The sequence below is a fragment of the Phyllobates terribilis genome, unplaced genomic scaffold (assembly GCF_046119375.1).
Source record: "Phyllobates terribilis strain yellow unplaced genomic scaffold, ASM4611937v1 Scaffold_4__5_contigs__length_816908805, whole genome shotgun sequence".
Classification (NCBI taxonomy): Eukaryota; Metazoa; Chordata; class Amphibia; order Anura; family Dendrobatidae; genus Phyllobates; species Phyllobates terribilis.
This window is the reverse complement of record NW_027362764.1, coordinates 255,612,998-255,685,086: the sequence shown is the minus strand read 5'-3', so window position 1 is coordinate 255,685,086 and position 72,089 is coordinate 255,612,998.

Sequence of the window (72,089 nt, the reverse complement as noted above, 5' to 3'; positions counted from 1 at the left end):
AGTATTTGCTTATGCTTTCCAAGCAAAAGCTGCCAAAAATTAGGACGGAGCAACTTGCAATGCCCCTTACAAGAGCCATGCAGTACAGCATATTACATACATAAGTCCCATTATTGGGGAGTGGGTGTCCCATAGTATTTGCTTATGCTTTCCTAGCAAAAGCTGCCAAAAAATAGGACGGAGCAACTTGCAATGCCCCTTACAAGAGCCATACAGTACAGCATATTAGAATCATAAGTCCCATTATTGGGGAGTGGGGGTCCCATAGTATTTGCTTATGCTTTCCCAGCAAAAGTTGCCAAAAATTAGGACGGAGCAACTTGCAATGCCCCTTACAAGAGCCATGCAGTACAGCATATTACAAACATAAGTCCCATTATTGGGGAGTGGGTGACCCAAAGTATTTGCTTTTGCTTTCCAAGCAAAAGTTGCCAAAAATTAGGACGGAGCAACTTGCAATGCCCCTTACAAGAGCCATGCAATACAGCATATTACAAACATAAGTCCCATTATTGGGGAGTGGGTGTCCCATAGTATTTGCTTATGCTTTCCCAGCAAAAACTGCCAAAAATTAGGACGGAGCAACTTGCAATGCCCCTTACAAGAGCCATGCAGTACAGCATATTACAAACATAAGTCCCATTATTGGGGAGTGGGTGTCCCATAGTATTTGCTTATGCTTTCCCAGCAAAAGCTGCCAAAAATTAGGACGAAGCAACTTCCAATGCCCCTTACAAGAGCCATGCAGTACAGCATATTACAAACATAAGTCCCATTATTGGGGAGTGGGTGTCCCATAGTATTTGCTTATGCTTTCCCAGCAAAAGCTGCCAAAAATTAAGACGGAGCAACTTGCAATGCCCCTTACAAGAGCCATGCAATACAGCATATTAGAAATATAAGTCCCATTATTGGGGAGTGGGTGTCCCATAGTATTTGCTTATGCTTTCCAAGCAAAAGCTGCCAAAAATTAGGACGGAGCAACTTGCAATGCCCCTTACAAGAGCCATGCAGTACAGCATATTACAAACATAAGTCCCATTATTGGGGAGTGGGTGTCCCATAGTATTTGCTTATGCTTTCCCAGCAAAAGCTGCCAAAAATTAGGACGGAGCAACTTGCAATGCCCCTTACAAGAGCCGTGCAGTACAGCATATTACAAACATAAGTCCCATTATTGGGGAGTGGGTGTCCCATAGTATTTGCTTATGCTTTCCCAGCAAAAGCTGCCAAAAATTAGGACGGAGCAACTTGCAATGCCCCTTACAAGAGCCATGCAGTACAGCATATTACAAACATGAGTCCCATTATTGGGGAGTGGGTGTCCCATAGTAGTTGCTTATGCTTTCCAAGCAAAAGCTGCCAAAAATTAGGACGGAGCAACTTGCAATGCCCCTTACAAGAGCCATGCAGTACAGCATATTACAAACATAAGTCCCATTATTGGGGAGTGGGTGTCAAATAGTATTTGCTTATGCTTTCCAAGCAAAAGCTGCCAAAAATTAGGACGGAGCAATTGCAATGCCCCTTACAGGAGCCATGCAGTACAGCATATTACAAACATAAGTCCCATTATTGGGGAGTGGGTGTCCCATAGTATTTGCTTATGCTTTCCCAGCAAAAGCTGCCAAAAATTAGGACGGAGCAACTTGCAATGCCCCTTACAAGAGCCACGCAGTACAGCATATTACAAACATAAGTCCCATTATTGGGGAGTGGGTGTCCCATAGTATTTGCTTATGCTTTCCCAGCAAAAGCTGCCAAAAATTAGGACGGAGCAACTTGCAAGGCCCCTTACAAGAGCCATGCAGTACAGCATATTACAAACATAAGTCCCACTATTGGGGAGTGGGTGTCCCATAGTATTTGCTTATGCTTTCCCAGCAAAAGCTGCCAAAAATTAGGACGGAGCTACTTGCAATGCCCCTTACAAGAGCCATGCAGTACAGCATATTACAAACATAAGTCCCATTATTGGGGTGTTGGTGTCCCAAAGTATTTGCTTATGCTTTCCAAGCAAATGCTGCCAAACATTAGGACGGAGCAACTTGCAATGCCCCTTACAAGAGCCATGCAGTACAGCATATTGCAAACATAAGTCCCATTATTGGGGAGTGGGTGTCCCATAGTATTTGCTTATGCTTTCCCAGCAAAAGCTGCCAAAAATTAGGACGGAGCAACTTGCAATGCCCCTTACAAGAGCCATGCAGTACAGCATATTACAAACATGAGTCCCATTATTGGGGAGTGGGTGTCCCATAGTATTTGCTTATGCTTTCCAAGCAAAAGCTGCCAAAAATTAGGACGGAGCAACTTGCAATGCCCCTTACAAGAGCCATGCAGTACAGCATATTACAAACATAAGTCCCATTATTGGGGAGTGGGTGTCCCATAGTATTTGCTTATGCTTTCCAAGCAAAAGCTGCCAAAAATTAGGACGGAGCAATTGCAATGCCCCTTACAGGAGCCATGCAGTACAGCATATTACAAACATAAGTCCCATTATTGGGGAGTGGGTGTCCCATAGTATTTGCTTATGCTTTCCCAGCAAAAGCTGCCAAAAATTAGGACAGAGCAACTTGCAATGCCCCTTACAAGAGCCATGCAGTACAGCATATTACAAACATAAGTCCCATTATTGGGGAGTGGGTGTCCCATAGTATTTGCTTATGCTTTCCCAGCAAAAGCTGCCAAAAATTAGGACGGAGCAACTTGCAATGCCCCTTACAAGAGCCATGCAGTACAGCATATTACAAACATAAGTCCCATTATTGGGGAGTGGGTGTCCCATAGTATTTGCTTATGCTTTCCAAGCAAAAGCTGCCAAAAATTAGGACGGAGCAACTTGCAATGCCCCTTACAAGAGCCATGCAGTACAGCATATTACATACATAAGTCCCATTATTGGGGAGTGGGTGTCCCATAGTATTTGCTTATGCTTTCCTAGCAAAAGCTGCCAAAAAATAGGACGGAGCAACTTGCAATGCCCCTTACAAGAGCCATACAGTACAGCATATTAGAATCATAAGTCCCATTATTGGGGAGTGGGGGTCCCATAGTATTTGCTTATGCTTTCCCAGCAAAAGTTGCCAAAAATTAGGACGGAGCAACTTGCAATGCCCCTTACAAGAGCCATGCAGTACAGCATATTACAAACATAAGTCCCATTATTGGGGAGTGGGTGACCCAAAGTATTTGCTTTTGCTTTCCAAGCAAAAGTTGCCAAAAATTAGGACGGAGCAACTTGCAATGCCCCTTACAAGAGCCATGCAATACAGCATATTACAAACATAAGTCCCATTATTGGGGAGTGGGTGTCCCATAGTATTTGCTTATGCTTTCCCAGCAAAAACTGCCAAAAATTAGGACGGAGCAACTTGCAATGCCCCTTACAAGAGCCATGCAGTACAGCATATTACAAACATAAGTCCCATTATTGGGGAGTGGGTGTCCCATAGTATTTGCTTATGCTTTCCCAGCAAAAGCTGCCAAAAATTAGGACGAAGCAACTTCCAATGCCCCTTACAAGAGCCATGCAGTACAGCATATTACAAACATAAGTCCCATTATTGGGGAGTGGGTGTCCCATAGTATTTGCTTATGCTTTCCCAGCAAAAGCTGCCAAAAATTAGGACGGAGCAACTTGCAATGCCCCTTACAAGAGCCATGCAATACAGCATATTAGAAATATAAGTCCCATTATTGGGGAGTGGGTGTCCCATAGTATTTGCTTATGCTTTCCAAGCAAAAGCTGCCAAAAATTAGGACGGAGCAACTTGCAATGCCCCTTACAAGAGCCATGCAGTACAGCATATTACAAACATAAGTCCCATTATTGGGGAGTGGGTGTCCCATAGTATTTGCTTATGCTTTCCCAGCAAAAGCTGCCAAAAATTAGGACGGAGCAACTTGCAATGCCCCTTACAAGAGCCGTGCAGTACAGCATATTACAAACATAAGTCCCATTATTGGGGAGTGGGTGTCCCATAGTATTTGCTTATGCTTTCCCAGCAAAAGCTGCCAAAAATTAGGACGGAGCAACTTGCAATGCCCCTTACAAGAGCCATGCAGTACAGCATATTACAAACATGAGTCCCATTATTGGGGAGTGGGTGTCCCATAGTAGTTGCTTATGCTTTCCAAGCAAAAGCTGCCAAAAATTAGGACGGAGCAACTTGCAATGCCCCTTACAAGAGCCATGCAGTACAGCATATTACAAACATAAGTCCCATTATTGGGGAGTGGGTGTCAAATAGTATTTGCTTATGCTTTCCAAGCAAAAGCTGCCAAAAATTAGGACGGAGCAATTGCAATGCCCCTTACAGGAGCCATGCAGTACAGCATATTACAAACATAAGTCCCATTATTGGGGAGTGGGTGTCCCATAGTATTTGCTTATGCTTTCCCAGCAAAAGCTGCCAAAAATTAGGACGGAGCAACTTGCAATGCCCCTTACAAGAGCCACGCAGTACAGCATATTACAAACATAAGTCCCATTATTGGGGAGTGGGTGCCCATAGTATTTGCTTATGCTTTCCCAGCAAAAGCTGCCAAAAATTAGGACGGAGCAACTTGCAATGCCCCTTACAAGAGCCATGCAGTACAGCATATTACAAACATAAGTCCCATTATTGGGGAGTGGGTGTCCCATAGTATTTGCTTATGCTTTCCAAGCAAAAGCTGCCAAAAATTAGGACGGAGCAACTTGCAATGCCCCTTACAAGAGCCATGCAGTACAGCATATTACAAACATAAGTCCCATTATTGGGGAGTGGGTGTCCCATAGTATTTGCTTATGCTTTCCCAGCAAAAGCTGCCAAAAAATTAGGACGGAGCAACTTGCAATGCCCCTTACAAGAGCCATGCAGTACAGCATATTACAAACATAAGTCCCATTATTGGGGAGTGGGTGTCCCATAGTATTTGCTTATGCTTTCCCAGCAAAAGCTGCCAAAAATTAGGACGGAGCAACTTGTAATGCCCCTTACAAGAGCCATGCAGTACAGCATATTACAAACATAAGTCCCATTATTGGGGAGTGGGTATCCCATAGTATTTGCTTATGCTTTCCAAGCAAAAGCTGCCAAAAATTAGGACGGAGCAACTTGCAATGCCCCTTACAAGAGCCATGCAGTACAGCATATTACAAACATAAGTCCCATTATTGGGGAGTGGGTGTCTCATAGTATTTGCTTATGCTTTCCCAGCAAAAGCTGCCAAAAATTAGGACGGAGCAACTTCCAATGCCCCTTACAAGAGCCATGCAGTACAGCATATTACAAACATAAGTCCCATTATTGGGGAGTGGGAGTCCCATAGTATTTGCTTATGCTTTCCCAGCAAAAGCTGCCAAAAATTAGGACGGAGCAACTTGCAATGCCCCTTACAAGAACCATGCAGTACAGCATATTACAAACATAAGTCCCATTATTGGGGAGTGGGTGTCCCATAGTATTTGCTTATGCTTTCCCAGCAAAAGCTGCCAAAAAATTAGGATGGAGCAACTTCCAATGCCCCTTACAAGAGCCATGCAGTACAGCATATTACAAACATAAGTCCCATTATTGGGGAGTGGGTGTCCCATAGTATTTGCTTATGCTTTCCCAGCAAAAGCTGCCAAAAATTAGGACGGAGCAACTTGCAATGCCCCTTACAAGAGCCATGCAGTACAGCATATTACAAACATAAGTCCCATTATTGGGGAGTGGGTGTCCCATAGTATTTGCTTATGCTTTCCCAGCAAAAGTTGCCAAAAATTAGGACGGAGCAACTTGCAATGCCCCTTACAAAAGCCATGCAGTACAGCATATTACAAACATAAGTCCCATTATTGGGGAGTGGGTGTCCCATAGTATTTGCTTATGCTTTCCAAGCAAAAGCTGCCAAAAATTAGGACGGAGCAACTTGCAATGCCCCTTACAAGAGCCATGCAGTACAGCATATTACAAACATAAGTCCCATTATTGGGGAGTGGGTGTCCCATAGTATTTGCTTATGCTTTCCCAGCAAAAGCTGCCAAAAAATTAGGACGGAGCAACTTGCAATGCCCCTTACAAGAGCCATGCAGTACAGCATATTACAAACATAAGTCCCATTATTGGGGAGTGGGTGTCCCATAGTATTTGCTTATGCTTTCCCAGCAAAAGCTGCCAAAAATTAGGACGGAGCAACTTGTAATGCCCCTTACAAGAGCCATGCAGTACAGCATATTACAAACATAAGTCCCATTATTGGGGAGTGGGTATCCCATAGTATTTGCTTATGCTTTCCAAGCAAAAGCTGCCAAAAATTAGGACGGAGCAACTTGCAATGCCCCTTACAAGAGCCATGCAGTACAGCATATTACAAACATAAGTCCCATTATTGGGGAGTGGGTGTCTCATAGTATTTGCTTATGCTTTCCCAGCAAAAGCTGCCAAAAATTAGGACGGAGCAACTTCCAATGCCCCTTACAAGAGCCATGCAGTACAGCATATTACAAACATAAGTCCCATTATTGGGGAGTGGGAGTCCCATAGTATTTGCTTATGCTTTCCCAGCAAAAGCTGCCAAAAATTAGGACGGAGCAACTTGCAATGCCCCTTACAAGAACCATGCAGTACAGCATATTACAAACATAAGTCCCATTATTGGGGAGTGGGTGTCCCATAGTATTTGCTTATGCTTTCCCAGCAAAAGCTGCCAAAAAATTAGGATGGAGCAACTTGCAATGCCCCTTACAAGAGCCATGCAGTACAGCATATTACAAACATAAGTCCCATTATTGGGGAGTGGGTGTCCCATAGTATTTGCTTATGCTTTCCCAGCAAAAGCTGCCAAAAATTAGGACGGAGCAACTTGCAATGCCCCTTACAAGAGCCATGCAGTACAGCATATTACAAACATAAGTCCCATTATTGGGGAGTGGGTGTCCCATAGTATTTGCTTATGCTTTCCCAGCAAAAGTTGCCAAAAATTAGGACGGAGCAACTTGCAATGCCCCTTACAAAAGCCATGCAGTACAGCATATTACAAACATAAGTCCCATTATTGGGGAGTGGATGACCCATAGTATTTGCTTATGCTTTCCAAGCAAAAGCTGCCAAAAATTAGGACGGAGCAACTTGCAATGCCCCTTACAAGAGCCATGCAGTACAGCATATTACAAACATAAGTCCCATTATTGGGGAGTGGGTGTCCCATATTATTTGCTTATGCTTTCCCAGCAAAAGCTGCCAAAAATTAGGACAGAGCAACTTGCAATGCCCCTTACAAGAGCCATGCAGTACAGCATATTACAAACAAAAGTCCCATTATTGGGGAGTGGGTGTCCCATAGTATTTGCTTATGCTTTCCCAGCAAAAGCTGCCAAAAATTAGGACGAAGCAACTTCCAATGCCCCTTACAAGAGCCATACAGTACAGCATATTACAAACATAAGTCCCATTATTGGGGAGTGGGTGTCCCATAGTATTTTCTTATGCTTTCCCAGCAAAAGCTGCCAAAAATTAGGACGGAGCAACTTGCAATGCCCCTTACAAGAGCCATGCAATACAGCATATTAGAAACATAAGTCCCATTATTGGGGAGTGGGTGTCCCATAGTATTTGCTTATGCTTTCCAAGCAAAAGCTGCCAAAAATTAGGACGGAGCAACTTGCAATGCCCCTTACAAGAGCCATGCAGTACAGCATATTACAAACATAAGTCCCATTATTGGGGAGTGGGTGTCCCATAGTATTTGCTTATGCTTTCCCAGCAAAAGCTGCCAAAAATTAGGACGGAGCAACTTGCAATGCCCCTTACAAGAGCCATGCAGTGCAGCATATTACAAACATAAGTCCCATTATTGGGGAGTGGGTGTCCCATGGTATTTGCTTATGTTTTCCCAGCAAAAGCTGCCAAAAATTAGGACGAAGCAACTTGCAAGGCCCCTTACAAGAGCAATGCAGTACAGCATATTACAAACATAAGTCCCATTATTGGGGAGAGGGTGTCCCATAGGATTTGCTTATCCTTTCCAAACAAAAGCTGGCAAAAATTAGGACAGAGCAACTTGCAATGCCCCTTACAAGAGCCATGCAGTACAGCATATTACAAACATAAGTCACACTATTGGGGAGTGGGTGTCCCATAGTATTTGCTTATGCTTTCCCAGCAAAAACTGCCAAAAATTAGGACGGAGCAACTTGCAATGCCCCTTACAAGAGCCATGCAGTACAGCATATTACAAACATAAGTCCCATTATTGGGGAGTGGGTGTCCCATAGTATTTGCTTATGCTTTCCCAGCAAAAGCTGCCAAAAATTAGGACGGAGCAACTTGCAATGCCCCTTACAAGAGCCATGCAGTACAGCATATTACAAACATAAGTCCCATTATTGGGGAGTGGGTGTCCCATAGTATTTGCTTATGCTTTCCCAGCAAAAGCTGCCAAAAATTAGGACGGAGCAACTTGCAATGCCCCTTACAAGAGCCATGCAGTGCAGCATATTACAACCATAAGTCCCATTATTGGGGAGTGGGTGTCCCATGGTACTTGCTTATGTTTTCCCAGCAAAAGCTGCCAAAAATTAGGACGGAGCAACTTGCAAGGCCCCTTACAAGAGCCATGCAGTACAGCATATTACAAACATAAGTCCCACTATTGGGGAGTGGGTGTCCCATAGTATTTGCTTATGCTTTCCCAGCAAAAACTGCCAAAAATTAGGACGGAGCAACTTGCAATGCCCCTTACAAGAGCCATGCAGTACAGCATATTACAAACATATGTCCCATTATTGAGGAGTGGGTGTCCCATAGTATTTGCTTATGCTTTCCCATCAAAAGCTGCCAAAAATTATGATGGAGCAACTTGCAATGCCCCTTACAAGAGCCATGCAGTACAGCATATTACAAACATAAGTCCCATTATTGGGGAGTGGGTGTCCCATAGTATTTGCTTATGCTTTCCCAGCAAAAGCTGCCAAAAATTAGGACGGAGCTACTTGCAATGCCCCTTACAAGAGCCATGCAGTACAGCATATTACAAACATAAGTCCCATTATTGGGGAGTGGGTGTCCCATAGTATTTGCTTATGCTTTCCCAGCAAAAGCTGCCAAAAATTAGAACGGAACAACTTGCAATGCCCCTTACAAGAGCCATGCAGTACAGCATATTACAAACATAAGTCCCATTAATGGGGAGTGGGTGTCCCATAGTATTTGCTTATGCTTTCCCAGCAAAAGCTGCCAAAAATTAGGACGGAGCAACTTGCAATGCCCATTACAAGAGCCATGCAGTACAGCATATTACAAACATAAGTCCTATTATTGGGGAGTGGGTGTCCCATAGTATTTGTTTATGCTTTCCCAGCAAAAGCTACCAAAAATTAGGACGGAGCAACTTGCAATGCCCCTTACAAGAGCCATGCAGTACAGCATATTACAAACATAAGTCCCATTATTGGGGAGTGGGTGTCCCATAGTATTTGCTTATGCTTTCCCAGCAAAAGCTGCCAAAAATTAGGACGGAGCAACTTGCAATGCCCCTTACAAGAGCCATGCAGTGCAGCATATTACAAACATAAGTCCCATTATTGGGGAGTGGGTGTCCCATGGTATTTGCTTATGTTTTCCCAGCAAAAGCTGCCAAAAATTAGGACGAAGCAACTTGCAAGGCCCCTTACAAGTGCAATGCAGTACAGCATATTACAAACATAAGTCCCATTATTGGGGAGAGGGTGTCCCATAGTATTTGCTTATCCTTTCCAAACAAAAGCTGGCAAAAATTAGGACAGAGCAACTTGCAATGCCCCTTACAAGAGCCATGCAGTACAGCATATTACAAACATAAGTCACACTATTGGGGAGTGGGTGTCCCATAGTATTTGCTTATGCTTTCCCAGCAAAAACTGCCAAAAATTAGGACGGAGCAACTTGCAATGCCCCTTACAAGAGCCATCAGTACAGCATATTACAAACATAAGTCCCATTATTGGGGAGTGAGTGTCCCATAGTATTTGCTTATGCTTTCCCAGCAAAAGCTGCCAAAAATTAGGACAGAGCAACTTGCAATGCCCCTTACAAGAGCCATGCAATACAGCATATTAGAAACATAAGTCCCATTCTTGGGGAGAGGGTGTCCCATAGTATTTGCTTATGCTTTCCAAGCAAAAGCTGCCAAAAATTAGGACGGAGCAACTTGCAATGCCCCTTACAAGAGCCATGCAGTACAGCATATTACAAACATAAGTCCCATTATTGGGGAGTGGGTGTCCCATAGTATTTGCTTATGCTTTCCCAGCAAAAGCTGCCAAAAATTAGGACGGAGCTACTTGCAATGCCCCTTACAAGAGCCATGCAGTACAGCATATTACAAACATAAGTCCCATTATTGGGGAGTGGGTGTCCCATAGTATTTGCTTATGCTTTCCCAGCAAAAGCTGCCAAAAATTAGGACGGAGCTACTTGCAATGCCCCTTACAAGAGCCATGCAGTACAGCATATTACAAACATAAGTCCCATTATTGGGGAGTGGGTGTCCCATAGTATTTGCTTATGCTTTCCCAGCAAAAGCTGCCAAAAATTAGAACGGAACAACTTGCAATGCCCCTTACAAGAGCCATGCAGTACAGCATATTACAAACATAAGTCCCATTAATGGGGAGTGGGTGTCCCATAGTATTTGCTTATGCTTTCCCAGCAAAAGCTGCCAAAAATTAGGACGGAGCAACTTGCAATGCCCATTACAAGAGCCATGCAGTACAGCATATTACAAACATAAGTCCTATTATTGGGGAGTGGGTGTCCCATAGTATTTGTTTATGCTTTCCCAGCAAAAGCTGCCAAAAATTAGGACGGAGCAACTTGCAATGCCCCTTACAAGAGCCATGCAGTGCAGCATATTACAAACATAAGTCCCATTATTGGGGAGTGGGTGTCCCATGGTATTTGCTTATGTTTTCCCAGCAAAAGCTGCCAAAAATTAGGACGGAGCAACTTGCAAGGCCCCTTACAAGAGCCATGCAGTACAGCATATTACAAACATAAGTCCCATTATTGGGGAGAGGGTGTCCCATAGTATTTGCTTATGCTTTCCAAGCAAAAGCTGGCAAAAATTAGGACGGAGCAACTTGCAATGCCCCTTACAAGAGCCATGCAGTACAGCATATTACAAACATAAGTCCCATTATTGGGGAGTGGGTGTTCCATAGTATTTGCTTATGCTTTCCCAGCAAAAGCTGCCAAAAATTAGGACGGAGCAACTTGCAATGCCCCTTACAAGAGCCATGCAGTGCAGCATATTACAAACATAAGTCCCATTATTGGGGAGTGGGTGTCCCATGGTATTTGCTTATGTTTTCCCAGCAAAAGCTGCCAAAAATTAGGACGGAGCAACTTGCAAGGCCCCTTACAAGAGCCATGCAGTACAGCATATTACAAACATAAGTCCCATTATTGGGGAGAGGGTGTCCCATAGTATTTGCTTATGCTTTCCAAGCAAAAGCTGGCAAAAATTAGGACGGAGCAACTTGCAATGCCCCTTACAAGAGCCATGCAGTACAGCATATTACAAACATAAGTCCCACTATTGGGGAGTGGGTGTCCCATAGTATTTGCTTATGCTTTCCCAGCAAAAACTGCCAAAAATTAGGACGGAGCAACTTGCAATGCCCCTTACAAGAGCCATGCAGTACAGCATATTACAAACATAAGTCCCATTATTGGGGAGTGGGTGTCCCATAGTATTTGCTTATGCTTTCCCAGCAAAAGCTGCCAAAAATTAAGACGGAGCTAGTTGCAATGCCCCTTACAAGAGCCATGCAGTACAGCATATTACAAGCATAAGTCCCATTATTGGGGAGTTGGTGTCCCATAGTATTTGCTTATGCTTTCCAAGCAAAAGCTGCCAAACATTAGGACGGAGCAACTTGCAATGCGCCTTACAAGAGCCATGCAGTACAGCATATTGCAAACATAAGTCCCATTATTGGGGAGTGGGTGTCCCATAGTATTTGCTTATGCTTTCCCAGCAAAAGCTGCCAAAAATTAGGACGGAGCAACTTGCAATGCCCCTTACAAGAGCCATGCAGTACAGCATATTACAAACATAAGTCCCATTATTGGGGAGTGGGTGTCCCATAGTATTTGCTTATGCTTTCCCAGCAAAAGCTGCCAAAAATTAGGACGGAGCAACTTGCAATGCCCCTTACAAGAGCCATGCAGTACAGCATATTACAAACATAAGTCCCATTATTGGGGAGTGGGTGTCCCATAGTATTTGCTTATGCTTTCCCAGCAAAAGCTGCCAAAAATTAGGACGGAGCAACTTGCAATGCCCCTTACAAGAGCCACGCAGTACAGCATATTACAAACATAAGTCCCATTATTGGGGAGATGGTGTCCCATAGTATTTGCTTATCCTTTCCAAACAAAAGCTGGCAAAAATTAGGACAGAGCAACTTGCAATGCCCCTTACAAGAGCCATGCAGTACAGCATATTACAAACATAAATCACACTATTGGTGAGTGGGTGTCCCATAGTATTTGCTTATGCTTTCCCAGCAAAAACTGCCAAAACTTAGGACGGAGCAACTTGCAATGCCCCTTACAAGAGCCATCAGTACAGCATATTACAAACATAAGTCCCATTATTGGGGAGTGGGTGTTCCATAGTATTTGCTTATGCTTTCCCAGCAAAAGCTGCCAAAAATTAGGATGGAGCAACTTGCAATGCCCCTTACAAGAGCCATGCAATACAGCATATTAGAAACATAAGTCCCATTCTTGGGGAGAGGGTGTCCCATAGTATTTTCTTATGCTTTCCAAGCAAAAGCTGCCAAAAATTAGGACGGAGCAACTTGCAATGCCCCTTACAAGAGCCATGCAGTACAGCATATTACAAACATAAGTCCCATTATTGGGGAGTGGGTGTCCCATAGTATTTGCTTATGCTTTCCCAGCAAAAGCTGCCAAAAATTAGGACGGAACAACTTGCAATGCCCCTTACAAGAGCCATGCAGTACAGCATATTACAAACATAAGTCCCATTATTGGGGAGTGGGTGTCCCATAGTATTTGCTTATGCTTTCCCAGCAAAAGCTGCCAAAAATTAGGACGGAGCAACTTGCAATGCCCCTTACAAGAGCCATGCAGTACAGCATATTACAAACATAAGTCCCATTATTGGGGAGTGGGTGTCCCATAGTATTTGCTTATGCTTTCCCAGCAAAAGCTGCCAAAAATTAGGACGGAGCAACTTGCAATGCCCCTTACAAGAGCCATGCAGTGCAGCATATTACAACCATAAGTCCCATTATTGGGGAGTGGGTGTCCCATGGTATTTGCTTATGTTTTCCCAGCAAAAGCTGCCAAAAATTAGGACGGAGCAACTTGCAAGGCCCCTTACAAGAGCCATGCAGTACATCATATTACAAACATAAGTCCCACTATTGGGGAGTGGGTGTCCCATAGTATTTGCTTATGCTTTCCCAGCAAAAACTGCCAAAAATTAGGACGGAGCAACTTGCAATGCCCCTTACAAGAGCCATGCAGTACAGCATATTACAAACATATGTCCCATTATTGGGGAGTGGGTGTCCCATAGTATTTGCTTATGCTTTCCCATCAAAAGCTGCCAAAAATTATGACGGAGCAACTTGTAATGCCCCTTACAAGAGCCATGCAGTACAGCATATTACAAACATAAGTCCCATTATTGGGGAGTGGGTGTCCCATAGTATTTGCTTATGCTTTACCAGCAAAAGCTGCCAAAAATTAGGACGGAGCAACTTGCAATGCCCCTTACAAGAGCCATGCAGTACAGCATATTACAAACATAAGTCCCATTATTGGGGAGTGGGTGTCCCATAGTATTTGCTTATGCTTTCCCAGCAAAAGCTGCCAAAAATTAGGACGGAACAACTTGCAATGCCCCTTACAAGAGCCATGCAGTACAGCATATTACAAACATAAGTCCCATTAATGGGGAGTGGGTGTCCCATAGTATTTGCTTATGCTTTCCCAGCAAAAGCTGCCAAAAATTAGGACGGAGCAACTTGCAATGCCCATTACAAGAGCCATGCAGTACAGCATATTACAAACATAAGTCCCATTATTGGGGAGTGGGTGTCCCATAGTATTTGTTTATGCTTTCCCAGCAAAAGCTGCCAAAAATTAGGACGGAGCAACTTGCAATGCCCCTTACAAGAGCCATGCAGTGCAGCATATTACAAACATAAGTCCCATTATTGGGGAGTGGGTGTCCCATGGTATTTGCTTATGTTTTCCCAGCAAAAGCTGCCAAAAATTAGGACGGAGCAACTTGCAAGGCCCCTTACAAGAGCAATGCAGTACAGCATATTACAAACATAAGTCCCATTATTGGGGAGAGGGTGTCCCATAGTATTTGCTTATGCTTTCCAAGCAAAAGCTGGCAAAAATTAGGACGGAGCAACTTGCAATGCCCCTTACAAGAGCCATGCAGTACAGCATATTACAAACATAAGTCCCATTATTGGGGAGTGGGTGTTCCATAGTATTTGCTTATGCTTTCCCAGCAAAAGCTGCCAAAAATTAGGACGGAGCAACTTGCAATGCCCCTTACAAGAGCCATGCAGTGCAGCATATTACAAACATAAGTCCCATTATTGGGGAGTGGGTGTCCCATGGTATTTGCTTATGTTTTCCCAGCAAAAGCTGCCAAAAATTAGGACGGAGCAACTTGCAAGGCCCCTTACAAGAGCCATGCAGTACAGCATATTACAAACATAAGTCCCATTATTGGGGAGAGGGTGTCCCATAGTATTTGCTTATGCTTTCCAAGCAAAAGCTGGCAAAAATTAGGACGGAGCAACTTGCAATGCCCCTTACAAGAGCCATGCAGTACAGCATATTACAAACATAAGTCCCACTATTGGGGAGTGGGTGTCCCATAGTATTTGCTTATGCTTTCCCAGCAAAAACTGCCAAAAATTAGGACGGAGCAACTTGCAATGCCCCTTACAAGAGCCATGCAGTACAGCATATTACAAACATAAGTCCCATTATTGGGGAGTGGGTGCCCCATAGTATTTGCTTATGCTTTCCCAGCAAAAGCTGCCAAAAATTATGACGGAGCAACTTGCAATGCCCCTTACAAGAGCCATGCAGTACAGCATATTACAAACATAAGTCCCATTATTGGGGAGTGGGTGTCCCATAGTATTTGCTTATGCTTTCCCAGCAAAAGCTGCCAAAAATTAGGACGGAGCTAGTTGCAATGCCCCTTACAAGAGCCATGCAGTACAGCATATTACAAGCATAAGTCCCATTATTGGGGAGTTGGTGTCCCATAGTATTTGCTTATGCTTTCCAAGCAAAAGCTGCCAAACATTAGGACGGAGCAACTTGCAATGCGCCTTACAAGAGCCATGCAGTACAGCATATTGCAAACATAAGTCCCATTATTGGGGAGTGGGTGTCCCATAGTATTTGCTTATGCTTTCCCAGCAAAAGCTGCCAAAAATTAGGACGGAGCAACTTGCAATGCCCCTTACAAGAGCCATGCAGTACAGCATATTACAAACATAAGTCCCATTATTGGGGAGTGGGTGTCCCATAGTATTTGCTTATGCTTTCCCAGCAAAAGCTGCCAAAAATTAGGACGGAGCAACTTGCAATGCCCCTTACAAGAGCCATGCAGTACAGCATATTACAAACATAAGTCCCATTATTGGGGAGTGGGTGTCCCATAGTATTTGCTTATGGTTTCCCAGCAAAAGCTGCCAAAAATTAGGACGGAGCAACTTGCAATGCCCCTTACAAGAGCCACGCAGTACAGCATATTACAAACATAAGTCCCATTATTGGGGAGTGGGTGTCCCATAGTATTTGCTTGTGCTTTCCCAGCAAAAGCTGCCAAAAATTAGGACGGAGCAACTTGCAATGCCCCTTACAAGAGCCATGCAGTACAGCATATTACAAACATAAGTCCCATTATTGGGGAGTGGGTGTCCCATAGTATTTGCTTATGCTTTCCAAGCAAAAGCTGCCAAAAATTAGGACGGAGCAACTTGCAATGCCCCTTACAAGAGCCATGCAGTACAGCATATTACAAACATAAGTCCCATTATTGGGGAGTGGGTGTCCCATAGTATTTGCTTATGCTTTCCCAGCAAAAGCTGCCAAATATTAGGACGGAGCTAGTTGCAATGCCCCTTACAAGAGCCATGCAGTACAGCATATTACAAGCATAAGTCCCATTATTGGGGAGTTGGTGTCCCATAGTATTTGCTTATGCTTTCCAAGCAAAAGCTGCCAAACATTAGGACGGAGCAACTTGCAATGCGCCTTACAAGAGCCATGCAGTACAGCATATTGCAAACATAAGTCCCATTATTGGGGAGTGGGTGTCCCATAGTATTTGCTTATGCTTTCCCAGCAAAAGCTGCCAAAAATTAGGACGGAGCTACTTGCAATGCCCCTTACAAGAGCCATGCAGTACAGCATATTACAAACATAAGTCCCATTATTGGGGAGTGGGTGTCCCATAGTATTTGCTTATGCTTTCCCAGCAAAAGCTGCCAAAAATTAGGACGGAACAACTTGCAATGACCCTTACAAGAGCCATGCAGTATAGCATATTACAAACATAAGTCCCATTAATAGGGAGTGGGTGTCCCATAGTATTTGCTTATGCTTTCCCAGCAAAAGCTGCCAAAAATTAGGACGGAGCAACTTGCAATGCCCCTTACAAGAGCCATGCAGTACAGCATATTACAAACATAAGTCCCATTATTGGGGAGTGGGTGTCCCATAGTATTTGCTTATGCTTTCCCAGCAAAAGCTGCCAAAAATTAGGACGGAGCAACTTGCAATGCCCCTTACAAGAGCCATGCAGTGCAGCATATTACAAACATAAGTCCCATTATTGGGGAGTGGGTGTCCCATGGTATTTGCTTATGTTTTCCCAGCAAAAGCTGCCAAAAATTAGGACGGAGCAACTTGCAAGGCCCCTTACAAGAGCCATGCAGTACAGCATATTACAAACATAAGTCCCATTAGTGGGGAGAGGGTGTCCCATAGTATTTGCTTATGCTTTCCAAGCAAAAGCTGGCAAAAATTAGGACGGAGCAACTTGCAATGCCCCTTACAAGAGCCATGTAGTACAGCATATTACAAACATAAGTCCCACTATTGGGGAGTGGGTGTCCCATAGTATTTGCTTATGCTTTCCCAGCAAAAACTGCCAAAAATTAGGACGGAGCAACTTGCAATGCCCCTTACAAGAGCCATGCAGTAGAGCATATTACAAACATAAGTCCCATTATTGGGGAGTGGGTGCCCCATAGTATTTGCTTATGCTTTCCCAGCAAAAGCTGCCAAAAATTATAACGGAGCAACTTGCAATGCCCCTTACAAGAGCCATGCAGTACAGCATATTACAAACATAAGTCCCATTATTGGGGAGTGGGTGTCCCATAGTATTTGCTTATGCTTTCCCAGCAAAAGCTGCCAAAAATTAGGACGGAGCTAGTTGCAATGCCCCTTACAAGAGCCATGCAGTACAGCATATTACAAGCATAAGTCCCATTATTGGGGAGTTGGTGTCCCATAGTATTTGCTTATGCTTTCCAAGCAAAAGCTGCCAAACATTAGGACGGAGCAACTTGCAATGCGCCTTACAAGAGCCATGCAGTACAGCATATTGCAAACATAAGTCCCATTATTGGGGAGTGGGTGTCCCATAGTATTTGCTTATGCTTTCCCAGCAAAAGCTGCCAAAAATTAGGACGGAGCAACTTGCAATGCCCCTTACAAGAGCCATGCAGTACAGCATATTACAAACATAAGTCCCATTATTGGGGAGTGGGTGTCCCATAGTATTTGCTTATGCTTTCCCAGCAAAAGCTGCCAAAAATTAGGACGGAGCAACTTGCAATGCCCCTTACAAGAGCCATGCAGTACAGCATATTACAAACATAAGTCCCATTATTGGGGAGTGGGTGTCCCATAGTATTTGCTTATGCTTTCCCAGCAAAAGCTGCCAAAAATTAGGACGGAGCAACTTGCAATGCCCCTTACAAGAGCCACGCAGTACAGCATATTACAAACATAAGACCCATTATTGGGGAGTGGGTGTCCCATAGTATTTGCTTGTGCTTTCCCAGCAAAAGCTGCCAAAAATTAGGACGGAGCAACTTGCAATGCCCCTTACAAGAGCCATGCAGTACAGCATATTACAAGCATAAGTCCCATTATTGGGGAGTTGGTGTCCCATAGTATTTGCTTATGCTTTCCAAGCAAAAGCAGCCAAACATTAGGACGGAGAAACTTGCAATGCGCCTTACAAGAGCCATGCAGTACAGCATATTGCAAACATAAGTCCCATTATTGGGGAGTGGGTGTCCCATAGTATTTGCTTATGCTTTCCCAGCAAAAGCTGCCAAAAATTAGGACGGAGCAACTTGCAATGCCCCTTACAAGAGCCATGCAGTACAGCATATTACAAACATAAGTCCCACTATTGGGGAGTGGGTGTCCCATAGTATTTGCTTATGCTTTCCCAGCAAAAACTGCCAAAAATTAGGACGGAGCAACTTGCAATGCCCCTTACAAGAGCCATGCAGTAGAGCATATTACAAACATAAGTCCCATTATTGGGGAGTGGGTGCCCCATAGTATTTGCTTATGCTTTCCAAGCAAAAGCTGCCAAAAATTATAACGGAGCAACTTGCAATGCCCCTTACAAGAGCCATGCAGTACAGCATATTACAAACATAAGTCCCATTATTGGGGAGTGGGTGTCCCTTAGTATTTGCTTATGCTTTCCCAGCAAAAGCTGCCAAAAATTAGGACGGAGCTAGTTGCAATGCCCCTTACAAGAGCCATGCAGTACAGCATATTACAAGCATAAGTCCCATTATTGGGGAGTTGGTGTCCCATAGTATTTGCTTATGCTTTCCAAGCAAAAGCTGCCAAACATTAGGACGGAGCAACTTGCAATGCGCCTTACAAGAGCCATGCAGTACAGCATATTGCAAACATAAGTCCCATTATTGGGGAGTGGGTGTCCCATAGTATTTGCTTATGCTTTCCCAGCAAAAGCTGCCAAAAATTAGGACGGAGCAACTTGCAATGCCCCTTACAAGAGCCATGCAGTACAGCATATTACAAACATAAGTCCCATTATTGGGGAGTGGGTGTCCCATAGTATTTGCTTATGCTTTCCCAGCAAAAGCTGCCAAAAATTAGGACGGAGCAACTTGCAATGCCCCTTACAAGAGCCATGCAGTACAGCATATTACAAACATAAGTCCCATTATTGGGGAGTGGGTGTCCCATAGTATTTGCTTATGCTTTCCCAGCAAAAGCTGCCAAAAATTAGGACGGAGCAACTTGCAATGCCCCTTACAAGAGCCACGCAGTACAGCATATTACAAACATAAGACCCATTATTGGGGAGTGGGTGTCCCATAGTATTTGCTTGTGCTTTCCCAGCAAAAGCTGCCAAAAATTAGGACGGAGCAACTTGCAATGCCCCTTACAAGAGCCATGCAGTACAGCATATTACAAACATAAGTCCCATTATTGGGGAGTGGGTGTCCCATAGTATTTGCTTATGCTTTCCAAGCAAAAGCTGCCAAAAATTAGGATGGAGCAACTTGCAATGCCCCTTACAAGAGCCATGCAGTACAGCATATTACAAACATAAGTCCCATTATTGGGGAGTGGGTGTCCCATAGTATTTGCTTATGCTTTCCCAGCAAAAGCTGCCAAAAATTAGGACGGAGCTACTTGCAATGCCCCTTACAAGAGCCATGCAGTACAGCATATTACAAACATAAGTCCCATTATTGGGGAGTGGGTGTCCCATAGTATTTGCTTATGCTTTCCCAGCAAAAGCTGCCAAAAATTAGGACGGAACAACTTGCAATGCCCCTTACAAGAGCCATGCAGTACAGCATATTACAAACATAAGTCCCATTAATGGGGAGTGGGTGTCCCATAGTATTTGCTTATGCTTTCCCAGCAAAAGCTGCCAAAAATTAGGACGGAGCAACTTGCAATGCCCATTACAAGAGCCATGCAGTACAGCATATTACAAACATAAGTCCCATTATTGGGGAGTGGGTGTCCCATAGTATTTGTTTATGCTTTCCCAGCAAAAGCTGCCAAAAATTAGGACGGAGCAACTTGCAATGCCCCTTACAAGAGCCATGCAGTGCAGCATATTACAAACATAAGTCCCATTATTGGGGAGTGGGTGTCCCATGGTATTTGCTTATGTTTTCCCAGCAAAAGCTGCCAAAAATTAGGACGGAGCAACTTTCAAGGCCCCTTACAAGAGCCATGCAGTACAGCATATTACAAACATAAGTCCCATTATTGGGGAGTGGGTGTCCCATGGTATTTGCTTATGTTTTCCCAGCAAAAGCTGCCAAAAATTAGGACGGAGCAACTTGCAAGGCCCCTTACAAGAGCCATGCAGTACAGCATATTACAAACATAAGTCCCATTAGTGGGGAGAGGGTGTCCCATAGTATTTGCTTATGCTTTCCAAGCAAAAGCTGGCAAAAATTAGGACGTAGCAACTTGCAATGCCCCTTACAAGAGCCATGCAGTACAGCATATTACAAACATAAGTCCCACTATTGGGGAGTGGGTGTCCCATAGTATTTGCTTATGCTTTCCCAGCAAAAACTGCCAAAAATTAGGACGGAGCAACTTGCAATGCCCCTTACAAGAGCCATGCAGTAGAGCATATTACAAACATAAGTCCCATTATTGGGGAGTGGGTGCCCCATAGTATTTGCTTATGCTTTCCCAGCAAAAGCTGCCAAAAATTATAACGGTGCAACTTGCAATGCCCCTTACAAGAGCCATGCAGTACAGCATATTACAAACATAAGTCCCATTATTGGGGAGTGGGTGTCCCATAGTATTTGCTTATGCTTTCCCAGCAAAAGCTGCCAAAAATTAGGACGGAGCTAGTTGCAATGCCCCTTACAAGAGCCATGCAGTACAGCATATTACAAGCATAAGTCCCATTATTGGGGAGTTGGTGTCCCATAGTATTTGCTTATGCTTTCCAAGCAAAAGCTGCCAAACATTAGGACGGAGCAACTTGCAATGCGCCTTACAAGAGCCATGCAGTACAGCATATTGCAAACATAAGTCCCATTATTGGGGAGTGGGTGTCCCATAGTATTTGCTTATGCTTTCCCAGCAAAAGCTGCCAAAAATTAGGACGGAGCAACTTGCAATGCCCCTTACAAGAGCCATGCAGTACAGCATATTACAAACATAAGTCCCATTATTGGGGAGTGGGTGTCCCATAGTATTTGCTTATGCTTTCCCAGCAAAAGCTGCCAAAAATTAGGACGGAGCAACTTGCAATGCCCCTTACAAGAGCCATGCAGTACAGCATATTACAAACATAAGTCCCATTATTGGGGAGTGGGTGTCCCATAGTATTTGCTTATGCTTTCCCAGCAAAAGCTGCCAAAAATTAGGACGGAGCAACTTGCAATGCCCCTTACAAGAGCCACGCAGTACAGCATATTACAAACATAAGACCCATTATTGGGGAGTGGGTGTCCCATAGTATTTGCTTGTGCTTTCCCAGCAAAAGCTGCCAAAAATTAGGACGGAGCAACTTGCAATGCCCCTTACAAGAGCCATGCAGTACAGCATATTACAAACATAAGTCCCATTATTGGGGAGTGGGTGTCCCATAGTATTTGCTTATGCTTTCCAAGCAAAAGCTGCCAAAAATTAGGACGGAGCAACTTGCAATGCCCCTTACAAGAGCCATGCAGTGCAGCATATTACAAACATAAGTCCCATTATTGGGGAGTGGGTGTCCCATAGTATTTGCTTATGCTTTCCCAGCAAAAGCTGCCAAAAATTAGGACGGAGCTAGTTGCAATGCCCCTTACAAGAGCCATGCAGTACAGCATATTACAAGCATAAGTCCCATTATTGGGGAGTTGGTGTCCCATAGTATTTGCTTATGCTTTCCAAGCAAAAGCTGCCAAACATTAGGACGGAGAAACTTGCAATGCGCCTTACAAGAGCCATGCAGTACAGCATATTGCAAACATAAGTCCCATTATTGGGGAGTGGGTGTCCCATAGTATTTGCTTATGCTTTCCCAGCAAAAGCTGCCAAAAATTAGGACGGAGCAACTTGCAATGCCCCTTACAAGAGCCATGCAGTACAGCATATTACAAACATAAGTCCCACTATTGGGGAGTGGGTGTCCCATAGTATTTGCTTATGCTTTCCCAGCAAAAACTGCCAAAAATTAGGATGGAGCAACTTGCAATGCCCCTTACAAGAGCCATGCAGTAGAGCATATTACAAACATAAGTCCCATTATTGGGGAGTGGGTGCCCCATAGTATTTGCTTATGCTTTCCCAGCAAAAGCTGCCAAAAATTATAACGGAGCAACTTGCAATGCCCCTTACAAGAGCCATGCAGTACAGCATATTACAAACATAAGTCCCATTATTGGGGAGTGGGTGTCCCATAGTATTTGCTTATGCTTTCCCAGCAAAAGCTGCCAAAAATTAGGACGGAGCTAGTTGCAATGCCCCTTACAAGAGCCATGCAGTACAGCATATTACAAGCATAAGTCCCATTATTGGGGAGTTGGTGTCCCATAGTATTTGCTTATGCTTTCCAAGCAAAAGCTGCCAAACATTAGGACGGTGCAACTTGCAATGCGCCTTACAAGAGCCATGCAGTACAGCATATTGCAAACATAAGTCCCATTATTGGGGAGTGGGTGTCCCATAGTATTTGCTTATGCTTTCCCAGCAAAAGCTGCCAAAAATTAGGACGGAGCAACTTGCAATGCCCCTTACAAGAGCCATGCAGTACAGCATATTACAAACATAACTCCCATTATTGGGGAGTGGGTGTCCCATAGTATTTGCTTATGCTTTCCCAGCAAAAGCTGCCAAAAATTAGGACGGAGCAACTTGCAATGCCCCTTACAAGAGCCATGCAGTACAGCATATTACAAACATAAGTCCCATTATTGGGGAGTGGGTGTCCCATAGTATTTGCTTATGCTTTCCCAGCAAAAGCTGCCAAAAATTAGGACGGAGCAACTTGCCATGCCCCTTACAAGAGCCACGCAGTACAGCATATTACAAACATAAGACCCATTATTGGGGAGTGGGTGTCCCATAGTATTTGCTTGTGCTTTCCCAGCAAAAGCTGCCAAAAATTAGGACGGAGCAACTTGCAATGCCCCTTACAAGAGCCATGCAGTACAGCATATTACAAACATAAGTCCCATTATTGGGGAGTGGGTGTCCCATAGTATTTGCTTATGCTTTCCAAGCAAAAGCTGCCAAAAATTAGGACGGAGCAACTTGCAATGCCCCTTACAAGAGCCATGCAGTGCAGCATATTACAAACATAAGTCCCATTATTGGGGAGTGGGTGTCCCATAGTATTTGCTTATGCTTTCCCAGCAAAAGCTGCCAAAAATTAGGACGGAGCTAGTTGCAATGCCCCTTACAAGAGCCATGCAGTACAGCATATTACAAGCATAAGTCCCATTATTGGGGAGTTGGTGTCCCATAGTATTTGCTTATGCTTTCCAAGCAAAAGCTGCCAAACATTAGGACGGAGAAACTTGCAATGCGCCTTACAAGAGCCATGCAGTACAGCATATTGCAAACATAAGTCCCATTATTGGGGAGTGGGTGTCCCATAGTATTTGCTTATGCTTTCCCAGCAAAAGCTGCCAAAAATTAGGACGGAGCAACTTGCAATGCCCCTTACAAGAGCCATGCAGTACAGCATATTACAAACATAAGTCCCATTATTGGGGAGTGGGTGTCCCATAGTATTTGCTTATGCTTTCCCAGCAAAAGCTGCCAAAAATTAGGATGGAGCAACTTGCAATGCCCCTTACAAGAGCCATGCAGTACAGCATATTACAAACATAAGTCCCATTATTGGGGAGTGGGTGTCCCATAGTATTTGCTTATGCTTTCCCAGCAAAAGCTGCCAAAAATTAGGACGGAGCAACTTGCAATGCCCCTTACAAGAGCCACGCAGTACTGCATATTACAAACATAAGTCCCATTATTGGGGAGTGGGTGTCCCATAGTATTTGCTTATGCTTTCCCAGCAAAAACTGCCAAAAATTAGGACGGAGCAACTTGCAATGCCCCTTACAAGAGCCATGCAGTACAGCATATTACAAACATAAGTCCCATTATTGGGGAGTGGGTGTCCCATAGTATTTGCTTATGCTTTCCCAGCAAAAGCTGCCAAAAATTAGGACGGAGCTACTTGCAATGCCCCTTACAAGAGCCATGCAGTACAGCATATTACAAACATAAGTCCCATTATTGGGGAGTGGGTGTCCCATAGTATTTGCTTATGCTTTCCCAGCAAAAGCTGCCAAAAATTAGGACGGAACAACTTGCAATGCCCCTTACAAGAGCCATGCAGTACAGCATATTACAAACATAAGTCCCATTAATGGGGAGTGGGTGTCCCATAGTATTTGCTTATGCTTTCCCAGCAAAAGCTGCCAAAAATTAGGACGGAGCAACTTGCAATGCCCATTACAAGAGCCATGCAGTACAGCATATTACAAACATAAGTCCCATTATTGGGGAGTGGGTGTCCCATAGTATTTGTTTATGCTTTCCCAGCAAAAGCTGCCAAAAATTAGGACGGAGCAACTTGCAATGCCCCTTACAAGAGCCATGCAGTGCAGCATATTACAAACATAAGTCCCATTATTGGGGAGTGGGTGTCCCATGGTATTTGCTTATGTTTTCCCAGCAAAAGCTGCCAAAAATTAGGACGGAGCAACTTGCAAGGCCCCTTACAAGAGCCATGCAGTACAGCATATTACAAACATAAGTCCCATTATTGGGGAGAGGGTGTCCCATAGTATTTGCTTATGCTTTCCAAGCAAAAGCTGGCAAAAATTAGGACGGAGCAACTTGCAATGCCACTTACAAGAGCCATGCAGTACAGCATATTACAAACATAAGTCCCATTATTGGGGAGTGGGTGTTCCATAGTATTTGCTTATGCTTTCCCAGCAAAAGCTGCCAAAAATTAGGATGGAGCAACTTGCAATGCCCCTTACAAGAGCCATGCAGTGCAGCATATTACAAACATAAGTCCCATTATTGGGGAGTGGGTGTCCCATGGTATTTGCTTATGTTTTCTCAGCAAAAGCTGCCAAAAATTAGGACGGAGCAACTTGCAAGGCCCCTTACAAGAGCCATGCAGTACAGCATATTACAAACATAAGTCCCATTATTGGGGAGAGGGTGTCCCATAGTATTTGCTTATGCTTTCCAAGCAAAAGCTGGCAAAAATTAGGACGGAGCAACTTGCAATGCCCCTTACAAGAGCCATGCAGTACAGCATATTACAAACATAAGTCCCACTATTGGGGAGTGGGTGTCCCATAGTATTTGCTTATGCTTTCCCAGCAAAAACTGCCAAAAATTAGGACGGAGCAACTTGCAATGCCCCTTACAAGAGCCATGCAGTACAGCATATTACAAACATAAGTCCCATTATTGGGGAGTGGGTGCCCCATAGTATTTGCTTATGCTTTCCCAGCAAAAGCTGCCAAAAATTATGACTGAGCAACTTGCAATGCCCCTTACAAGAGCCATGCAGTACAGCATATTACAAACATAAGTCCCATTATTGGGGAGTGGGTGTCCCATAGTATTTGCTTATGCTTTCCCAGCAAAAGCTGCCAAAAATTAGGACGGAGCAACTTGCAATGCCCCTTACAAGAGCCATGCAGTACAGCATATTACAAACATAAGTCCCATTATTGGGGAGTGGGTGTCCCATAGTATTTGCTTATGCTTTCCCAGCAAAAGCTGCCAAAAATTAGGACGGAGCAACTTGCAATGCCCCTTACAAGAGCCATGCAGTACAGCATATTACAAACATAAGTCCCATTATTGGGGAGTGGGTGTCCCATAGTATTTGCTTATGCTTTCCCAGCAAAAGCTGCCAAAAATTAGGACGGAGCAACTTGCAATGCCCCTTCAAGAGCCACGCAGTACAGCATATTACAAACATAAGTCCCATTATTGGGGAGTGGGTGTCCCATAGTATTTGCTTGTGCTTTCCCAGCAAAAGCTGCCAAAAATTAGGACGGAGCAACTTGCAATGCCCCTTACAAGAGCCATGCAGTACAGCATATTACAAACATAAGTCCCATTATTGGGGAGTGGGTGTCCCATAGTATTTGCTTATGCTTTCCAAGCAAAAGCTGCCAAAAATTAGGACGGAGCAACTTGCAATGCCCCTTACAAGAGCCATGCAGTACAGCATATTACAAACATAAGTCCCATTATTGGGGAGTGGGTGTCCCATAGTATTTGCTTATGCTTTCCCAGCAAAAGCTGCCAAATATTAGGACGGAGCTAGTTGCAATGCCCCTTACAAGAGCCATGCAGTACAGCATATTGCAAACATAAGTCCCATTATTGGGGAGTGGGTGTCCCATAGTATTTGCTTATGCTTTCCCAGCAAAAGCTGCCAAAAATTAGGACGGAGCAACTTGCAATGCCCCTTACAAGAGCCATGCAGTACAGCATATTACAAACATAAGTCCCATTATTGGGGAGTGGGTGTCCCATAGTATTTGCTTATGCTTTCCCAGCAAAAGCTGCCAAAAATTAGGATGGAACAACTTGCAATGACCCTTACAAGAGCCATGCAGTATAGCATATTACAAACATAAGTCCCATTAATGGGGAGTGGGTGTCCCATAGTATTTGCTTATGCTTTCCCAGCAAAAGCTGCCAAAAATTAGGACGGAGCAACTTGCAATGCCCCTTACAAGAGCCATGCAGTACAGCATATTACAAACATAAGTCCCATTATTGGGGAGTGGGTGTCCCATAGTATTTGCTTATGCTTTCCCAGCAAAAGCTGCCAAAAATTAGGACGGAGCAACTTGCAATGCCCCTTACAAGAGCCATGCAGTACAGCATATTACAAACATAAGTCCCATTATTGGGAAGTGGGTGTCCCATAGTATTTGCTTATGCTTTCCCAGCAAAAGCTGCCAAAAATTAGGATGGAACAACTTGCAATGACCCTTACAAGAGCCATGCAGTATAGCATATTACAAACATAAGTCCCATTAATGGGGAGTGGGTGTCCCATAGTATTTGCTTATGCTTTCCCAGCAAAAGCTGCCAAAAATTAGGACGGAGCAACTTGCAATGCCCCTTACAAGAGCCATGCAGTACAGCATATTACAAACATAAGTCCCATTATTGGGGAGTGGGTGTCCCATAGTATTTGCTTATGCTTTCCCAGCAAAAGCTGCCAAAAATTAGGACGGAGCAACTTGCAATGCCCCTTACAAGAGCCATGCAGTGCAGCATATTACAAACATAAGTCCCATTATTGGGGAGTGGGTGTCCCATGGTATTTGCTTATGTTTTCCCAGCAAAAGCTGCCAAAAATTAGGACGGAGCAACTTGCAAGGCCCCTTACAAGAGCCATGCAGTACAGCATATTACAAACATAAGTCCCATTATTGGGGAGAGGGTGTCCCATAGTATTTGCTTATGCTTTCTAAGCAAAAGCTGGCAAAAATTAGGACGGAGCAACTTGCAATGCCCCTTACAAGAGCCATGCAGTACAGCATATTACAAACATAAGTCCCACTATTGGGGAGTGGGTGTCCCATAGTATTTGCTTATGCTTTCCCAGCAAAAACTGCCAAAAATTAGGACGGAGCAACTTGCAATGCCCCTTACAAGAGCCATGCAGTACAGCATATTACAAACATAAGTTCCATTATTGGGGAGTGGGTGCCCCATAGTATTTGCTTATGCTTTCCCAGCAAAAGCTGCCAAAAATTATGACGGAGCAACTTGCAATGCCCCTTACAAGAGCCATGCAGTACAGCATATTACAAACATAAGTCCCATTATTGGGGAGTGGGTGTCCCATAGTATTTGCTTATGCTTTCCCAGCAAAAGCTGCCAAAAATTAGGACGGAGCTAGTTGCAATGCCCCTTACAAGAGCCATGCAGTACAGCATATTACAAGCATAAGTCCCATTATTGGGGAGTTGGTGTCCCATAGTATTTGCTTATGCTTTCCAAGCAAAAGCTGCCAAACATTAGGACGGAGCAACTTGCAATGCGCCTTACAAGAGCCATGCAGTACAGCATATTGCAAACATAAGTCCCATTATTGGGGAGTGGGTGTCCCATAGTATCTGCTTATGCTTTCCCAGCAAAAGCTGCCAAAAATTAGGATGGAGCAACTTGCAATGCCCCTTACAAGAGCCATGCAGTACAGCATATTACAAACATAAGTCCCATTATTGGGGAGTGGGTGTCCCATAGTATTTGCTTATGCTTTCCCAGCAAAAGCTGTAAAAAATTAGGACGGAGCAACTTGCAATGCCCCTTACAAGAGCCATGCAGTACAGCATATTACAAACATAAGTCCCATTATTGGGGAGTGGGTGTCCCATAGTATTTGCTTATGCTTTCCCAGCAAAAGCTGCCAAAAATTAGGACGGAGCAACTTGCAATGCCCCTTACAAGAGCCACGCAGTACAGCATATTACAAACATAAGTCCCATTATTGGGGAGTGGGTGTCCCATAGTATTTGCTTATGCTTTCCAAGCAAAAGCTGCCAAAAATTAGGACGGAGCAACTTGCAATGCCCCTTACAAGAGCCATGCAGTGCAGCATATTACAAACATAAGTCCCATTATTGGGGAGTGGGTGTCCCATAGTATTTGCTTATGCTTTCCCAGCAAAAGCTGCCAAAAATTAGGACGGAGCTAGTTGCAATGCCCCTTACAAGAGCCATGCAGTACAGCATATTACAAGCATAAGTCCCATTATTGGGGAGTTGGTGTCCCATAGTATTTGCTTATGCTTTCCAAGCAAAAGCTGCCAAACATTAGGACGGAGAAACTTGCAATGCGCCTTACAAGAGCCATGCAGTACAGCATATTGCAAACATAAGTCCCATTATTGGGGAGTGGGTGTCCCATAGTATTTGCTTATGCTTTCCCAGCAAAAGCTGCCAAAAATTAGGACGGAGCAACTTGCAATGCCCCTTACAAGAGCCATGCAGTACAGCATATTACAAACATAAGTCCCATTATTGGGGAGTGGGTGTCCCATAGTATTTGCTTATGCTTTCCCAGCAAAAGCTGCCAAAAATTAGGATGGAGCAACTTGCAATGCCCCTTACAAGAGCCATGCAGTACAGCATATTACAAACATAAGTCCCATTATTGGGGAGTGGGTGTCCCATAGTATTTGCTTATGCTTTCCCAGCAAAAGCTGCCAAAAATTAGGACGGAGCAACTTGCAATGCCCCTTACAAGAGCCACGCAGTACAGCATATTACAAACATAAGTCCCATTATTGGGGAGTTGGTGTCCCATAGTATTTGCTTATGCTTTCCCAGCAAAAGCTGCCAAAAATTAGGACGGAGCAACTTGCAATGCCCCTTACAAGAGCCATGCAGTACAGCATATTACAAACATAAGTCCCATTATTGGGGAGTGGGTGTCCCATAGTATTTGCTTATGCTTTCCAAGCAAAAGCTGCCAAAAATTAGGACGGAGCAACTTGCAATGCCCCTTACAAGAGCCATGCAGTACAGCATATTACAAACATAAGTCCCATTATTGGAGAGTGGGTGTCCCATAGTATTTGCTTATGCTTTCCCAGCAAAAGCTGCCAAAAATTAGGACGGAGCAACTTGCAATGCCCCTTACAAGAGCCACGCAGTACAGCATATTACAAACATAAGTCCCATTATTGGGGAGTTGGTGTCCCATAGTATTTGCTTATGCTTTCCCAGCAAAAGCTGCCAAAAATTAGGACGGAGCAACTTGCAATACCCCTTACAAGAGCCATGCAGTACAGCATATTACAAACATAAGTCCCATTATTGGGGAGTGGGTGTCCCATAGTATTTGCTTATGCTTTCCAAGCAAAAGCTGCCAAAAATTAGGACGGAGCAACTTGCAATGCCCCTTACAAGAGCCATGCAGTACAGCATATTACAAACATAAGTCCCATTATTGGGGAGTGGGTGTCCCATAGTATTTGCTTATGCTTTCCCAGCAAAAGCTGCCAAAAATTAGGATGGAGCAACTTGCAATGCCCCTTACAAGAGCCATGCAGTACAGCATATTACAAACATAAGTCCCATTATTGGGGAGTGGGTGTCCCATAGTATTTGCTTATGCTTTCCCAGCAAAAGCTGCCAAAAATTAGGACGGAGCAACTTGCAATGCCCCTTACAAGAGCCACGCAGTACAGCATATTACAAACATAAGTCCCATTATTGGGGAGTGGGTGTCCCATAGTATTTGCTTATGCTTTCCCAGCAAAAGCTGCCAAAAATTAGGACGGAGCAACTTGCAATGCCCCTTACAAGAGCCATGCAGTACAGCATATTACAAACATAAGTCCCATTATTGGGGAGTGGGTGTCCCATAGTATTTGCTTATGCTTTCCAAGCAAAAGCTGCCAAAAATTAGGACGGAGCAACTTGCAATGCCCCTTACAAGAGCCATGCAGTACAGCATATTACAAACATAAGTCCCATTATTGGGGAGTGGGTGTCCGATAGTATTTGCTTATGCTTTCCCAGCAAAAGCTGCCAAAAATTAAGACGGAGCAACTTGCAATGCCCTTTACAAGAGCCATGCAGTACAGCATATTACAAACATAAGTCCCATTATTGGGGAGTGGGTGTCCCATAGTATTTGCTTATGCTTTCCCAGCAAAAGCTGCCAAAAATTAGGACGGAGCAACTTGCAATGCCCCTTACAAGAGCCATGCAGTACAGCATATTACAAGCATAAGTCCCATTATTGGGGAGTGGGTGTCCCATAGTATTTGCTTATGCTTTCCCAGCAAAAGCTGCCAAAAATAAGGATGGAGCAACTTGCAATGCCCCTTACAAGAGCCATGCAGTGCAGCATATTACAAACATAAGTCCCTTTATTTGGGAGTGGGTGTCCCATGGTATTTGCTTATGTTTTCCCAGCAAAAGCTGCCAAAAATTAGGACGGAGCAACTTGCAAGGCCCCTTACAAGAGCCATGCAGTACAGCATATTACAAACATAAGTCCCATTATTGGGGAGTGGGTGTCCCATAGTATTTGCTTATGCTTTCCCAGCAAAAGCTGCCAAAAATTAGGACGGAGCAACTTGCAAGGCCCCTTACAAGAGCCATGCAGTACAGCATATTACAAACATAAGTCCCATTATTGGGGAGTGGGTGTCCCATAGTATTTGCTTATGCTTTCCCAGCAAAAGCTGCCAAAAATTAGGACGGAGCAACTTGCAAGGCCCCTTACAAGAGCCATGCAGTACAGCATATTACAAACATAAGTCCCATTATTGGGGAGTGGGTGTCCCATAGTATTTGCTTATGCTTTCCCAGCAAAAGCTGCCAAAAATTAGGACGGAGCAACTTGCAATGCCCCTTACAAGAGCCATGCAGTACAGCATATTACAAACATAAGTCCCATTATTGGGGAGTGAGTGTCCCATAGTATTTGCTTATGCTTTCCAAGCAAAAGCTGCCAAAAATTAGGACGGAGCAACTTGCAATGCCCCTTACAAGAGCCATGCAGTACAGCATATTACAAACATAAGTCCCATTATTGGGGAGTGGGTGTCCCATAGTATTTGCTTATGCTTTCCCAGCAACAGCTGCCAAAAATTAGTACAGAGCAACTTGCAATGCCCCTTAAAAGAGCCATGCAGTACAGCATATTACAAACATAAGTCCCATTATTGGGGAGTGGGTGTCCCATAGTATTTGCTTATGCTTTCCCAGCAAAAGCTGCCAAAAATTAGGACGGAGCAACTTGCAACGCCCCTTACAAGAGCCATGCAGTACAGCATATTACAAACATAAGTCCCATTATTGGGGCGTGGTTGTCCCATAGTATTTGCTTATGCTTTCCCAGCAAAAGCTGCCAAAAATTAGGACGGAGCAACTTGCAATGCCCCTTACAAGAGCCATGCAGTGCAGCATATTACAAACATAAGTCCCATTATTGGGGAGTGGGTGTCCCATAGTATTTGCTTATGCTTTCCCAGCAAAAGCTGCCAAAAATTAGGACGGAGCAACTTGCAGTGCCCCTTACAAGAGCCATGCAGTACAGCATATTACAAGCATAAGTCCCATTATTGGGGAGTGGGTGTCCCATAGTATTTGCTTATGCTTTCCCAGCAAAAGCTGCCAAAAATAAGGATGGAGCAACTTGCAATGCCCCTTACAAGAGCCATGCAGTGCAGCATATTACAAACATAAGTCCCTTTATTTCGGAGTGGGTGTCCCATGGTATTTGCTTATGTTTTCCCAGCAAAAGCTGCCAAAAATTAGGACGGAGCAACTTGCAAGGCCCCTTACAAGAGCCATGCAGTACAGCATATTACAAACATAAGTCCCATTATTGGGGAGTGGGTGTCCCATAGTATTTGCTTATGCTTTCCCAGCAAAAGCTGCCAAAAATTAGGACGGAGCAACTTGCAAGGCCCCTTACAAGAGCCATGCAGTACAGCATATTACAAACATAAGTCCCATTATTGGGGAGTGGGTGTCCCATAGTATTTGCTTATGCTTTCCCAGCAAAAGCTGCCAAAAATTAGGATGGAGCAACTTGCAAGGCCCCTTACAAGAGCCATGCAGAACAGCATATTACAAACATAAGTCCCATTATTGGGGAGTGGGTGTCCCATAGTATTTGCTTATGCTTTCCCAGCAAAAGCTGCCAAAAATTAGGACGGAGCAACTTGCAATGCCCCTTACAAGAGCCATGCAGTACAGCATATTACAAACATAAGTCCCATTATTGGGGAGTGAGTGTCCCATAGTATTTGCTTATGCTTTCCCAGCAAAAGCTGCCAAAAATTAGGACGGAGCAACTTGCAATGCCCCTTACAAGAGCCATGCAGTACAGCATATTACAAACATAAGTCCCATTATTGGGGAGTGGGTGTCCCATAGTATTTGCTTATGCTTTCCCAGCAACAGCTGCCAAAAATTAGTACAGAGCAACTTGCAATGCCCCTTACAAGAGCCATGCAGTACAGCATATTACAAACATAAGTCCCATTATTGGGGAGTGGGTGTCCCATAGTATTTGCTTATGCTTTCCCAGCAAAAGCTGCCAAAAATTAGGACGGAGCAACTTGCAATGCCCCTTACAATAGCCATGCAGTACAGCATATTACAAACATAAGTCCCATTATTGGGGCGTGGTTGTCCCATAGTATTTGCTTATGCTTTCCCAGCAAAAGCTGCCAAAAATTAGGACGGAGCAACTTGCAATGCCCCTTACAAGAGCCATGCAGTGCAGCATATTACAAACATAAGTCCCATTATTGGGGAGTGGGTGTCCCATAGTATTTGCTTATGCTTTCCCAGCAAAAGCTGCCAAAAATTAGGACGGAGCAACTTGCAATGCCCCTTACAAGAGCCATGCAGTACAGCATATTACAAACATAAGTCCCATTATTGGGGAGTGGGTGTCCCATAGTATTTGCTTATGCTTTCCCAGCAAAAGCTGCCAAAAATTAGGACGGAGCAACTTGCAATGCCCCTTACAAGAGCCATGCAGTACAGCATATTACAAACATAAGTCCCATTATTGGGGCGTGGTTGTCCCATAGTATTTGCTTATGCTTTCCCAGCAAAAGCTGCCAAAAATTAGGACGGAGCAACTTGCAATGCCCCTTACAAGAGCCATGCAGTGCAGCATATTACAAACATAAGTCCCATTATTGGGGAGTGGGTGTCCCATAGTATTTGCTTATGCTTTCCCAGCAAAAGCTGCCAAAAATTAGGACGGAGCAACTTGCAATGCCCCTTACAAGAGCCATGCAGTACAGCATATTACAAACATAAGTCCCATTATTGGGGAGTGGTTGTCCCATAGTATTTGCTTATGCTTTCCCAGCAAAAGCTGCCAAAAATTAGGACGGAGCAACTTGCAATGCCCCTTACAAGAGCCATGCAGTACAGCATATTACAAACATAAGTCCCATTATTGGGGAGTGGGTGTCCCATAGTATTTGCTTATGCTTTCCCACAAAAGCTGCCAAAAATTAGGACGGAGCAACTTGCAATGCCCCTTACAAGAGCCATGCAGTACAGCATATTACAAACATAAGTCCCATTATTGGGGAGTGGTTGTCCCATAGTATTTGCTTATGCTTTCCAAGCAAAAGCTGGCAAAAATTAGGACGGAGCAACTTGCAATGCCCCTTACAAGAGCCATGCAGTACAGCATATTACAAACATAAGTCCCATTATTGGGGAGTGGGTGTCCCATAGTATTTGCTTATGCTTTCCCAGCAAAAGCTGCCAAAAATTAGGACGGAGCAACTTGCAATGCCCCTTACAAGAGCCATGCAGTACAGCATATTACAAACATAAGTCCCATTATTGGGGAGTAGGTGTCCCTTAGTATTTGCTTATGCTTTCCCAGCAAAAGCTGCCAAAAATTAGGATGGAGCAACTTGCAATGCCCCTTACAAGAGCCATGCAGTGCAGCATATTACAAACATAAGTCCCATTATTGGGGAGTGGGTGTCCCATGGTATTTGCTTATGCTTTCCCAGCAAAAGCTGCCAAAAATTAGGACGGAGCAACTTGCAATGCCCCTTACAAGAGCCATGCAGTGCAGCATATTACAAACATAAGTCCCATTATTGGGGAGTGGGTGTCCCATGGTATTTGCTTATGTTTTCCCAGCAAAAGCTGCCAAAAATAGGACGGAGCAACTTGCAAGGCCCCTTTCAAGAGCCATGCAGTACAGCATATTACAAACATAAGTCCCATTATTGGGGAGTGGGTGTCCCATAGTATTTGCTTATGCTTTCCCATCAAAAGCTGCCAAAAATTAGGACGGAGCAACTTGCAAGGCCCCTTACAAGAGCCATGCAGTACAGCATATTACAAACATAAGTCCCATTATTGGGGAGTGGGTGTCCCATAGTATTTGCTTATGCTTTCCCAGCAAAAGCTGCCAAAAATTAGGACGGAGCAACTTGCAATGCCCCTTACAAGAGCCATGCAGTACAGCATATTACAAACATAAGTCCCATTATTGGGGAGTGAGTGTCCCATAGTATTTGCTTATGCTTTCCAAGCAAAAGCTGCCAAAAATTAGGACGGAGCAACTTGCAATGCCCCTTACAAGAGCCATGCAGTACAGCATATTACAAACATAAGTCCCATTATTGGGGAGTGGGTGTCCCATAGTATTTGCTTATGCTTTCCCAGCAAAAGCTGCCAAAAATTAGTACAGAGCAACTTGCAATGCCCCTTACAAGAGCCATGCAGTACAGCATATTACAAACATAAGTCCCATTATTGGGGAGTGGGTGTCCCATAGTATTTGCATATGCTTTCCCAGCAAAAGCTGCCAAAAATTAGGACTGAGCAACTTGCAATGCCCCTTACAAGAGCCATGCAGTACAGCATATTACAAACATAAGTCCCATTATTGGGGAGTGGGTGTCCCATACTATTTGCTTATGCTTTCCCAGCAAAAGCTGCCAAATTTAGGACGGAGCAACTTGCAATGCCCCTTACAAGAGCCATGCAGTGCAGCATATTACAAACATAAGTCCCATTATTGGGGAGTGGGTGTCCCATGGTATTTGCTTATGTTTTCCCAGCAAAAGCTGCCAAAAATTAGGACGGAGCAACTTGCAAGGCCCCTTACAAGAGCCATGCAGTACAGCATATTACAAACATAAGTCCCATTATTGGGGAGTGGGTGTCCCATAGTATTTGCTTATGCTTTCCAAGCAAAAGCTGCCAAAAAAAAGGACGGAGCAACTTGCAATGCCCCTTACAAGAGCCATGCAGTACAGCATATTACAAACATAAGTCCCATTATTGGGGAGTGGGTGTCCCATAGTATTTGCTTATGCTTTCCCAGCAAAAGCTGCCAAAAATTAGGACGAAGCAACTTGCAATGCCCCTTACAAGAGCTATGCAGTACAGCATATTACAAACATAAGTCCCATTATTGGGGAGTGGGTGTCCCATAGTATTTGCTTATGCTTTCCCAGCAAAAGCTGCCAAAAATTAGGACGGAGCAACTTGCAATGCCCCTTACAAGAGCCATGCAGTACAGCATATTACAAACATAAGTCCCATTATTGGGGAGTGGGTGTCCCATAGTATTTGCTTATGCTTTCCCAGCAAAGCTGCCAAAAATTAGGACGGAGCAACTTGAAATGCCCCTTACAAGAGCCATGCAGTGCAGCATAATACAAACATAAGTCCCATTATTGGGGAGTGGGTGTCCCATAGTATTTGCTTATGCTTTCCAAGCAAAAGCTGCCAAAAATTAGGACGGAGCAACTTGCAATGCCCCTTACAAGAGCCACGCAGTACAGCATATTACAAACATAAGTCCCATTATTGGGGAGTGGGTGTTCCATAGTATTTGCTTATGCTTTCCAAGCAAAAGCTGCCAAAAATTAGGACGGAGCAACTTGCAATGCCCCTTACAAGAGCCATGCAGTACAGCATATTACAAACATAAGTCCCATTATTGGGGAGTGGGTGTCCCATAGTATTTGCTTATGCTATCCCAGCAAAAGCTGCCAAAAATTAGGACGGAGCAACTTGCAAGGCCCCTTACAAGAGCCATGCAGTACAGCATATTACAAACATAAGTCCCATTATTGGGGAGTGGGTGTCCCATAGTATTTGCTTATGCTTTCCCAGCAAAAGCTGCCAAAAATTAGGACGGAGCAACTTGCAATGCCCCTTACAAGAGCCATGCAGTGCAGCATATTACAAACATAAGTCCCATTATTGGGGAGTGGGTGTCCCATGGTATTTGCTTATGTTTTCCCAGCAAAAGCTGCCAAAAATTAGGACGGAGCAACTTGCAAGGCCCCTTATAAGAGCCATGCACTACAGCATATTACAAACATAAGTCCCATTATTGGGGAGTGAGTGTCCCATAGAATTTGCTTATGCTTTCCAAGCAAAAGCTGGCAAAAATTAGGACGGAGCAACTTGCAATGCCCCTTACAAGAGCCATGCAGTACAGCATATTACAAACATAAGTCCCACTATTGGGGAGTGGGTGTCCCATAGTATTTGCTTATGCTTTCCAAGCAAAAGCTGCCAAAAATTAGGACGGAGCAACTTGCAATGCCCCTTACAAGAGCCACGCAGTACAGCATATTACAAACATAAGTCCCATTATTGGGGAGTGGGTGTCCCATAGTATTTGCTTATGCTTTCCAAGCAAAAGCTGCCAAAAATTAGGACGGAGCAACTTGCAATGCCCCTTACAAGAGCCATGCAGTACAGCATATTACAAACATAAGTCCCATTATTGGGGAGTGGGTGTCCCATAGTATTTGCTTATGCTTTCCCAGCAAAAGCTGCCAAAAATTAGGACGGAGCAACTTGCAAGGCCCCTTACAAGAGCCATGCAGTACAGCATATTACAAACATAAGTCCCATTATTGGGGAGTGGGTGTCCCATAGTATTTGCTTATGCTTTCCCAGCAAAAGCTGCCAAAAATTAGGACGGAGCAACTTGCAATGCCCCTTACAAGAGCCATGCAGTGCAGCATATTACAAACATAAGTCCCATTATTGGGGAGTGGGTGTCCCATGGTATTTGCTTATGCTTTCCCAGCAAAAGCTGCCAAAAATTAGGACGGAGCAACTTGCAAGGCCCCTTACAAGAGCCATGCACTACAGCATATTACAAACATAAGTCCCATTATTGGGGAGTGAGTGTCCCATAGAATTTGCTTATGCTTTCCAAGCAAAAGCTGGCAAAAATTAGGACGGAGCAACTTGCAATGCCCCTTACAAGAGCCATGCAGTACAGCATATTACAAACATAAGTCCAACTATTGGGGAGTGGGTGTCCCATAGTATTTGCTTATGCTTTCCCAGCAAAAACTGCCAAAAATTAGGACGGAGCAACTTGCAATGCCCCTTACAAGAGCCATGAAGTACAGCATATTACAAACATAAGTCCCATTATTGGGGAGTGGGAGTCCCATAGTATTTGCTTATGCTTTCCCAGCAAAAGCTGCCAAAAATTATGACGGAGCAACTTGCAATGCCCCTTACAAAAGCCATGCAGTACAGCATATTACAAACATAAGTCCCATTATTGGGGAGTGGGTGTCCCATAGTATTTGCTTGTGCTTTCCCAGCAAAAGCTGCCAAAAATTAGGACGGAGCTACTTGAAATGCCCCTTACAAGAGCCATGCAGTACAGCATATTACAAACATAAGTCCCATTATTGGGGAGTTGGTGTCCCATAGTATTTGCTTATGCTTTCCAAGCAAAAGCTGCCAAACATTAGGACGGAGCAACTTGCAATGCCCCTTACAAGAGCCATGCAGTACAGCATATTGCAAACATAAGTCCCATTATTGGGGAGTGGGTGTCCCATAGTATTTGCTTATGCTTTCCCAGCAAAAGCTGCCAAAAATTAGGACGGAGCAACTTGCAATGCCCCTTACAAGAGCCATGCAGTACAGCATATTACAAACATAAGTCCCATTATTGGGGAGTGGGTGTCCCATAGTATTTGCTTATGCTTTCCAAGCAAAAGCTGCCAAAAATTAGGACGGAGCAACTTGCAATGCCCCTTACAAGAGCCATGCAGTACAGCATATTACAAACATAAGTCCCATTATTGGGGAGTGGGTGTCCCATAGTATTTGCTTATGCTTTCCAAGCAAAAGCTGCCAAAAATTAGGACGGAGCAACTTGCAATGCCCCTTACAAGAGCCATGCAGTACAGCATATTACAAACATAAGTCCCATTATTGGGGAGTGGGTGTCCCATAGTATTTGCTTATGCTTTCCCAGCAAAAGATGCCAAAAATTAGGACGGAGCAACTTGCAATGCCCCTTACAAGAGCCATGCAGTACAGCATATTACAAACATAAGTCCCATTATTGGGGAGTGGGTGTCCCATAGTATTTGCATATGCTTTCCCAGCAAAAGCTGCCAAAAATTAGGACGGAGCAACTTGCAATGCCCCTTACAAGAGCCATGCAGTACAGCATATTACAAACATAAGTCCCATTATTGGGGAGTGGGTGTCCCATAGTATTTGCTTATGCTTTCCCAGCAAAAGCTGCCAAATTTAGGACGGAGCAACTTGCAATGCCCCTTACAAGAGCCATGCAGTGCAGCATATTACAAACATAAGTCCCATTATTGGGGAGTGGGTGTCCCATGGTATTTGCTTATGTTTTCCCAGCAAAAGCTGCCAAAAATTAGGACGGAGCAACTTGCAAGGCCCCTTACAAGAGCCATGCAGTACAGCATATTACAAACATAAGTCCCATTATTGGGGAGTGGGTGTCCCATAGTATTTGCTTATGCTTTCCAAGCAAAAGCTGCCAAAAAAAAGGACGGAGCAACTTGCAATGCCCCTTACAAGAGCCATGCAGTACAGCATATTACAAACATAAGTCCCATTATTGGGGAGTGGGTGTCCCATAGTATTTGCTTATGCTTTCCCAGCAAAAGCTGCCAAAAATTAGGACGAAGCAACTTGCAATGCCCCTTACAAGAGCTATGCAGTACAGCATATTACAAACATAAGTCCCATTATTGGGGAGTGGGTGTCCCATAGTATTTGCTTATGCTTTCCCAGCAAAAGCTGCCAAAAATTAGGACGGAGCAACTTGCAATGCCCCTTACAAGAGCCATGCAGTACAGCATATTACAAACATAAGTCCCATTATTGGGGAGTGGGTGTCCCATAGTATTTGCTTATGCTTTCCCAGCAAAGCTGCCAAAAATTAGGACGGAGCAACTTGAAATGCCCCTTACAAGAGCCATGCAGTGCAGCATAATACAAACATAAGTCCCATTATTGGGGAGTGGGTGTCCCATAGTATTTGCTTATGCTTTCCAAGCAAAAGCTGCCAAAAATTAGGACGGAGCAACTTGCAATGCCCCTTACAAGAGCCACGCAGTACAGCATATTACAAACATAAGTCCAATTATTGGGGAGTGGGTGTCCCATAGTATTTGCTTATGCTTTCCAAGCAAAAGCTGCCAAAAATTAGGACGGAGCAACTTGCAATGCCCCTTACAAGAGCCATGCAGTACAGCATATTACAAACATAAGTCCCATTATTGGGGAGTGGGTGTCCCATAGTATTTGCTTATGCTTTCCCAGCAAAAGCTGCCAAAAATTAGGACGGAGCAACTTGCAAGGCCCCTTACAAGAGCCATGCAGTACAGCATATTACAAACATAAGTCCCATTATTGGGGAGTGGGTGTCCCATAGTATTTGCTTATGCTTTCCCAGCAAAAGCTGCCAAAAATTAGGACGGAGCAACTTGCAATGCCCCTTACAAGAGCCATGCAGTGCAGCATATTACAAACATAAGTCCCATTATTGGGGAGTGGGTGTCCCATGGTATTTGCTTATGTTTTCCCAGCAAAAGCTGCCAAAAATTAGGACGGAGCAACTTGCAAGGCCCCTTACAAGAGCCATGCACTACAGCATATTACAAACATAAGTCCCATTATTGGGGAGTGGGTGTCCCATAGAATTTGCTTATGCTTTCCAAGCAAAAGCTGGCAAAAATTAGGACGGAGCAACTTGCAATGCCCCTTACAAGAGCCATGCAGTACAGCATATTACAAACATAAGTCCCACTATTGGGGAGTGGGTGTCCCATAGTATTTGCTTATGCTTTCCCAGCAAAAACTGCCAAAAATTAGGACGGAGCAACTTGCAATGCCCCTTACAAGAGCCATGAAGTACAGCATATTACAAACATAAGTCCCATTATTGGGGAGTGGGTGTCCCATAGTATTTGCTTATGCTTTCCCAGCAAAAGCTGCCAAAAATTATGACGGAGCAACTTGCAATGCCCCTTACAAAAGCCATGCAGTACAGCATATTACAAACATAAGTCCCATTATTGGGGAGTGGGAGTCCCATAGTATTTGCTTGTGCTTTCCCAGCAAAAGCTGCCAAAAATTAGGACGGAGCTACTTGCAATGCCCCTTACAAGAGCCATGCAGTACAGCATATTACAAACATAAGTCCCATTATTGGGGAGTTGGTGTCCCATAGTATTTGCTTATGCTTTCCAAGCAAAAGCTGCCAAACATTAGGACGGAGCAACTTGCAATGCCCCTTACAAGAGCCATGCAGTACAGCATATTGCAAACATAAGTCCCATTATTGGGGAGTGGGTGTCCCATAGTATTTGCTTATGCTTTCCCAGCAAAAGCTGCCAAAAATTAGGACGGAGCAACTTGCAATGCCCCTTACAAGAGCCATGCAGTACAGCATATTACAAACATAAGTCCCATTATTGGGGAGTGGGTGTCCCATAGTATTTGCTTATGCTTTCCAAGCAAAAGCTGCCAAAAATTAGGACGGAGCAACTTGCAATGCCCCTTACAAGAGCCATGCAGTACAGCATATTACAAACATAAGTCCCATTATTGGGGAGTGGGTGTCCCATAGTATTTGCTTATGCTTTCCAAGCAAAAGCTGCCAAAAATTAGGACGGAGCAACTTGCAATGCCCCTTACAAGAGCCATGCAGTACAGCATATTACAAACATAAGTCCCATTATTGGGGAGTGGGTGTCCCATAGTATTTGCTTATGCTTTCCCAGCAAAAGCTGCCAAAAATTAGGACGGAGCAACTTGCAATGCCCCTTACAAGAGCCATGCAGTACAGCATATTACAAACATAAGTCCCATTATTGGGGAGTGGGTGTCCCATAGTATTTGCATATGCTTTCCCAGCAAAAGCTGCCAAAAATTAGGACGGAGCAACTTGCAATGCCCCTTACAAGAGCCATGCAGTACAGCATATTACAAACATAAGTCCCATTATTGGGGAGTGGGTGTCCCATAGTATTTGCTTATGCTTTCCCAGCAAAAGCTGCCAAATTTAGGACGGAGCAACTTGCAATGCCCCTTACAAGAGCCATGCAGTGCAGCATATTACAAACATAAGTCCCATTATTGGGGAGTGGGTGTCCCATGGTATTTGCTTATGTTTTCCCAGCAAAAGCTGCCAAAAATTAGGACGGAGCAACTTGCAAGGCCCCTTACAAGAGCCATGCAGTACAGCATATTACAAACATAAGTCCCATTATTGGGGAGTGGGTGTCCCATAGTATTTGCTTATGCTTTCCAAGCAAAAGCTGCCAAAAAAAAGGACGGAGCAACTTGCAATGCCCCTTACAAGAGCCATGCAGTACAGCATATTACAAACATAAGTCCCATTATTGGGGAGTGGGTGTCCCATAGTATTTGCTTATGCTTTCCCAGCAAAAGCTGCCAAAAATTAGGACGAAGCAACTTGCAATGCCCCTTACAAGAGCTATGCAGTACAGCATATTACAAACATAAGTCCCATTATTGGGGAGTGGGTGTCCCATAGTATTTGCTTATGCTTTCCCAGCAAAAGCTGCCAAAAATTAGGACGGAGCAACTTGCAATGCCCCTTACAAGAGCCATGCAGTACAGCATATTACAAACATAAGTCCCATTATTGGGGAGTGGGTGTCCCATAGTATTTGCTTATGCTTTCCCAGCAAAGCTGCCAAAAATTAGGACGGAGCAACTTGAAATGCCCCTTACAAGAGCCATGCAGTGCAGCATAATACAAACATAAGTCCCATTATTGGGGAGTGGGTGTCCCATAGTATTTGCTTATGCTTTCCAAGCAAAAGCTGCCAAAAATTAGGACGGAGCAACTTGCAATGCCCCTTACAAGAGCCATGCAGTACAGCATATTACAAACATAAGTCCCATTATTGGGGAGTGGGTGTCCCATAGTATTTGCTTATGCTTTCCCAGCAAAAGCTGCCAAAAATTAGGACGGAGCAACTTGCAATGCCCCTTACAAGAGCCATGCAGTACAGCATATTACAAACATAAGTCCCATTATTGGGGAGTGGGTGTCCCATAGTATTTGCATATGCTTTCCCAGCAAAAGCTGCCAAAAATTAGGACGGAGCAACTTGCAATGCCCCTTACAAGAGCCATGCAGTACAGCATATTACAAACATAAGTCCCATTATTGGGGAGTGGGTGTCCCATAGTATTTGCTTATGCTTTCCCAGCAAAAGCTGCCAAATTTAGGACGGAGCAACTTGCAATGCCCCTTACAAGAGCCATGCAGTGCAGCATATTACAAACATAAGTCCCATTATTGGGGAGTGGGTGTCCCATGGTATTTGCTTATGTTTTCCCAGCAAAAGCTGCCAAAAATTAGGACGGAGCAACTTGCAAGGCCCCTTACAAGAGCCATGCAGTACAGCATATTACAAACATAAGTCCCATTATTGGGGAGTGGGTGTCCCATAGTATTTGCTTATGCTTTCCAAGCAAAAGCTGCCAAAAAAAAGGACGGAGCAACTTGCAATGCCCCTTACAAGAGCCATGCAGTACAGCATATTACAAACATAAGTCCCATTATTGGGGAGTGGGTGTCCCATAGTATTTGCTTATGCTTTCCCAGCAAAAGCTGCCAAAAATTAGGACGAAGCAACTTGCAATGCCCCTTACAAGAGCTATGCAGTACAGCATATTACAAACATAAGTCCCATTATTGGGGAGTGGGTGTCCCATAGTATTTGCTTATGCTTTCCCAGCAAAAGCTGCCAAAAATTAGGACGGAGCAACTTGCAATGCCCCTTACAAGAGCCATGCAGTACAGCATATTACAAACATAAGTCCCATTATTGGGGAGTGGGTGTCCCATAGTATTTGCTTATGCTTTCCCAGCAAAGCTGCCAAAAATTAGGACGGAGCAACTTGAAATGCCCCTTACAAGAGCCATGCAGTGCAGCATAATACAAACATAAGTCCCATTATTGGGGAGTGGGTGTCCCATAGTATTTGCTTATGCTTTCCAAGCAAAAGCTGCCAAAAATTAGGACGGAGCAACTTGCAATGCCCCTTACAAGAGCCACGCAGTACAGCATATTACAAACATAAGTCCCATTATTGGGGAGTGGGTGTCCCATAGTATTTGCTTATGCTTTCCAAGCAAAAGCTGCCAAAAATTAGGACGGAGCAACTTGCAATGCCCCTTACAAGAGCCATGCAGTACAGCATATTACAAACATAAGTCCCATTATTGGGGAGTGGGTGTCCCATAGTATTTGCTTATGCTTTCCCAGCAAAAGCTGCCAAAAATTAGGACGGAGCAACTTGCAAGGCCCCTTACAAGAGCCATGCAGTACAGCATATTACAAACATAAGTCCCATTATTGGGGAGTGGGTGTCCCATAGTATTTGCTTATGCTTTCCCAGCAAAAGCTGCCAAAAATTAGGACGGAGCAACTTGCAATGCCCCTTACAAGAGCCATGCAGTGCAGCATATTACAAACATAAGTCCCATTATTGGGGAGTGGGTGTCCCATGGTATTTGCTTATGTTTTCCCAGCAAAAGCTGCCAAAAATTAGGACGGAGCAACTTGCAAGGCCCCTTACAAGAGCCATGCACTACAGCATATTACAAACATAAGTCCCATTATTGGGGAGTGGGTGTCCCATAGAATTTGCTTATGCTTTCCAAGCAAAAGCTGGCAAAAATTAGGACGGAGCAACTTGCAATGCCCCTTACAAGAGCCATGCAGTACAGCATATTACAAACATAAGTCCCACTATTGGGGAGTGGGTGTCCCATAGTATTTGCTTATGCTTTCCCAGCAAAAACTGCCAAAAATTAGGACGGAGCAACTTGCAATGCCCCTTACAAGAGCCATGAAGTACAGCATATTACAAACATAAGTCCCATTATTGGGGAGTGGGTGTCCCATAGTATTTGCTTATGCTTTCCCAGCAAAAGCTGCCAAAAATTATGACGGAGCAACTGCAATGCCCCTTACAAAAGCCATGCAGTACAGCATATTACAAACATAAGTCCCATTATTGGGGAGTGGGTGTCCCATAGTATTTGCTTGTGCTTTCCCAGCAAAAGCTGCCAAAAATTAGGACGGAGCTACTTGCAATGCCCCTTACAAGAGCCATGCAGTACAGCATATTACAAACATAAGTCCCATTATTGGGGAGTTGGTGTCCCATAGTATTTGCTTATGCTTTCCAAGCAAAAGCTGCCAAACATTAGGACGGAGCAACTTGCAATGCCCCTTACAAGAGCCATGCAGTACAGCATATTGCAAACATAAGTCCCATTATTGGGGAGTGGGTGTCCCATAGTATTTGCTTATGCTTTCCCAGCAAAAGCTGCCAAAAATTAGGACGGAGCAACTTGCAATGCCCCTTACAAGAGCCATGCAGTACAGCATATTACAAACATAAGTCCCATTATTGGGGAGTGGGTGTCCCATAGTATTTGCTTATGCTTTCCAAGCAAAAGCTGCCAAAAATTAGGACGGAGCAACTTGCAATGCCCCTTACAAGAGCCATGCAGTACAGCATATTACAAACATAAGTCGCATTATTGGGGAGTGGGTGTCCCATAGTATTTGCTTATGCTTTCCAAGCAAAAGCTGCCAAAAATTAGGACGGAGCAACTTGCAATGCCCCTTACAAGAGCCATGCAGTACAGCATATTACAAACATAAGTCCCATTATTGGGGAGTGGGTGTCCCATAGTATTTGCTTATGCTTTCCCAGCAAAAGCTGCCAAAAATTAGGACGGAGCAACTTGCAATGCCCCTTACAAGAGCCATGCAGTACAGCATATTACAAACATAAGTCCCATTATTGGGGAGTGGGTGTCCCATAGTATTTGCATATGCTTTCCCAGCAAAAGCTGCCAAAAATTAGGACGGAGCAACTTGCAATGCCCCTTACAAGAGCCATGCAGTACAGCATATTACAAACATAAGTCCCATTATTGGGGAGTGGGTGTCCCATAGTATTTGCTTATGCTTTCCCAGCAAAAGCTGCCAAATTTAGGACGGAGCAACTTGCAATGCCCCTTACAAGAGCCATGCAGTGCAGCATATTACAAACATAAGTCCCATTATTGGGGAGTGGGTGTCCCATGGTATTTGCTTATGTTTTCCCAGCAAAAGCTGCCAAAAATTAGGACGGAGCAACTTGCAAGGCCCCTTACAAGAGCCATGCAGTACAGCATATTACAAACATAAGTCCCATTATTGGGGAGTGGGTGTCCCATAGTATTTGCTTATGCTTTCCAAGCAAAAGCTGCCAAAAAAAAGGACGGAGCAACTTGCAATGCCCCTTACAAGAGCCATGCAGTACAGCATATTACAAACATAAGTCCCATTATTGGGGAGTGGGTGTCCCATAGTATTTGCTTATGCTTTCCCAGCAAAAGCTGCCAAAAATTAGGACGAAGCAACTTGCAATGCCCCTTACAAGAGCTATGCAGTACAGCATATTACAAACATAAGTCCCATTATTGGGGAGTGGGTGTCCCATAGTATTTGCTTATGCTTTCCCAGCAAAAGCTGCCAAAAATTAGGACGGAGCAACTTGCAATGCCCCTTACAAGAGCCATGCAGTACAGCATATTACAAACATAAGTCCCATTATTGGGGAGTGGGTGTCCCATAGTATTTGCTTATGCTTTCCCAGCAAAGCTGCCAAAAATTAGGACGGAGCAACTTGAAATGCCCCTTACAAGAGCCATGCAGTGCAGCATAATACAAACATAAGTCCCATTATTGGGGAGTGGGTGTCCCATAGTATTTGCTTATGCTTTCCAAGCAAAAGCTGCCAAAAATTAGGACGGAGCAACTTGCAATGCCCCTTACAAGAGCCACGCAGTACAGCATATTACAAACATAAGTCCCATTATTGGGGAGTGGGTGTCCCATTGTATTTGCTTATGCTTTCCAAGCAAAAGCTGCCAAAAATTAGGACGGAGCAACTTGCAATGCCCCTTACAAGAGCCATGCAGTACAGCATATTACAAACATAAGTCCCATTATTGGGGAGTGGGTGTCCCATAGTATTTGCTTATGCTTTCCCAGCAAAAGCTGCCAAAAATTAGGACGGAGCAACTTGCAAGGCCCCTTAAAAGAGCCATGCAGTACAGCATATTACAAACATAAGTCCCATTATTGGGGAGTGGGTGTCCCATAGTATTTGCTTATGCTTTCCCAGCAAAAGCTGCCAAAAATTAGGACGGAGCAACTTGCAATGCCCCTTACAAGAGCCATGCAGTGCAGCATATTACAAACATAAGTCCCATTATTGGGGAGTGGGTGTCCCATGGTATTTGCTTATGTTTTCCCAGCAAAAGCTGCCAAAAATTAGGACGGAGCAACTTGCAAGGCCCCTTACAAGAGCCATGCACTACAGCATATTACAAACATAAGTCCCATTATTTTGGAGTGGGTGTCCCATAGAATTTGCTTATGCTTTCCAAGCAAAAGCTGGCAAAAATTAGGACGGAGCAACTTGCAATGCCCCTTACAAGAGCCATGCAGTACAGCATATTACAAACATAAGTCCCACTATTGGGGAGTGGGTGTCCCATAGTATTTGCTTATGCTTTCCCAGCAAAAACTGCCAAAAATTAGGACGGAGCAACTTGCAATGCCCCTTACAAGAGCCATGAAGTACAGCATATTACAAACATAAGTCCCATTATTGGGGAGTGGGTGTCCCATAGTATTTGCTTATGCTTTCCCAGCAAAAGCTGCCAAAAATTATGACGGAGCAACTTGCAATGCCCCTTACAAAAGCCATGCAGTACAGCATATTACAAACATAAGTCCCATTATTGGGGAGTGGGTGTCCCATAGTATTTGCTTGTGCTTTCCCAGCAAAAGCTGCCAAAAATTAGGACGGAGCTACTTGCAATGCCCCTTACAAGAGCCATGCAGTACAGCATATTACAAACATAAGTCCCATTATTGGGGAGTTGGTGTCCCATAGTATTTGCTTATGCTTTCCAAGCAAAAGCTGCCAAACATTATAACGGAGCAACTTGCAATGCGCCTTACAAGAGCCATGCAGTACAGCATATTGCAAACATAAGTCCAATTATTGGGGAGTGGGTGTCCCATAGTATTTGCTTATGCTTTCCCAGCAAAAGCTGCCAAAAATTAGGACGGAGCAACTTGCAATGCCCCTTACAAGAGCCATGCAGTACAGCATATTACAAACATAAGTCCCATTATTGGGGAGTGGGTGTCCCATAGTATTTGCTTATGCTTTCCAAGCAAAAGCTGCCAAAAATTAGGACGGAGCAACTTGCAATGCCGTTTACAAGAGCCATGCAGTACAGCATATTACAAACATAAGTCCCATTATTGGGGAGTGGGTGTCCCATAGTATTTGCTTATGCTTTCCAAGCAAAAGCTGCCAAAAATTAGGACGGAGCAACTTGCAATGCCCCTTACAAGAGCCATGCAGTACAGCATATTACAAACATAAGTCCCATTATTGGGGAGTGGGTGTCCCATAGTATTTGCTTATGCTTTCCCAGCAAAAGCTGCCAAAAATTAGGACGGAGCAACTTGCAATGCCCCTTACAAGAGCCATGCAGTACAGCATATTACAAACATAAGTCCCATTATTGGGGAGTGTGTGTCCCATAGTATTTGCTTATGCTTTCCCAGCAAAAGCTGCCAAAAATTAGGACGGAGCAACTTGCAATGCCCCTTACAAGAGCCATGCAGTACAGCATATTACAAACATAAGTCCCATTATTGGGGAGTGGGTGTCCCATAGTATTTGCTTATGCTTTCCCTGCAAAAGCTGCCAAAAATTAGGACGGAGCAACTTGCAATGCCCCTTACAAGAGCCATGCAGTACAGCATCTTACAAACATAAGTCCCATTATTGGGGAGTGGGTGTACCATAGTATTTGCTTATGCCTTGCAAGCAAAAGCTGCCAAAAATAAGGACGGAGGAACTTGCAATGCTGGCACCCTGGTGGTATAATGGTGGTGGAGGCTGACGATAAGGAGAAGAAGATTAAACAGCCGAAACGAGGAAGCGTATACCCATGTGTGGGTGTGAAGCGGTGCATGTGAATACACCTTCCGAAATAACACAGTGGATTTGAGTTTATGTTACTCTGCTGTCATTTGGTGGTGATGAGAAGTCAGGCCCAATCCAGCCCTTGTTCATTTTGATAAGGGTCAGCTTGTCAGCATTGTCAGTTGACAGGCGAGTGCGCTTATCAGTTATAATTCCCCCAGCGGCACTAAAAACACGCTCCGATAACACGCTAGCGGCAGGGCAGGCCAGGACCTCCAAGGCGTACAGAGCGAGTTCATTCCAAGTGTCCAGCTTGGATACCCAATAATTAAAAGGCACAGAGCAATCACGGAGGACGCTGGTACGATCGGCAAGGTACTCCCTCACCATCTTTTGAAACTTTCCACTCCTTGTGAGAGTACCCCGCGCCTCAAGGCCTGTAAGCTGGGCGGGTGTCAGAAAACTGTCCCAGAACGTTGACAGTGTTCCCCTGCCTCTGCTGGATTGGAGTTGCATCTCTCTCGCCTGTACGCCTTGGATGGGCAACGAACTGTGACCTCTGCCGCTAGCTTGTTCAGATGGGAATTTTTTTAAGAGTTCTGCAGCAAGGGCCTTCTGGTATTGCCCCATTTTTGTAGACCTCTCCACCTCAGGAATAAGAGAGTGAAAGTTCCCCTTGTAGCGGGGGTCTACAAGTGTCACCAACCAGTAATGACTGTCACCCAACATTTTGACAACGCGAGGGTCACGGTTAAGGCAGCGTAACATAAAGTCAGCCATGCGTGCCAGACTGATAACGGGCAAGATTTCCGTGTCCTCACCAAGATGACGACTGACCATGCTCTCCTCCTCCTCCTCCTCTTCCTCCACCCCCCTGTCCTCAGGCCACCCACGCTGAACCGATGGTATGACACTTGTACAGGTACTACCGTCTACAACGCATGATAGAAGCTCCTGTTCTTCCTTCTCCTCCTCCTCCTCCTCCTCCTCCTCTCCCTCATTGTTCCCCAATGCACGTTGGGATGAGATGAGGCTGGGCTGTGTGTAATCGCCCGCTACGGCTTCTTGATCCATCTCATCATACTCTGGCTGCAATGCCTCCTCTTTAATTCTCTGCAGAGAGCGTTGCAAAAGACAGACAAGTGGGATGCTGACACTAATGATGGCGTCATCGCCACTCACCATCTTGGTGGCCTCCTCAAAGTTTGTCAGGATGGTACATATGTCAGACATCCAGGTCCACTCCTGAGGTCTTATGTGTGGAGTCTGACCTGAATATCGACGGCCTTGTTGCTGCTGGTACTCCACAACTGCTCTCTTCTGCTCACAAATCCTTTGCAACATGTGGAAGGTAGAGTTCCAACGTGTGGGGACAGCACACACCAGTCGGTGTGCCGGAAGCTGCAAACGCTGCTGCAACACAGCAAGGGCGGTGGAAGCTGTAGCTGACTTCCGAAAATGAGCTGACAGGCGGAGTACTTTCACGAGCCGATCTGGCAACTCGGGGTACGATTTAAGAAACCGCTGAACCACGAGGTTAAGCACATGAGCCAGGCATGGTACGTGTGTGATCTCACCTCGCCTCAGAGCCGCCACCAGGTTACGGCCATTGTCACACACGACCATGCCGGGATGTAGGTTCAGCGGTCTCAGCCACAGATCTGCCTGCTCTTTCACAGCTGTCCACAACTCACAAGCAGTGTGAGGTTTATCACCTAAGCTTATGAGTTTCAGCACAGCCTGTTGCCGCTTGGCGGAGGCAGTACTGCAATGCTTCCAGCTTGTAACTGATGTGGTGATATCTGAGATGGAGGCTGAACATGAGGAGGAGGAGGAGGAGGAGGAGGATGCGCGGGAGCTGTACACTGTGGGGGCAACTCTGACTGACATAGGGCCCGCAATCCTCGGTGTGGGGAGGATGTGTTCCGTCCCAAGGTCCGACTGGGTCCCGGCTTCCACTATGTTTACCCAGTGTGCCGTCAGAGAGATGTACCGTCCCTGGCCACAAGCACTTGTCCACGTGTCCGTTGTCAGGTGGACTCTCCCAGTAACTGCGTTGTTGAGGGCACGGCAGATGCTTTGGGACACGTGCTTGTGTAGTGCGGGGATGGCACACCGGGCAAAATAGTGTCGGCAGGGGACCGAGTACCGAGGGACGGCCACCGCCATAAGATTGCGGAAGGATTCCGTCTCCACCAGTCTAAAAGGCAGCATTTCCAATGCAAGCAGTCGTGAAATGTGCGAATTTAGGACTGTGGTCTGTGGGGCGTTAGCTGCGAATTTCGTTCAAAGGTCTGGGATATGGACAATTGAACGCTGCGGTGGGACGTGGACGTGGACGTTGATGCTGTTTCTTGAGAAACTGCCATAACAAGTGAAGACTGAGAGGATGGGGCATCTTTACATGCAGTATGGACAGGGGATTGCCTTGCACACACAACAGGGGGTTCTATTGCACGCACAACAGTGGAAGAAGCAGTGGTGACACCCGCTGACACTGGTCGTGGACCCTGGGTTTCACCCCACAAAGTCGGGTGCTTTGCTGCCATGTGCCTGATCATGCTGGTGGTGGTCAGGCTGGTAGTTTTGTCACCCCTGCTGATGCTGGCATGGCAGGTGGAAGGTATGGCCTTTTTGGGGTTATCAGCAGAGTCTTTAAAAAAATTCCAGACTCTGGAAGACCTACCGCTTGTACTGGCAACGTCCCTCGCGTTGGTGTTACGGGGAACAGTTGCTTGCCTTCTGTCTGCGGCCACCACACTGCTTCTTCCTGCCTGTTGGGGTACTCTGCCTCCCTCCCCCTGTGTGCTGCTGGCCTCACTCTGCATGTCCTCCTTCAACGTTGAGTCAGTTACTAGATCATCCACCACCTCCTCCTCTTCCACTTGCGCACCACGATCCTCCTCCTCACTTCCTGGCAATTGTGTCTCGTCATCGTCCACCTCTTGTGACAGATTGCCAACGTCGACTTCCTGTGGCCGTGGCTGTTCAAATATTTGGGCATCGCAACATGGGATCTCCTCTTCCACCACTTCAAGCGTATCAGGCGAGGGGCCCAAATATGGAAATGGACCAGTGAACAGCTCTTCAGAGTGTCCAAGTGTGGGATCACTTGCTGTCTGATGACACTCGGCATGGTGGGAGGAAGGAGCATCAGGGTGAGGAGGAGTATGCGGTCGAGACTCACGGCTACTAAGAGTTGACCGTGTGGAAGACAGACCGGAGGTGGTGGTGCCCAGGTAACTGGAAGTATTATCTGCTATCCAATTAATAACCTGTTCACACTGATCAGTTCTCAATACTGGTGTTGTTCTGTGCTTCCCTAGTAATTCGGTCAAGAAGTGGGAGCGAGAAGATGTGGCTGTTGGTTGTGGCACATTTTCACCTTGGACACAGCCCCATCCTCTGCACGAACCATCACCAGAACGTCCACTTCCACGTCCCTTGCCACGCGCCTTGCCCATTGTAAATGAAGTAAAATAGCTTACACTTGCACTATCAATGGAAAAAGGGTAAGAAAGAGTAGATTAGAACCGTGGAAGAGGAAAACCACAGTTATTGTTTACTGAGGTATATCACACTTTTTTAAATAGAGATATTTGCGTCTGAACAGTGAGCGACACACTCAAACTGCTTTTTTTTAAGATACCAAAGGCCCAAAACTGGATAGTACAACGATTTGACCCGTGGAACTGCGAAACCACACTGGGATGTCGGGCCTACACAAGACTATTTTCAACAGATATATTTTTGTGTCACAACAGTCAGGAGACACTACTGTTTTTCTTTACGGAAAAAAACTACCAAAAGCTGAATAATAGAGATTTTTTACCGTGGGATGGCAAAACCACAGTTATTGTTTACTGGGGTATACCACACTTTTTTAAATAGAGATATTTGCGGCTGAACAGTGAGCGACACACTCAAACTGCTTTTTTTTTAGATACCAAAGGCCCAAAACTGGATAGTACAGCGATTTGACCCGTGGAACTGCGAAACCACACTGGGATGTCGGGCCTACACAAGACTATTTTCAACAGATATATTTTTGTGTCACAACAGTCAGGAGACACTACTGTTTTTCTTTACGGAAAAAACTACCAAAACCTGAATAATAGAGATTTTTTACCGTGGGATGGCAAAACCACAGTTATTGTTTACTGGGGTATACCACACTTTTTTAAATAGAGATATTTGCAGCTGAACAGTGAGCGACACACTCAAACTGCTTTTTTTTTAGATACCAAAGGCCCAAAACTGGATAGTACAGTGATTTGACCCGTTGAACTGCGAAACCACACTGGGATGTCGGGCCTACACAAGACTATTTTCAACAGATATATTTTGTGTCACAACAGTCAGGAGACACTACTGTTTTTCTTTACGGAAAAAACTACCAAAACCTGAATAATAGAGATTTTTTACCGTGGGATGGCAAAACCACAGTTATTGTTTACTGGGGTATACCACACTTTTTTAAATAGAGATATTTGTGGCTGAACAGTGAGCGACACACTCAAACTGCTTTTTTTTTAGATACCAAAGGCCCAAAACTGGATAGTACAGCGATTTGACCCGTGGAACTGCGAAACCACACTGGGATGTCGGGCCTACACAAGACTATTTTCAACAGATATATTTTTGTGTCACAACAGTCAGGAGACACTACTGTTTTTCTTTACGGAAAAAACTACCAAAACCTGAATAATAGAGATTTTTTACCGTGGGATGGCAAAACCACAGTTATTGTTTACTGGGGTATACCACACTTTTTTAAATAGAGATATTTGCGGCTGAACAGTGAGCGACACACTCAAACTGCTTTTTTTTTTAGATACTAAAGGCCCAAAACTGGATAGTACAGCGATTTGACCCGTGGAACTGCGAAACCACACTGGCATCTCGGGCCTACACAAGACTATTTTCAACAGATATATTTTTGTGTCACAACAGTCAGGAGACATTACTGTTTTTCTTTACGGAAAAAACTACCAAAAGCTGAATAATAGAGATTTTTTACCGTGGGATGGCAAAACCACAGTTATTGTTTACTGGGGTATACCACACTTTTTTAAATAGAGATATTTGCGGCTGAACAGTGAGCGACACATTCAAACTGTTTTTTTTTTTAGATACAAATGGCCCAAAATGGATAATACACAGGTTTGAACCGTGGAAGTGCAAAACAACACTTCTGTTTCTCTAGCCTACACCAGACTATTTTCAACAGTTATATTTGTGTCTGAAAAATCAGAGACACACTTTTTTTTTTGGGGGGGGGGGGGACACCAAAAGGTTAATAAGACGGGTATTTGTACAGTGTGAAGGAGGGAAAAAAAAATGAGGATTTAGATGAAAAAAAAAGGATTTTTCCTGGCCCTCGACACCTGGTGCTAAGTCCAGCAATTTCAGCAACAGGAGCACACAGGACTGTAATGCAGCGTTTGCTGGTATAACCACTGTGTCTCCTATACAGCCTGCCTGCCTGGTATCTGGGATGGATATTAGTCCTGAAAAGGACTGTTTGTTCTGGCAGCCTTTACAGACCCTACACTAACTATTTTGCAGTTTATATCTTTCCCTAAATCAGCAGCGCTGTCCCTACACTGTCTAATCCGGAGCGACTGTGTCCAAGATGGCGGCGCCCCGTTTTAAATACTCGAGGTGACGCTGTGCGACCAGCCAATCACTGTAATGCCCACAACCAACATGGCTGCAGCATTACAGTGACTGGCTGGCAATCCCTGCATGTTCATTGGCTCTGTAAAGAGCGCCAAACATGCAGGGCGGAGACCCGAGCTCCCGCCCGAGTAACCCGGAAATGCTCGGTGCTCGCCGAACATCCCGAGTAGCGTGATGCTCGGGCGAGTACCGAGCAGTGTCGAGCATGTTCGCTCAACACTAGTTATATCCAAATGGCCCTCGGCAGAAAAACAATTCCCCATCCCTGCATTAGAGATATAAGTAGGGAGTCTGCCTTCACATATAATCCCCACACAAGTCTATGTTGGCAATTGATTCAGATGGCAAAGCTAGTATACTGCACAGTTTACTTTTTTGTACTTTGTCCTTCTGCATAGGTACGTACAGCAGACCATGCTTTCCTATACTGTGAAAAAGGGTTTATGATGTACAGTTTAGTTTACATTTCTTTTTCTTCTTCATCTTCTTGTTATTAGTATAATAATAATATAATACTAATACTAATAATAATATGCACATTATTCTTTTTATCGTCCATTCTGTTTCATTTTTCTTCCCATGTTATTCGGTAATTATGTGTTTTTTTTAAGCCTTTAATTTTGTCTATTCCCATTTTTGTATTTCTCTTCCTGACTGGCATATTATTAATGGTCATCATACACACAAATTGTGACTACGTGACCGCACGTTGACATCAATGAATGGCCTTTGCGTGGTGCTGTGGAGCCAATCCTGGAAGAGACCTCGCACCATTTTACTTTCTGCTGCATGCCCCTACATATTTCTCAGGACGCGCCACTCTATATATTGTGAATTATTAGGGACCATATCAAGTGTATTGTTAAATACTGTAATTTTAGATTTACACACACAATACATTTTTAGTTAAAAGTACTATTTAAGGAGTCTTCTGTGAAGATGCTGCCATCCCTAGACAAAGGCTGTGCCAAAATATACGTTGGGACTGGCGACATCCCGGATACAGAGGACTTTGAAGGGTGAGTTCATTGGAGCTTCTGTATGCTTTTAAAATGGGAATGTTTTGTGTCTAACATGCATACCCTTCTGTAGTTGAAACTCAAATTGTGTGGCCTAACTGATTTTTTGATAATTTCCATTTTTTGGGTGCAAAAAATTGAATACAAATATGAGGAGGAGTAACTGTGGTTCTAGTATTTATTTAAATCAACTTTCTGACAAGACAAATACATTATTTTTCAACATATGCACTGTAATCTTCTTGCTTTTCAATACACTTTTTCCATTCATTTACAAGCTTTTGTATTCACTTCTAAAAAATATTTTCAGACTGAGCCGCGGGTCAGGAATGCATTGTTTTCTCTGCATCAAACATGAATCTTCATCCTCGTACGACTTCTTCCAGGGGACCAAATATATGACAGTCCAATTGGGTGAGATTGAAGTGGAGGTGAATGGGGATCCAACTCCTTCCTCATGGCTGACCCTTGTGTGACCTTCCTTGAACTTGCCTATCCATTCCTACACATGCCTTTGCAACAAAATGCTTTCTCCATTCTGTGCACAATTCTTCAATAAATATCAGCACCAGACACACTCTCAGACCTCAAAACATAATCACTGCATGCTGCTCTTCTTTGGTGCAAAACACAAGTTGAGCAGCCATTGTTTCTTGCAGGACAGTCACAAATGAATTGATGTAACACATTCAAATCTGTACAGCAGTGACTGGGGAGACAGCGTCCACATATAGAAAGTACTGATAAGTACCTAGTTTTTGATGGATATGTAAGGGACCTCTCGTGCCGATGTTTGCTTTGCAGTCCCAAAGCAGCCAGTTGCAGTTCCCCTGAGTGTGTGTATGCGCCAACTGGGGGGTTTTTTGCTTACCCCTTTTCAGGCCACAAGTGGTATGATGGTATGGGGACTTTGTAAGTACATGACAAATCAGTGAGACCAGAGTCTGTTTTAAAAAGACTAAAACTTCTTTACTGAAATTTTTCAAACAGGATATTAACAAGTAATAGCAGGCACAATACTTTCTATACAGTTCTTCTGCCTCATACAAAGGCTTCTTCATTGAGAGAATGAAGTGCAGCATTTCGATATTATAGGTACAATTCAAAAGTAGCAAAGTACTTCTCAAGTTTTGTAGCTTTGTTCTTTCTTTGTCCTCCACTGCAATGGGTACCTTGTGTTCCTTCCTGGTTGAAATAGGACTTCTCTAAACCTCCAGAACAGATTCACAGGATGCCTTTCTGTAGCCCAATACTTCTAGCTACCTGGTGGTATTTTGCCCGTTTAATGCTATTGCTGATTGTAAAAGGAACCTTCTTGATACTCCTCCAATTTCTGCATTCTGGCCGTATAGGTAATCAGATGCTGTAGAATTTGCAATCCTTAGATCTTTTTTTGCCTTTTTTATAATGCATATGTCCTCTCCATTTTGTAATGTAGCCCCTACTCTTTGTGATTCATTTTTAATTGTTTTTTTAATTCTATATGCTTTTGAAGTTATTTTTTACATACATTTTATGGCTGCTTGCAAGTTGATTTTGAAAAAGGGTATGCCAATGAATTTTGACCTAGTACATGGTAAGAGAAAACTTTGTTAGCATCCGCTAGGTGCATGGGGACCTATGTATATTGCCTTGAACATAGAGATGATCGAATCTCTTGAAATTTCAATAAAAAAAATCAATTCACTGTCACTGGTACTCCAATTGACCTGTAAAGACATGTATAATTCTTTGAGGTCTCCTAGGACTATATCCATTCCCTTTCAAGCTCTTAAATACAATCACAGCTGTAGTAATGTCAAATATGGCTATGGATAAATGGATGGTAACTGTTCTTCACTACTGTTTTGTCACACACTATTTCTATTGCTAAGCTTTGAACTGTTTCATCCTCTCATTAAACAGATTCACCCAAAAATGTTTGTGTGACGCTCGCAAGCCCTGCCCTGGGAAGATGGGGTACTCGGAGCCGGGTACGACGTTGAGAACGGGGATGCAGTCGTGGCCTGGACCCGTTCCGTGCCCAGGGCCGTCACATTGAAAATGATGTTAGGGCTTTCCGAGTTGAGTGGTAATTGTCGACTACGCCACCTGTGGTGTCTGGTGATGCGCCACCAGCGCCGCTACAGTCCGCTGAGGCCCGATGTCATGGCGGCTAAAGTTCTCGCTGCTCCCCACAGGCGGAGCGCGGCCTCAGGGCAGGCAAGGCAGGATGAAGGGGGGGCCGTAGCAGTAGCGCGGGGAGTGCAGGCACCGCGTCGCGTGGTATGGCGCGTAATGAATAGTCCGGAGGCCATAGGGATGAATTTCCAAGGCTTTACTCACAGTTCTCATAAGCAGCGCAAGGCTTCTCCCTGCTCCTCGTGGAGTCCTGCGGCCACCAGGGACGGGGGTCCGACTACCTCCGAGGAAGCCCAGTGTGAGGTAGCATCCCTACACCAGAGTGTTCCTGCACTACAGACTTTACCCTTTCCCATCTGTGCGTGTGTAGATAGGCCGGGTCTCCCTCTGAGCTCCTCTCAGATGTAGGGCTCGGGTGGCAATTCCTCTCCATCCGAAGCCCGCCGGGATCCTCAGGGCCTAACCGGGCTTTCCCATCCTGGACATAGAGTACGAGATCGGGTGTCGGGGGCTGGTACCCCTCTTGCAGCCTGAATCCCTCTGAGTAGATCAGGTAGGCGAGGACAGGTGGCGTGCTCTGCTCCATCTGCATCCTCCCCGGGACCCATTTGCTAGGGAGCCACACTCTAAAGCTCCCGGGCCTTTTTGATCCTGGTCCTTGGCCGGGTTGAGACATTCCTTGTCTGCAACCTTCCTCTCGTCCGATAGATCGGGGTACGAGGGCTCTGTCCCATACCGGTGCAGGCCCACACAGGATCTGCGCTCCCGGAGCGAAGTCACATTACACACAGTTCATGACAGCACAGTACGACCACTAAGAAGGACAGGTCCACACAGGACAAGGTTTGAACCAGCAGAAAGACCAACAAAGAACCAAGATCAAAGATGGCATTCTATTAAATATGTAATTAGAAGTGTAACTAACTAACTGTTCCTCCACCCACACCCACTAACTGGTTCCTACCACTTTGTGTTCCCCAGTCTCCCTGTAACCAGGGGAGTCGCACCTAGTGCATACTAGCTCCCTCTGGTGGAATGTGGTGTTGGATGCCAAAGGTTAGGTCACTACCATCACACTGGCCTTACCTCAGAGGAGGAACACCACACTCCATTAAAGAAGTGCAGCATTCCTGTGGCGGCCGAACCCTCAGGGACGCCACAGTTGCTGTGTAGCATTCCATGCCTTGCTTTTATACAGGCTATGATATGCTGTGCTATATTATGTGATGTGCAATACTATGCGATGGCTGTGCTGTACTATATGATTTGATATCTGCAAGGAGTTATTTTGAAGCCCTCCAATTGAAGCCCAAGGTAATGTGAGCCTTTGTTGGCTAATGAAATCTTCTGAATAATGTAAAATAGCAGTGGGGATTTTTGACGATTTGCACCGAACTCGTTTGAATTCACCGGGTTGAGCAAATTTACTAAAATTTTACACGAAAATAATTCATATTAAATCAATTAGTTTGTTCAAGTTGAACACAAAGGAAAAAGGAGATGTGAGCAGAGTCTTATTTCTTTATTGTTCCTTGCTTTGAATTACAGTTGAACTTTGACAAATTTTTCCCCAATTTGATTTATGCAAGTAAATTTGTGCGATTCTCAATAATGAAAATCTTGCAATTGCTCAAAAAATACACATGTAGGAAAGGAGAGAGAGAACCCCGCTGACCATAAGAGCTTACACTCTACAGAAGAGAGAAAGCAAGAGAGAGAGGACCTGTTCATCATAAAGACTTACCCATTACAGGAGAGAGAAAGCGCAAAAAGCAAATCCAAACATCCACGGGTTTGCTCATCCCTAGATAAGAGCTTACACTCTATAGTAGAGACTTATCCCTTGACTCTGCTGTACAAACTGTGCTCCACTGGAAACCGCTGATCAGTGATGACCCAGGTATTGACCACCACTCTACAAGGTATGATGATCCGTAAGATGTCATAGCTGCAGGGCATTGGGGAGGCCCGCTCAGCAACAGAAACTGATGTTAGGCTACGCTGTTATGCTGAAAAAATGTGGCAGGCAAGTTTTCTTTATCTGAACTGCGAATCAAATCTTGAAAAGTTTGAATCTACTTGAAACTGCACATTTCAGGAAATTCGACTCAAACTCAATCTTTCACGGTTCAATCCTCTCATATGTACTCTTTATATGTAATTTTCTAGATATTTTCATCAATGAGTAGGTGCACAGATATGTCCTATAAAGAGGTCACTGAGAATAAATAAATGTATTTAAAACTTAAAAAAATTGTATTTGTGGTATTTTCTTCCATTGAGACATCAGTAATAAAATCAAGAAGTCATTGAAAACGTATTTTGTTTTTTTTTGTAAAAGCAGCCTTTTCAGTCCTTCATATTGAACTTTTGGAATATGAAATTAAGAATAGTAAGAAAAATAAAACACAAACAGAGAGAGACATCAACTCTAAGACCTTATTGGAACATTTTGATAGCACTGAGTTCATGAATTAAACCCATATGAGGGCTACTGTCAACAAAGGAATATGGACACCTTCTGCTTGGATTAGTTTCCTAAAATAATTGCACATCAGCAATACATCATTTCCTTTGTTATCAAGTACTTTTCTATTTAAAACCTAAATCAAAATCAATAAAATATTGAAATAGACATTGGAATATTGCTTTTTTAAATAATAAAAAACAATGATGGGAATAATTGTACATAAGGTGCATGTTTTATTCACCAAACTGACCTTCTCTTCATTAGTCTGCAGGGCCTATACAGAATTCTGTAAGGACATTTTATCTGGAATGCATTAGCTATCATTGTAGTGTTGTGATTGTATCCATTATAAACACCCACATTTAGCGTCATCAGTTGGATTGGTGCATGTTTGTGTAAATGAACATTCGTAGAGAGGAAGAAAAAAGTAAAGGAACAACAGATGTTTACAAAATTCTTGTGGTAGCAAATTTCAAACGTTCAGAATAATAGATGACATGAACATTTAAGTTAAAATAGTGCATCAAAGCTTCGGCGTAATTGGTCTTTTAAGCTGGTATTTAAGAACATACCACTACGTTTATTTTTAAAAACAATTCTCTAGATTGAATAGTTCCATCATGGTCACTATAGCCTACGTCTTGCTGTGTCAATATGATGAACGTGTTATTAATTAGCCATCTTTAATATATTTTCTAATTTAAGAATTCCCAAAATATTTTGTTATTGTACAGTCTAAATCTAACATAACTTGGAAGACGTTAACCTCTGAAGACTAGTTGTTGTTTGCTTATTTGACAAAGAGTAGCTCCAAAATAGCCAAGAAGATCTGATACAAAGTATTTTTCAACCAATATGTTTTGATATTCAACAAGATATAACAGCAGTCATTATTTTACAAACATTACTGCTCACCACAATTATATATGTAAGTCGTTCAACTATGAAACCCTGCCTAATTTATCTGACTCCTATGTCGGAAAAAAAGTTGAAGTACTCCATAAATACAAGTCCATAAATACATTATGCATACACCAGATAACAATTGCTTTGATAATTATACCCCAGACAGCTCAAAATCTGCAGATTCCTATCATAAAGTTCTTGAGAAAACTACCTGTCTGCTGCCACCACAAGGTGGAGCTCATTACATATCAATTTATATTTCTAGTGTTTAACTAAATGACAAATGTTAAAAAAATCATCAGACACAGTAGATTCTCTAATTGGTGGCTGCAGGAAAATGCTAAAACTGCTATAGTTATATGGTTTGAAAGCAGAAGGAAATCAGACCTGGACCGATCTTACTATCGGTCGCAAAGCAAAGGTATGGTCTACCTCCATGATAATAACACCTCTGTCATCAGTCTTTTATGCACCACTGCAGGAAAAAACATATTTCAAACACTTTTGCAGCACATTTCCTTTATGCAAACTGTGGAACTTCGCACCTTGAAGCATTAATCTCACCAGCTACTAAGGTCCTGGAATATATAGATAACTAATACTGCAAAGCTCTAGCAGGCTAAACAAAACAATTAAAATTGTTCTTTCTTGAATTTTGAGGGAGACTGTTCATGTCGAAACAAAGATTTTGATAAGTCTGTCTTTTTTTTTCTTAATGGAGATTATGGCATTTACTGTATGTGTTATTTATGCTGTCTGTGACTAGCATGTGTACTGTAATTATGTGGTTTGTGTGCAGTATGTGTGGGATGTTTAAATGGTAATTATGTGTTATGTGTCCTATGTGTGAGTGTTGCATGTGTCCGGGGAGTAAGTGGTGCTTGTGCCTCATTGGTCCAGCATGTTAGTGGCATGTGTGCACCATGTGAGTAGTACATTTGCAGCATTTATATAGTTTGTCAGTGATACAAGTTCGGTTTGCATTCAGCGGCTTGGTTGCATGAGCCCACCATGGGAGAAATGTATGTGGCATGTGTTCAGCATATAGATGGCATATATGCAGCATGTGTAGAGTGTTGTTTAATATATGTATATATGTGTGTGTGTGTGCTTGTGATAGGAATATAACATTGGCATTAAAGGGAGGGAGGCTCAAACACACTTCTAAACAGTGGGAGCACTTCTGGGAGCCAGTCTAGTATCTTCTTTAGTGTCACTAGTATCATATTTTAACAAGTAATCTTATTTAACCCCTTCATGACCTTAGACATATCCATACGTCCAGGTTGGGAAGTACTTCCTGACCATGAGCGTATGGATAAGTCCTGGCAATTTTGCACGCACAGGAGCTGTGCACGCGATCGCTATCAGGTGTTCGGCTGACATGACAGCTGACACCCAGCACTCACTGCCAGGAGTGGTGCCCACACTGCTCCCAGCAGTTTAACCACCTGAATACTTTGATCGATCGCAGCATTTAGAAGGCAGGGAAAGGGGAGGGGCTCCCTCTCCTCTCCGACCAGAGCCCCCATCGCGCATTGCAATGCTTTATAAAGTAATCAGGCTGCAAAAAGTGAAAGTCCCACAGAGGGACTAAGTAAAAAAGTTTAAAAAAAGTTACAATTTTTTTTAAAAAATTTAAATAAAAATAACGAAATATTAAAACAATATATATTGCACCCATAAATAAGTATTTTTATGAAAAAAAAGTACGCATATTTGTTATCGCCGAGTCTGGAATGACCCGACCTATAAAACTGTTCCACCAGTTAACCCCTTCAGTGAACATCATAAAAAAAAAAAAAACAAGAGGCAAAGAACTATGCTTTTTCATCATACCGCCGAACAAAAAGGTAAATAAAACGCTATCAAAACAACAAATGTAAATTGAAATGCTATTGCTAAAAACATCATCTTGTCCCACAAAAAAAGCTGTCATACAGCTCCATCAGTCAAAAAATAAAAAGTCATTGCTCTCAGAATAAAGCGATGCAAAAATAATAATTTTTTCTATAGAATAGTTTTTATTGTGTAAAAGCGCCAAAACATAAAAAAATGATAGAAATGTGGTATCACTATAATCGCACTGCCCTGAAGAATAAAGCTGCGTTATCAATTTTACCACTCTCAGAATGGCATAAAAAAACAATTCCTGAATTGCTGTTCTTTGTTCATTCTACCTCACAAAAATCAGAATAAATAGCGATCAAAAATTTCATGCGCCCAAAAATGGTAACAATAAAAACATCAACTTGTCCCACAAAAATTATAGCTCTCAAAACATGGCTATGCAAAAACTTGCTTTTTCAAAAAAAAAGCGTCTTTTAGTATGTGCCAGCAGCCAAACATAAAAAAAGTTATAAATCTGATATCTCTGTAATCGCACCGACACAAAGAATAAAGTTATCCAATCACTTATAACGCAAAAGGAACGGCGTAAAAAATAATTAAAACCAAGTCCTGACCTGCTGCTGCTTTGTTCATTTTGCCTCCCAAAGATCTCAGCATGGCTCAGCTCACATTTATCCTGCACTCTGTGCTGAGCACTTACACCAGGGTTTCCGTGTAAATTTCTGAAATAAATAATTCACACAGAACCCCTGAGGCCCTGTGGATGCCGACTGGCCTATGATCCGGCAGTGTCCGTTTTTTTAGGTGTGATAAAAGTGCAGTCGGCCACAGTTTTGTGCACTTCTGAAAAGAAGGACACCGTTGAACAGAGGCCAGATGAAGGCCAGAGAAACTCTGCTGCCCCATTATAGTGAATGAATCCTTCAGGGATTTCTTCTGAATCTCATCATTCAGACATTTAGATGGAAACCCCTATATAAGTGCTAAGCATAGAGCACAGGATAAATGTGATCTCAAACGTTATGTAAAATGTTCCCAATAAAAGTTTCAACTCAGTCCAAAATAAACGCAAGTCCTCACTCAGGTCCGTCATCTGGAAAAGCACTATGGCTCCTTGCCCTCCAAAAGAAATCCAGAGAATTCTGCACTCCTAAGTCCAAATGCCCCTCCTCCCTTCTGAACCCCACAGTGTGCCTAAACCACATCTAGCGTCCACATTTTTGGCATCGCTGTAGCGAAAAGAGCTCGCTTAATTTACAGGTGCATGTCTCCAGAAGCATGAGCTGGGCATAACGTCCTGGGCACTACAATATACTGGGCACTACAATGTACAGGCACTACAATAGCAGATTTGCAATTTTCACTCAACAACATCCACTGCTGCTTGTTTCTGAATTACACCCATGGAGTCAAAATCATCGCTACACTTGTAGATAAATTCCCCAAGGGGTATAATTTCCAAAATGAGGGTCAATTGAGGTGGTGTATTCTGCTCTTCTAGCATGTATGGGCTCTGTATATGGAGTCTGCAAACTATACTAGGAAAATCTGTTCTTCAGTAGGCAAATTGAACTCTGTCCCTACCGAGTCTTGCAGTGTGGCTAAGCAGAATGGTACGGCCAAATATGGGGTATTTCCATGTTCATTAGAAATTGTGGGACAAATTTTGGTGCTATTTTTACCCATTTCACCTTGTGAAAATGTAAAATCTGGGGCTACAACAACATTTTTGTGGTAAAAATGTAATTATTTTTTTCTTCACTGCCCAATGGTATGAAATTTTGTGAAACACCCGTGGTGTCAATGTGATCACTGCACTGATGAATTCATTGAGAGTTATATTTTGTAATGGGGGTTTCTGCTGTTATGGCACCTCAGGGGCTCCCCCAGTTAGTCTTGGCATCTGCAAACCATAACAATAAAATCTGGCGCTCTTTCCCTTCTGAGTTTTGCACTGTACCTCAAAAGTAGTTCCCGATTACATGCAGGATATTGGCGTACTCAGGAGAAATTGCACAGCAAACTGTGAGGTCCATTTTTTCCTATTATCTGTTATAAGAGTAAAAAATTTGAAGCTAAAACAACATTTTAGCTGTAAAAATGTAATTATTCTTTCTTTACCACCCAATGATATAAATTTCTGTGAGGAACATGTGGTGTCAGCATTCTCACTGCACCTGTAGATGAATTCATTAAGAGGTGTAGTTTGTAAAATGCCATCACCTATGGGGGGTTTCTCTTGTTCTGGTGTAAGGTGCCCCAGCGAGGTAGTCGTGGGCGAGCTGTAGCCCCCACTCGCTATGGCACCCTACAGACAATACGTGTCCTCCCTCTGCAGTGTGGCTGTGTATGTGGTGCTCTTCACTTACTTCAAGCCATCCGATCGCGGCTGTCTCCAGGCATTTCTCTTCTGGGACCAGGGCAGCAAAAAATTCAGAGGACACGAGGTTCTTAACGAGAACTTGAACTTTACTTTAGGAAGAGGAATATATACAATATTTACAGGCAGATATAATGGATAAGGCCCGACAGGCTATCATCTCTCTCACAGGCGCTGGCAACATCTTCAGCCCTGGTTCCCTCTTTGAGTGAAGCATCTCTGTGACTCTATCTCCAGCCCAAGAGACTCTTCTGTAATACTGACAGTAATCTGGATCCAATCTCTCCCCCACGTCTTAGCCTGGAGTCCAATTTCTCTTCCTCTGCTTCCTGCAGACTAGAAGTGCCCCGGGTCCTCACTACCTCTGATGAGTTTCTCCAGCCGGCTAACAGGACTCGTGCTCTTGTGTAGGGAGACTTGCACACTGGGGATCCCACTGTCAGAGGGTATGGAGCTCCCGTCTACCCTAGCAGCCACATATATTAGCTGCCTGTACAATCCACTGTCCTATCTCTTACTGAGTGACTCCTCCTGCTTTCTGGAAACTTAAGCAGGAATTTTCCTAAAGTGCCCACCCTCAGTGAGCTGTCATCACACAGCATTAACTCCTCACTGTCTGTAACCCTGCTAGCAGACTCAACCTGACATCTGCACCCAGAACAGTGGCATCTTGTGGCTGTTTACAGGTACTGCAGCCCACAAGGAATTATGCCAGGAACAAGCTCTATGTTACTCAAGACTTGATCAGGCACTAAGTTCCCCCCTCTACTCTACTAACTGGACCACTAAAGCTAACCCCCTTAGCTTGGTCTACCACAGTTAGAGAGGTCCGACTTCAGGAACACTTCCTTTACCTATCTCAGTACCAAGGGAAGGCTACGCCCTTCCCCACTATTACACTGCCATATTAGGGGCTTTGCCAATGTGACATGGCATCATCAAACCATTCCAGCTAAATCTGAACTCCAATATGGAGCTTATTCACTTCTGAGCTTTGCTCTGTGCCTGAAAAGTAGTTTTTGACCACATATGGAGTATCAGTGTACTCAGGAAAAATTGAACAACAAATTGTATTGTGCAATTTCTCTTGTTACCCTTGTGAAAATAAAACGTTATAAAGATCTTGAAGCCCGAGCCCTATAGTGAGCCCAAACAGTAGTTACTACTCCTCTCATCACTGGTGCTTGCTCTCGCTGTTTACTGTGACAGCAGACGCCGGCTGATGGCCTTAGTAGTCTCCTCAGCTGGCGCCTGTGACCCGCAGTAAGCTTTTTACCACAGGTCACAGTCACAGCTGCGGGATCACACTGACATCTGACAGCGTGATCCTGCAATGCTGTGTCCGGTGGTAACAACCTCAGTTTCCCGTGCTGACACGCAGATGACAGCATGGGAAACCAGGGATGTTTGTGATTTTGCGCAAAATGCTCAGGAATACGAACACGAATCCAAATGAGCAATGTTCATGCCGAATTTGAAACAAAACAATCGTTTTCCAAACATGTTCACTCATTTCTGAAAACAGGCTTGGGGAGTGAGTGAGTTTTATTTTTTTATTTCATTAGTCAAAAGTACACATGAAAATAAGTAACTTTGTAATATATTTTATCAGAGAAATTGGCTTCTTTCTCTGCCAGAATTCATCATTCATTTTGAAAAGCCTCAATTCATGGATACAATCTGTATATCAGTGAAGATTTTCTCTGTACTGAGTGAGATGACAGTTGGTGCTGGTAAGGTTTTATGTAAAGTGGAGTAAATCCAGTTACTCTAAAATAATCAATCACAATATACAAGCTACATTCTAAATAAGTTATTAAATATTGATAGGATCCCAAAAATGATGCTCCATCTGAATGGAGCTGAAGTTGAGCATTAACACCATTGCTTCATTCTTCACTTCACTCTTGAGAATGCTGGAAATTACAGAGTAAAATTATTCAGCTATCTCTGGCAGTCCCATAGAGAATTGATGGAGCGAGGGTGCACATATTTGACCTCTGCTCAATTCAGAGCGCTATTTTTGGAATTGATGCGGGTCCCACTGGTCAGACCCCCAGCAATCAGTACGTTACCCTCTATCTTACTGATAGGGGGTAACACATATCAAGTACGACCCCTTTAAGCTACAATTAGATCACTTTTTTGTAGCAGACAATGTCATGTATGTTCTCTTTCATTTGAAAGCTTTTTACTTTGCCCAGTTACTCATCATGATTATCACTACAAACATTGCCCTGACAGGTTCTAGTAAAATGCAAACCCAGGTTTAGGCAGCAGACATTACAATACAAAGTCTGTATGTCACTCCATTGGAATGAAGGCGTTAAAGGCTAACAGCAGCAGAAGTGTCGTGAATATGTTGTTGCATGTGTTGTTTGGCCTGTCTTACAGACAACAGAATTACTATAAACTAATTTACTATCAAAATCAGCAGTTTCTGTTCATAGTAAATAAATATAAGCACTTTGAAATAAACATAAAATGATGGCCTATAAACAACTAAGGGCCATAATTGTGTTCTTGGATAATGATCAATGCAAAACTACGTTTTATGAATTTACTATACGGAATAAGTAGTCACAACACATTCTTTCCATGAATGGATTCAAATAGCACATTTCCCGTTAAAGGATATCTGCAATATTACTCAAGATGAAAATATATTTTCAACAGAAGCCATTAAACACCTGGAATTAAAAGAGATCACTAGAATTGCAAAGAACATCATGTACTCTATATGACACAATGCTCGCTGTTACCTTGTAATGCATATTACAATATACAAGTAAGTATATATATTTATTTGTATATCATAATATTCATTATAGGGCAAAAGTATTAGACAGGTGTGTAAAAAAATACTGAAAAATAAGGAATAGAAGTGTTAATAATTTCAATTAACAAAATGTAAAGTGAATGTGTAAGGAGCTGGAGGTGTTGCTCACATTCCCCCTTGAAGACATGTGTATTGTTACAATGTATTTGGATGTGTAATGTGTTTAGTGGTGTGCATTATTAGCAATAGAGTTATGTTCTGCCCAACCACAGGTAGTTGATAGGGACAGGTAGAGTTAATGGTTGGGACTAGCTAAGAGTGGGATGGGCAATAGTGAAGGGACAGAGGAAGTTTCCTGTCGTGAAGGCAGATAGAGCCTAGCTTGCAGATAGAGCAGACCTTTGGTCTAATTAGTCAGCAGAGCCACATGAATTGGGTTGCCCTAAAGTGAGCGGAGACTGAGGTAACAGATAGCGTGATCCAGAGTGGAGACAAGGAAAAGTGTTAGAAGGATTGATTGGGTCTCCGGAGACGAGATCTGGGGCAGGAAGCCTAGTGGGACAGTACGGAATTGTCTGAGAATCAAATGATGAAGTAGCACAAAGAAGGAAAGAGGGACAAAGAGAGAGTACACTGTGCAGTAGTTCCAAGGCGTCGGCAAGCAGAGAAGTTAAGTAACGGCCAAAGTGACACAAGTAGCTCCCCTAAGGGTAGAAGGAAGCAGAACCGTAGGTTGACGAATAGGACTCTTATTTATTGGTTAGTGCTGCTGGTGTTGGAGACTAGGGAAGCTCCTGAAGTGTTGAGCTGGGGGGTGGTGAAGCTGGAGAGAGAGGCTAATGGACAGAGTGAGCGGAGCAAGCAAAGGAAGGAATGGAATGTGAATGAAAATGTCATGTGTTTTAAGAGAAATGTCCACAAATTTTGTACCCATTATCTGCATACCTCTCCATACTTTATTGTCCATTAAAAGACAGTTTATTTTTGAGTGGAACTCTATAACATGTGGTCCTGGTGACCCAAAGTCACCGGCATCACGCGGTCTGCAAGGATGTAGCACCCCTATAGCTAAAGTCCACACACCCAGCCAGGATCCCCATTTTCATGTAGCTCGCCCATGGCTACTGCCCTGCACCATGTTACAGATGAACAATAGAAAAACCTAAATCAACTCAATACTTGGTGAGACCACTCTTTTGTCTTCAAATCAGCATCAATTCTTCTAGCTTGTGCGAAGTTAGGGATTTTGTAGGATCATAGTCATATGTATGAGCAACCAAACGTGTTGAAAATGAGCATCATTTTTATATGTAGATTTAAACACAGCCATTGACTGAAAAAAAAACAGCTGTATGGGAGGAATAGAATTGAACAGCCAAACTCTACTACAAAGGTGAGGTTGTGGAAGATAGTTTCATGTCACAAGTCATGCACAAGGGCAAGACAGAGCACAGCAAGAAGACGAAAGGTACTTATGCTGCATAAGTAAGGTCTCCTACAGATATAGATTTCAAAACAGACTAGAGTTTCAAGATGTGCTTTTCAAGTTCTTTTAAAAAAAGCACTAAAAAACAGACAATGTTGAAAACCGTGGATGCAGTGGTCAGCCGGGGAAACCTAGTGAAGCAGATGAAAGACAGGTCATGCTTACTTCCCTTTGAAATCAGAAGATGTCCAGCTGTGCTATCTGCTTTAGAACTGGCAAACAGTAAGAAAAAGTTACACCCTTCTACTATTCAGAGAAATTGGGCCAGAAGTGGTATTTATGGAAGAATTCCATCTAAAAAGCCATACATTCGAAATGAAAACAAGACCAAGAGACTCAACTATGCACGAAAATATATGAACTGAGTTTCAGAGAAATATCAGCAGGTGCTCTCTACTGATAAGTCAACATTTGAAATATAACAGAATGCAGATCACCAAAAAGCTGGAAAATGTATTTATTTATTTATTTTACTTACTTATATAGCGCCATTAATTCCATAGCGCTTTACAGACATTATGGGCACTGTCCCCATTGGGGCTCACAATCTAGATTCCCTATCAGTATGTCTTTGAAAATGGTACAGTTATGCCAGAAACAGTGCCGCAGGGTGGAGGTTTCTTGGAAGCTTGGGGCTACATTTCAGCAAATGGAATTGGGAATTTGTCCAGGATTCATGGTATCATCAGTGCTAAGAAATACAGGCATATATTAAGTTAACATGGCATACCATTAGGCTTAGGCTCCAAATGTATTCTCCAATAGGCAACAACCCCAAACATACAGTTAAAAAAATATTCTTTAGCATAAAGAAGAACAAGGAGTCCTGGAAGAGATAAACCATTCAATTAGAAAAATGAATTTTTAATAATGCATGGTGCCTACAGTGAAACATGCTTTTGGCAGTGTCCTTATAATGGGCAGCATGAGTGCTTCTGGCGTTGGGGAGCTACATTTTATTGTTGGTACATTGAATTCACAGTTGTACATCTCTATATTAAAATAGAAGATGCTACCATCACTCTGCTCCCTCGCTAGATGTGCCATTTTCTAACATGACAATGATCCAAGAGACGCTTCTGTTCCATTTCTGAAGAACAGAGTGGAAGTTATTAATTGGCAAAGTTTGTCTCCTGATCTGAACCCAACTGAACAACAATAAGGAATTCTGAAGAGACAAGTTTAGCATCATTCTCCATCCAGCATCCAAGCTGTATAAGAGGTCGTTCTTAAATAATGGAAAAAAATAAATATTGCAATATGTTGCCAATTTTTTTCTTTCCATGCCTTGAAGACTTGGTGCTGTCCTTAAAAATCATGGAGGTCATACAAAATACTAGTTGTAGTAGTTTTTGATGTGGGATGTATTCATTTTTGCATCAACTAATTTAAGTAAAATTTAAAATTTTGTAATAAAAGTTATATTATTAACCTTACTTTCATGTTATGTGCTATGAAACTGAGTCTTGTAAAAATTTTGGAAATAATATAATAATTATAATCAGTGATATATTGATTAAAATCTTACTTTTCATACTCATTTTTAAATATTTCAGAATATTTTTACATTTGGAAAATATGTTTCATATATTTCATTGAACAGGAACACTGGTTGTGATTTAACAGACCTCAATCTGTTTTAAAGTATAATGCCACTTGTGACAAAATGTAGCAATTTATATAATCAAAAGTATTTAATAACTTTGTCAACAATATGGCAATTCATCAAAGTGTTTTCGCCAGATTTCAGGATGTTTCACCAGTTTGAACATGTTAAACTGGCCATATAATGGAATAGCTGCAGAGCTGAGTAGTTTTCATTTTTAATTTCTCTTCTCCATTGTGGAGATATTAACTGGAAAAGTTTAGGTTATAATTTATGAAAAGCCCAATAGGGTATTATTAGAGAATCTTCTATGAAGGTGTGTACTTTGTCCTCTGTATGACGTTCACCAATCATAAGCAGGAGGCGTCATGTGGGAAAAAAGAACATGCCCTGCTGTCAGCCCTGATCTCTGCAGCTACCACTGTAGTATTGAGCAGAGCTGAGTGATTACAAACCCCTGTAGATCTCTTCTAACAATGACACTATGTTTGCACGGGTGTAGTGTCCATGAAAAGCCACTCATTGAGTTTAACAAGGTAACTAGAAGGAATATGGAGTGCACATAGGGTCTTATCCGAGATCAAAGGAATATTTGTGAAAGATAATTCAAATTCACTCACCTAATAGGGTTGTGTGAGACACAACCACTGTACTTAGGCTGCTGCTGAAAAACCCGAAGCAATGATCCTTTGTTGGGTGAAGAGAATGGGGCATCAAAATGCGCTGCTCAAGACTAATTGAGTTTAATCAGTGCTAGAGCGCCTTTAATCAAGATATAACATTGGTTAGTATGCAAAGCGAGGGGACACAACAACACATTTAGCCATTTGTCGGGCCAAGAGTTCTCCAAAGCTCACTCAATTGCACACAAAA